We start from the raw sequence: 72,089 nt of genomic DNA on the forward strand, positions 1-72,089 counted from the left end.
CTCTCTCTCTGCCTGCCTCTCTGCCTACTTGTGATCTCTCTCTCTCTGTCAAATAAATAAATAAAATCTTAAAAAAAAAAAAAAAGCAAATCAGTGTTCCCTTGTCTTGTGGTCTTGCCTTCACTCTTACATTCCCTAAGGTCTTATTGTCATGGCCTGTAGCACTGCCTTGTCACTCTTTTAAAAATGGATGGGGTACCAGGTGGTGGGTATTATAGAGGGCATGGATTGCATGGAGCACTGGGTGTGGTGCAAAAATAATGAATACTGTTATGCTGCAAATAAATAAAAAATAAATTTTTAAAAAATGGATGGACCTCCACTTGGAGGCAGGTTGTGTGGGGGGAAACTCTCTTCCAATGACTCATATGCCCCAGTAAGTGTTCTCATTTGGAGAAAGAACAGTGTATCATGGAAAAAATGAAACATTAACCATAAAGCATAGGAGAAAACTTTGCTTTGAGGGCCATGAAAATGAAGAGAAGAGCCCCCAAACTCTTCCCTAACCTGCCACTTGTAACCCACGTGGTGAACATGGAAGGCCAAGGTGCTGGACCATAACCATGGTCCATGGCCTTTGGCCAGTCATTGCCAGTAGTACATTTGTGTTGAACAAGTTGGTTTGCTAGGTGCTATGAGGGAGAAGCAGCCCATGGGGAACAGTGGAGCATCTCAGTAAAATGTTCCTAGATTCACATGGGATGTGGGTCTATGCTAGGTGGTGTTGGAGAGGGTTTAAGAAAGCAGGTCTGTGCTCTGCCTCAGATGCAATGAAAGAAGCAGGTCTAAGATCTGCCTACTTGTGATCTCTCTCTCTCAAGGCAGGCAGAGAGGGGGAAGCAGTGGGCATCTGACCTAAGTCTTACCTAAGAAATATCTCTCCCAGGGAAGGGAAGTCAGAAGGAGGTTCAAGCTGTGTTTATGAAGAATCTTCTGTCACTCCCTTAGCCAGGAGGGGGGCATGTTTGGTCCTTTCTGTGGTTTGGATAAAGTCCTTATTCATGATCCATTATAGACAGAGTGGCCTGTCTCAGTATGCAGGGAAATATCTATGACAGCAGAAAACACCAGGCCAGCTGCCAGATGTCAGGGGCTACCTACCTTCTTGCCCTCAGCTCTGGGTTCACATCTGGATCACAGCGGTTGTTAGTTTGGGGGCTTCAGTAGAGAGACAATGTCAAAGGAAAGGAGGAAGCAAATGCATAGACTAGGCCTATGGAGAGCAGCATCCATGCGGGGCTGCCTGGGGACTCAGTGGCTCCAAGCAAGTGGCAACTCGGTGCTGGGTGTGGGGACATGGGCAAGAGCAAGTCATGAGGGGCAGGTCTTGCCGAGGCATTTGGACTTGAGACTGCACACGAAAGGGGGACCGTAGGAAGAGTCATGGGCTCTGAATGTCTGAAGTCACTTGCTCCACTGGAGATAGATGTGGGCAAGTTCAAATGTGCAAGTCCAGAGAGACAAATATGCCTCCTGGTCTCAAGGTCAGATATCTTGATGGGCTCCACTGGACCATTTCAAACTAGAGAGTACTTCTGCCCAGATAGACTCTCCCCACTGACTGCTTCTTCCAATAAACAAACAAACAAACAAATAAATAAATAAATGAAATGGGAAAAAAAAGCATTTGTTTTCTTTAAAATAAGCAACCAAAGAGACTCTGGAGGGGGAAGAATTAAAGCTGGTAACACAGGCCCAGTGTGACCTGACCTGATTCAGTTCATCTGATGGACTTTGTCCAAACTGCCTCAGGACAGGACCTTCTTGGAGAGATGGCAGTCAGCCTGCAGGTATAAGAAACTTTCTTTCTTTTTTTTTTTTTAAGATTTTATTTATTTATTTGATAGAGAGAGATCACAAGTAGATGGAGAGGCAGGCAGAGAGAGAGAGAGAGAAAGAGAGGGAAGCAGGCTCCCTGCTGAGCAGAGAGCCCCATGCGGGACTTGATCTCAGGACCCTGAGATCATGACCTGAGCCGAAGGCAGCGGTTTAACCCACTGCCCAAGAGACTTTCTTTCTTTCTCTCTCTCCCTTTTTAAAGATTTACTTATTTATTTGAGAGACAGAGAGAGAGGGAGAGAGAGGGAGAGAGAGGTGGGAGGGGCAGAGGGAGAAGGAGAGAGAAACTCTAAAAGATTCCTCGCTCAGCACGAACCTGACGTGGGGCTCGATCTCATGACCCTGAGATCACGACCTGAACCAAAACCAAGAGTCGGATGTTTAACGGACTGTGCCACCCTGGCACCCTATTTTATTTCTTTATATGTATTTCTTTCTTGCTTTTTGTTTTGGTTTTTGTATTCCCCAAGTACATTGAGATGAACACTCTCAAGACAGCTTAAAAAGCCATGAAAAATGTTCTTGCGTTAAAGTGAGGCTGGCATTTCCTTTCTCTCTCTTTAGAGTCCATTGTTTAGATGACCATGCTGTGTTTCCGTCCGATGTCCCCATGTCTTCCAGCCTAAAACAAACAGAAGGGGTATGGGTGTAGAAACAAGGGAGGACTGGATGTTTGAACCTGGACAAGTGGTGTGGGGGTAAAGAGAAGAGTCCAGGAATCTCAGGGTGAAGCCAAAGCTGGCATTGCCTGAGTGCTTACCTCGAGCTGGCACAGTCCCTAGCTCAGCACCCATGCAGAGCAGAGACTTGGGGCTCAACCCTAGGAGCTCCTGGTTCTCCTACCTTCATCAGGTGGGAGCCAACAGTGAAAGACTGTGCAAAGGAAGCCATTTGAATTTTAAAAACCCTTAGCCCGTTTATGTGATAGGAAAGAAAGGACAGGCAAGTGTCATGCATCAGGTTCAGTGTAATCCTTTGTGTGGCCAGGGCATCCTCATTGTAGCTAACTCTTTGCTTTGCAAATTATGCCAATTTCCCTTCAAACAAACCCAATCAAATAGAGCTCAACTCTGGGTCACCTGGCCCACCTGTGGGCTGCTCTTCATCTGTATGTATTTTCTTGAGTATCATTGACCGAAGTAGAGTAACACTTAACTGGGACCAAGACCAGGAGTGTTATTGGGCAGGTTGGTCCTGGTGGGCCCTCCAGTCCATGGCAGCTGTACTCTCTCTGGAGGCTGGACGATGAAAAAAATCCTGTGGCTTGAGCCATCTTAATGATAAAAAAATGAAAAGATCTTTCCTAGAACTTATTAATTTAGCCTAAATGCACCACCAATGTAGGCAATGTCTCTCTTCTCTTGAGTTGTTTACATCTTCTCTTTGCCTTTGGCATTATTCGGTATCACTGCAATGGGTCCAAGATGTGATTTTCTGGTTATTTATCTGTATTGGAGCTTGTGTGCCTCCCGAGCCTGAGAATTTATATCCCTAAGAAATTCTGGGAAGTTCTCAATTCTTCTGGTCATTACCCCATTATATATCCATACTGTCATTTTCTTGTTTCTATTCATTTTCTTGTTTCTATTACATGTACATTATGTTGTACACTGCTGTACATTACATGTGCATATGTACATGTACATATGTTGTACATTACATGTACATCATGTATTACATGTATTATATGTACATCATGTTTCTATTACTGTTACATGCATATTATTCTATTACATGTACATGTACATCCCGAGATCCTTCTAAATTCTCATCTTTCCTCTTGTTCTATCTCCGTCTCTCTGGATTATGTTTGGGGTGATATGGCAATGTCATCACATCTAATGTGTACATCCCATACTGTATTGTCACCTTCTAATGTGTGCTTTTGCCCATTCACTAAGTTTATTTAAAATTCCAATGACTTTTTTCTGATTCCTGGATGTTCTATTCTTGGCATATTACTATTTTCTTATTTCTTTCTTCCACTCCACTTTTCATTTTTAAAATCCATCTGAAGTATACGTATTCATAAACTTCAGGCATTATTTACCCAAAGTTCTGAAAGATTTGATGCTTGTGATTGTTGTGTCTCTTGATTCTAGATCCCATTTGCTCAGTATTTGTAGGTACTCTTATTTTGTATTATATTGATACATTTCAAATGATACATTTTTTCTCTAATTTATTTGGTCAGTTTATTTTCCAACCGAGAGGGGCCTGAATTATACCCCAGCCTACATCAGCCCGGCTGTGCCCCTCCTTCCAGCTCTTGGTTCCACATCTTATTTCTTTGCAAGTGGTGTCCTGGTAAAGTCTATCAGACTCTATGCTGTTGTAAAGGTCTGGGCACATGATGCCTGGGTGTGTCAGTCAGTTAAGCAGCTGCCTTCAGCTCAGGTCATGATCCCGGGGTCCTGGAATCAAGTCCCTCATTGGGCTCCCTGCTTAGTGGGAGCTTAGCTTAGCTTAGCTTCTAGAGCTTCTAGAGCTTCTAGAGCTTCTAGAAGCTTAGCTTCTCCCTCCACCTGCCACTCTCCTTGCTTGTACTCTTTCTTTCTCTGTCAAATACATGAATAAAATATTTTTAAAAAAAAAAAAAAGGTCTTGGCACAGAGCCCTGATGTGCACCATCACCTGATGAGAGAGAGGAATCCACACATGTGACTGGGCAGGGCTGGACCACCAGAGGCTCTGGCTGCCCCAAAGGCTTCCTGAAAGGTCTAGATAACAGTCCTTGAATCATGAAGGAATTAACACGCTGTCAAATGGACCAATGAAGAAAGGAGACTGGAATGAGCCAGGAGATGAATTTCCCATCCTTCCTCCTCTTGAACAAACTGTTCAAAACTGTATTTCCATGTGGCCCTCATCCGGTAGGCTTTGTTTTGAAGCAGTGACTAGCTTGAGAATGCATCATCTTGAAATCTGTGTGTACAGGATGAGTCTGACACATAACATCACAGGCATCTGGGGTTGTGAAGTTAGATTGACAGCGCTCATAATTTATATTCCTGTGGAAACTTTTCTTTTTTGAATTATGGGTGTCACGTATGTGAATAATGATAAACTGTGCGAGTAAACATTTGCACTGCAGGACTGTGAATAACTTAGCCTAGTTGCCAAAATAAAATACAGCATTAGACACTAACCCCTGCCCCAACCCAGAGGAAAAATAAAAATCTCCAAGAGCAGATTGGCAGAAGCTGGCCCCTGTGATCCTGATTCTCTTTTCCTTTGGGCAATTTGTGGTGAGAGGCGCGTCACCGAGGAAACCACGTGGGACTGGTGTCTGGAGGCGGAGCCCCATCTCGTTTGTCCTTACTAAGTCCACAAGCCCAGGCTAGTTAGTTAACCCACTCAGTCTTGGTTTTTTGTTTGTTTGTTTGTTTGTTTCTTATTCAGAAATTGAGAACAAAGATACCCAAGAGATAGGGTTTTTGTGAGGGCAAGGGTGGTAAATGTTGATCACCTAGCATAGACCCCACATTGCAGGCAGCATCAAAGAGGTGCTGTGGTGAGGGGTTGTCCTCACTCCAGCTCCAGGTGTGAGTGGTATTGTTCATGTCCCTTTGCAAACCAGTCAGTTCAACGCAACAGACTTATCATGCACCAGCCACACCTCTCACTGGTATAGGCTCTGGGGATTACATAAATGAAGGAACTTGCTTGACCATAGGAGGGGAGGGGGAAAGACGTGAAAATTACATCCAGATCCCTTTGAGTTAAGAGCAAAATGACATTTGTTTCTAAACATTGTGTCTAGGAGACATTTGTAAAAATGAAGACAGGACTTGCTATTTGGACTATTGTCCAAGGATAAAAGAACATTCCTTCTAGAAGGATTTAGAAAGTAACCCCATCTTCAGGTGAACAAGTTAGACAGATGACCCCTCCAGGAGTAGACGCTGCCTGGGTAGGGTGCTACTCTGTGAGCAGAGCAGTGGCAAGATTTCAGTAAGTCTCTCCTTCAGTCTGGGGAGCTTTGTGCCGTGTGCAAACCACGTATCTGTCCAGCATGACCCTGCCTGCACAGACATGCAGAGAGAAGCCTCCCCACACAGAGTCGGTTTCATCTGGTCAGTCTTTAATTCAAACCTATTTCACTGTGTGAATAGCTCTTGAATCAAACAGCTCCTCTCCATCTGCACCATCACTGCTTGGGTTTAGGCCCAGCATCTCCCATGCTACGGCCGGAGAGTCCATTTGGAAGCACAAACCTGAGCACACTCTTCACCTACAAGCATCCCAGTGCTGTCCCCGGTCATCTGCATCTACAGTTCCCACTGCTCATGACCCCTGTGGCTCTGGCTTCCTCCACTGTGAGGTTCCCCAGGATCAGAGGGCATGGTTTCAAAAGATGTGGTCATAGACATCCCTCACATGGGCAGAGGCAAGAAGAGAGAACCACTGACCTGAAAGAAGATACAAAAATGTGGTATTTGTGACCTGTGTTGGAAACTTTGTGTAGCCACCGCTTCTGAGTGTGGACGGGACAAGTGACTTGCTTCTAGCCAGTAGCATTTGGCAAAGGTGATGATCTGGATCTATGTGATTATGTTGCATAAAATTATAACTCCCATCTTGCAAAGAGATACTCTCCCTTGCTGGCTTTGGAGAAAACAGCTGCCATGTTGGGAGCTGCTACGGGGATCATACGGCAAGGGACTGAAGGTGGTGGTTCGTTTCCGTTGTTGCTGTAACACGTTACCACAAACCTGGAGACTTAAAACAACACAGATTCCTTCTCTTGCAGGTCTAGAGTTCAGAAGTCTGACAGAGGTCTCAGGGGGCTAACATCTAGGTTCCTTCCAGGGGCTCTAGGGTGGTACCTCTTCCCTGCTTCTCCCAGCTTCTGGAGGCTGCCCACGAGTCTTTGCTCTTGACCTCTTCCTCCATCTTCAGAGCCAGCAATGGTCTGACCACTGTTCTGTTGTCAGGGTTCTCTCTGACTGGCTGTCACTGGGAGATGTTCCCACTTCAAAGACTCCCACGATTAGACCATCCCACATGGATAAACCAGGATACTCCCCATCCCAAGGTCCTCATGTGATCACATCTGTAGAGTAATTTTTTAATTAAACTTTTTTAAAAATTTAAATTCAACTTAGTTAGCATATAGTATAATATTAGTTTCAGAAGTAGAATTGGTGATTCATCAATCGCATGTAACGCCCAGTGCTCATCCCATCATGTAACTCCTCCACGCCCATCCCACAGTTTCCCCATCACCCCCATCCAGCAACCTTCAGTTTGTTGCCTAGCGTTAAGGGGATGCTACGATTTGTCTCCATCTCTCTCCATTTTTGTCTTCTTTTTCCTTTCCTTCCCCTATGTTCATCTGTTTTGTTTCTTAAATTTCACATATGAGTGAAATCCTATGGCATATGTGTTTTTCTGACTGACTTATTTTGCTAGCATAATACCCTTTAGTTCCATCCACATCCTTTTACGTGGAAGGATTTCATTCTTTTTGATGGCTGGGTCATATTCCAATACATATGCACACCACATCATCTTTACCCATTCATCTGTCAACGGACATCATCTGGGCTCTTTCCATATTTTGGCTATTATGAACATTACTGCTATAAACATTGGGGTCTGCGTGCCCCTTTGAATCATGATTTTTGTATCCTTTGGATAAATATCTAACAGTACAATTGCTAGGTCATGGGGTAGCTCTATTTTTAACTTCTTAAGGAAGCTCCACACTGTTTTCCAGAATGACTGCACCAGCTTGCATTTCCACCAACAGTGTTGGAGGGTTCCCCTTTCTCCGCATTTGTGCCAACATTTGTTGTTTCCTGACTTGTTAATTTTAGCTATTCTGACCAGTGTGAGATGGCATCTCAAACATTGTCATTGTGATTTGTATCTCCTTGATTCTGAGTGATGTTTAACATTTTTTCATGTGTCTGTTAGCCATTTGTATATATTCTTAGGAGAACTGTCTATTTATGTCTTCTGCCCATTACCTGACTGGATTTTTTGGTTTTGGGGTGTTGAGTTTGGTAAGTTCTTTATAGATTTTGGATACTAGCCCTTTATTGGATACGACATTTGCAAATATTTTCTGTCATTCTGCAGGTTGCCTTTGGTTTTGTTGACTGTTTCCTTTGCTGTGCAGAAGCTTTTTATCTTGTTGAAGTCCCGATAGTTCATTTTTGCTTTCCTTTCCCTTCCCTTTGGAGATGGGTTTAACAAGAAGGTGCTGTGGCTAAGGTCAAAGAGGTTGCTGACTGTGTTTTCCTCTAGGATTTTAATAGATTCCTATCTCACATTTAGGTCTTTCATCTATTTTGAGTTTATTTTCATGTGTGGTGTAAGAAACTGGTCCAGTTTCATTCTTCTGCATGTGGCTGTCCAATTTTCCCAGCACCATTTATTGAAAAGACTGTCTTTTTTCCAGTGGACATTCTTTCCTGCTTTGTTGAAGATTAGTTGACCATAGAGTTGCGGGTCCACTTCTGGGTTCTCTATTCTGTTCCATCGATCTATGTGTCTGTTTCTGTGCCAGTGCCATACTGTCTTGTATACAGCTTAAAGTTCAGAACTGTGATGCTTCCAGCTTTGGTTTTCTTTTCAACATTCCTCCTGTTCTTCAGAGTCTTCTCTGGTTCCACACAAATTTTAGGGTTGTTTGTTCCAGCTCTGTGAAAAATGTTGATGATATTTTGATAGGGATTGCTTTGACTGTGTAGATGGCTTTGGGCAGCATAGACGTTTTACCAATATTTCTTCTTCCAGTCCATGAGCATGAAATGTTTTCCCATTTCTTTGTGTCTTCCTCAGTTCCTTTTATGAGTGTCCTATAGTTTTCAGAGCACAGATCCTTTACCTCTTTGGTTAGGTTTACTCCTAGGTGTTTTATGGTTTTCAGTGCAATTGTGAATGAGTCAATTCTTTGACTTCTCTTTCTTCTGCCTCATTGTTAGTGTATAGAAATGCGACAGACTTCTGTGCATTGATTTTATATCCTGCCACTTTGCTGAATTTCTATTTCAATTCTAGTAATTTTTTGGTGGAGTGTTTTGGGTTTTTTACATAGGGAATGATGTCATCCTGCAGAGTGTCTTGCCACGGAGGGAACATATTCACAAGTTCTGGAGATGAGGACATGGACATCTTTGGAAGGCATTATTCTGCCTACAGCCAACATCCAGAAGAAATTGAAGCCCTCAGACTAACAGTCCACAAGGAACCAAATGCTGCCAATAGCCACAGAAGCCAGGAACAGATGCTTTCTTAGTCAAGGCTCAGATGAGACCAGCCCCAGCTTGACTGAAGCTAAGCTATGCCTGCTCTCCTGAACCACAGTTACTGAGATCATAAACATGTGTTGTTTTATGCAGCTAATATTGTGGTAATATTATTATACAATGATAGTTAACTAATTTATTATGTAACAGGCTATCTGGCTTTGTTCTTACCTATTTATCCAAACTCACCTGCTACTGACCTCCTCTCCACTCACACATATGCACATTCACAGAAACACACGCACACACATACACCCCAAACTTTCAAGTATGCACTTTTAGTTCTTTACTCAAAACACTCAGTTTCATGCCTCTGTGCCATAAATATAAATGGAGATCACCTGAAAGAGAACAAGCCAAGGCTATTTATTCCAAGCTGGCTACGGCAAAGGTTCTGGTCACCATCACTTGCATCTGGCAGAGACTCAAAGGCAGGCAGAGGAGAGGGAAAACTGTAGAGTGCAAGAAAGGGCAGGCTTCAGGTGTGCCCTGATTCATGGGCTTTTGGGGAGCTAGAAGTGGGCCAATGGTTGTTTAGGGGCTGTGTGGTTGTTCAGGGTCAGTGAATATCCATTCTTTTTCCTGTTGGCGCTGAGCTGGAAGTAGGGGCGAAACTTAGGGAAGCTGTCAGCTACTAGCCAAGAAATGGCCCTTTGGGGCTGAAGGTTATGGGGTTATTGCTTGGCTGTCTGGGTCGGTTACTAGAGATGGTAGTTTGAGCCCCTGCACTGTCTGCTAAGACAGTGGGTTGGTCCTGTGCTGGTTGCTGCAGACTATGGGTTAGAATTCTGTCTTTGCTTATGGCCTGGCCACCATCCCGTTGTGTATTTCCATCTCACTGCACTTGTTCGTGGGCCGTTCTCTCTACCCAGAGTGCCCGTCCCTACACCTTCATTAGGTGCCAAACTCAAATTCAAACTTCAGATCTCAGCGTTAGCAGAACTTCCTCCTGGGGGGCCTGCTGCGATCACTCTACCCTCTTTAGTCTCTTGGGTAGTATGTTCCTATCAGGAGAGATTGTTACAGACTAAATTGTTTTATTGACAAATGTTTATGTCCCCAGTTTGATTGTGAGTGTCTCTCTTTCTCCAGTCTCCCACAGCCGGGTAAGTCGGTAAATGCCTGCTGGATAGTTGTAAAATAATTGGTGCCAGCATCAAACCAAATATTCCCATATCCTTCATCCAAACCAATGGTTTCATTTTGATGTGAACTGAAGCCACAGAGTCATGCAGTCTTGGAATTGGACAGGATCAAGCCCTGCCAGGAGAAAGAATAAGAATGACCAAGGCCATTGCCCAAATTCCCACAGGAGAAGAGCCTGGGTAAGAGTCCCAGGTCTCAGTTCTTTCCTATAATCTAAGCATCCCAGAGACCTTGGGATGATGGAGGAGCTAAGAGCCAGAAGTGCAGTGTCTGGGGCTTCTGTCTCAGTAAATAAGACAAATGCCGGCTCTTAGAGGCTGTTGTTTGCATACGAGAATGAACTTATGAATAATGGAAAATCACTCATTACCTAGCAACTACTGTGATTCAAACTTTCCACAGAAATAATAATAAGCCAGGAAGGCAGTGGAAGGAAGACAGGCATTACAGAATGATACGAGTCTACCACTTTCTCTGGACCCATTCTCATAAGCTCCATGTTATTACAAATCAGACTATTTCAAATACTCCAAGTGGTACGTATATATCCGTTGTCACATACAAAACTCCATAGAAAATAGAAGCCACAGCTATTTTCTTTCTTTCTCTTTTTTAGTCATTAACCCAGGTAAGTGGGCATGTTCCAGAATATTCTTTCTTTTTGAATGGATCCGAGTCCCTGTGGGGTTAATTAAAAGCAATGGCATCATCTTGGCTGTGATAGAACAATCCCATCTCAACAAGCCATCATGCAAATTAGCAAGGAGAGAAGGGATTTGTCTATTTTCAAATTGTTTATTTTAAACTAGTGGAATTTAGAGGCAAAGTACCAAGCAAAATCCAACATGCGAAATTTTGTTTGGAAAATGATGCTTTATGAATTTTGAGCTGCAACTTGGATTTATTTAAATTTCTGCCTCTTGCATTATTTTTGTTGCTGCAAAGTAGTAAGAACATAATAATATGTATATCAACAGCAAGAGCAAGATAACAACAATAACAATAAGAGATAGCATTGTGGAATGTCTACTCTGTTCTACCTCATCATTTCCCCATGTGTGTTCCTCGAACACTATTCCTTTGTCATGGAAAATGTTTCCATGGCTCAAAGATGTGTTGGAAAATGGAATACCATAGTCCTCCCACAGATATTTAAAATGTTCACCAGAAAAATCTCTTTAGAAATCATCAAGTTAAAAAACATGTTTTTTTAAAGATTTGTTTATTGATTTGAGAAAAAGAGAGATGGACAGAGAGAGAGAGGGAGGGACAATGAGCACACTGGTGTGAGCAAGTGGGGGAGGGGCAGAGGGAGAGAGAATCTCAAGCAGACTCCCTGCTGAGCGTGAAGACAGACACGAGGCTCTGTCTCACAACCTCGAGATCATGACTTGTGCCAAAATCAAGAGTCAGATGCTCAACTGACTAAACCACCCAGGTGCTCCTAAAATAAATAAATAGATAGATAGATAGATAGATAGATAGATATAGATATACAGATATATACATATACAGATACATTCTTTCTATTCAGAGTTGTTGAACCATATTTGATAATGGAAGAGTTGATATGTAGAATATTTATTTGCATCATGGGAGTTGATATTTCAAGGAATAGATTTTGATATTATAATCATTTCTTAAACTATTTAATTTATTTGATAGAGAGATAGAGATCACAAGTAGGCAGAGAGGCAGGCAGAGGGAGAGGGGGAAGCAGGCTCCCTGCTGAGTGGCCCAATGTGGGACTCGATCCCAGGATCCTGAGATCATGACCTGAGCCGAAGGCAGAGGCTTAACCCACTGAGCCACCAGGCACCACCCCCCTTTTTAAAAGATTTTATTTATTGATATTATAATCATTTAAATCCAACTACTAAGAAAAATGAGATCCAGAGGGGCAAGGTGCTTTGAGTAAAACCAGTAAGTAAACCCTAACCCTGGACTTTGAACCTGTGTCTGTCTGATTCCAAAGTCTGTGTTTTCTAGATGTATGCATTTTTTGGCAACATGAGTCTTGGTCGGTACATGTACTGGACCATTCAGATTAAATCAGATTAAAGCAGCTCTACTAGATAGCAGACCTTCATTCAAGTCTTCACGCGAGACAAAGTGCCAGAGACTCATGCCGGTACGGCACCGTGCTTGTGGCAGAAGACGACCAGATGGGGGCAGGAGGAGGGGCAGGGAGAAGGCAACCCTTGCAGGCAGTAATGAGTGCTGGGTTCTGGGGTGGGTCCGGGCGACAGAGGTGCCCAGGCTATGGCATGTATCCTAGATGCTATCTCCAGGTATGGCCCAACCCGTCGCTTATGAACAATCTTGCTGCTGATAATCAGAATTTCCAAGTTTTGATAAGTTCTTATTCATCTTGTTTTCTTACTTGATTAGGGGTTTGTAGCCATTTAAGAATTTTTTTTCCAAAAACAAGATTTTAAAGGTATTTTACCATCTTATTCTAAAGATCATTTTAACTTTCAGAATTATGCTTATGATTGCCCTCAAATTAGATTGTGAAATAAGGAGAAAATTTTATTTTCATAATTGTTTTTATATAGAGCTTATACTTCCTTGTTTCAACCATCTTTGCTAAATTGACTTATTAATTCTAATTATAGACTTAGGTAATTTCTACATCCATAATCATGTCAGTTATGAGGGGGTATGGCTTTTTAAATTCCACTTTAAATCTTTATAGTTTTTTATTTATTTTTTTAAAGATTATTATTTATTTATTTGACAGAGAGAGGGAAAGAGAGACACCAAGAGAGGGAACATAACCAGGGGAAGTGGGAAAGGGAGAAGCAGGATCCCTGAGATCACGACCTGAGCCAAAGGCAGACACTTAATGACTGAGCCAACCAGGCATCCCAAATCTCTATAGCCTTTATAATTTTTTTTTATGCATGACTGCACTAGCTAGTGTCTCTGGTACAAACCTGATTAAAAGTGGTGACAGTAGATATCTTTTTTTGTGTTCTGATCCACTTTTCACCTATATTTTATTAATGTATAAATTAAAATGATTAGAATTTCAACATTAATCCAAACTTTCATTCTTGGAATAAATCCCACTAGGTCAAACTGTATTGCTCTTTATATATTGCTGGGACATAAGAGGGGTTTAGTAGATATTCTCATTAATATCCTTCACTCCCCTCTCGAAAGAGTGAAGACATGCACGTATATCCCATTATATAACACACTAGAGTTTGAATATATATACAACATTATATATAATATATAGGAAACATATATAGTATAATAATCTCTAATAGGAACCACCAATTCTGTCTAAAAAGTGAAGAAAAGGCATTAAGAAGGATAAAATGTTTAATTAAAATTCTAAAGAATGAACAGAATTTCAACAAGCAGAAGAAAGCATACAAAACATAGTTGTCTATTAACACCCCAAATGCCACTCATGTCTCTTTGGAGCATTCCCCTGAGGAGATGGCCCCAAGTCTCACTGTATAAATACCAATTAGGATAAATGGCACGAGATGACCAGGCTAAGCTCGTGCCCAACAAGAAGGGTGGCAACTTGGAAGAACAAAAATTACAAAAACTATGAAATAGGCAGTAATTTTAAAAATGGACAGTAATTTGTCAAATGATCTGGAAGAACTTCTTAAATGTCTGAACGAATTTGTGCTGTTCCAGAAGATTTCCACAGGATTTTTTTCTTCTCAGTTCAACAGAAAGCACTCCTCTGGGACCGCGGACAAATAAAAGCTTCCTTGCACGCCTTCCATGTGCTCATGAATTCAGCATTTATTAACCACTGTTGGATACCAGGCACTATGGTAGGTACTGGATATTTAAAGGTAGTGGAATAGAAACCAAGAAAGGCTTTGGTCACAAGATTTTCAAGCCCCATTTCTACAAAGTCCCAAGAATCTAGTGTAAGAGGGAGTGGAACCTGTGGGCCCCAGGGACTCCATACCCACCTCAATTACCAGAGTTCTGGGAGTGCTGGGGGAGGAGCTCTGTGGGTTAAGTGTCTGCCTTTGGCTCAGGTCATGATCCCAGGGTCCTGGGATGGAGCCCTGAGCTGGGTTCCCTGCTCAGCAGGGAGTCTGCTTCTCCTCCCCTTGCCTCTTCCCCTTCCCCTCTTCTCCCTACCTCACTCTCTCTCCCTTTAATAAATAAATAAAATCTTAAGAAAAAAAAATAAGGACAGCTCTGTTTTTGCTTTTGTGAACTTTGTTTTGGGTAAATAGTTTGGGATCTGGTATGTAAGCCTTGATGGATCTTTACAGGTGGGTGTAGCCATGAAATGAACACCCAGTTTGCGATGTGGGAAATTATTTACATGCTTAAGACCCTCTTTCGTGTCTTCTCCTAGGAAATACAGCCTGAAAACTAACCACTCTTCCTACTTCTACGACTATAAACTGATTTTTCATGATTTTGGACTTGGTGTCAAGGGACTCATCAGTATGTACTCTCTTCTATTGACATCCTTAGCTTTGATATTTATGATGTCTATTAATTATTGTGTATAATTTTTCCAGTTACTACACATAACAACTCATCCCCAGACTTAGTACTGTAACACCATCACTTCCTGCACTTACAGATTCAGGACTTTGGACAGAGCACAGTCTGGCAGGTGTGTCTGCCATCTGTGTATCAGGGTATAAGGCTCAGCTGGTATGCTCAGTCTTTTTTACACTCAGGTGTATGGGGGCTGATGTTGGTTGCCAGCTGGAGTTTGAGCTGCCACGTGAGGGGGTGTCCATGTGATCTGGGATGCCTCAAAATATGATGCCTGAGTTTCAAAACTGAGTGGTATGAGGGAGTAAGAGAGCAAAGCAGAGGTCAAGTTTCCTTTTATGACCTAGCTTCCAAGTGGGAAGTCACACAAAATAACTTCCGCTACATTATACTAGTCAAGACAATACAATGCTTTGACCAGATTCAAGGAAAGAGAAAAATAAAACCCTCACCTTTCTTTTTAAAAAAGAATTGGTTGATCAATTGCAAGTGTGGGAAGCAACAGAGGGAGAGGGAGAGAGAGAATCCCAAGCAGATTCTGCACTGAGCATGGAGCCTGACTTGGGGCTCAATCTTACAACCCCCAGATCATGACCTGAGCTGAAATCAAGAGTTGGAGCTTAACTGACTGAGCTACCCAGATGTGCCTAAAACCCTCACCTTTCAATGGAGAAGTATCAATGCCTTATTGTAGAAAAAGTATGTGGGATGGAATATATATTGGTAATTCCTGATGTACATTTGCTTCTAACTTAGGTACTATAAGTCTAAATAGAATATTCTTGCATATATTTTTTATACACACATGCATTTATTTCCACTGGGTATATATTATGTTGAATGGCAGGCTTAGTCAGGGAGTATGGGTTATACCATCTTTAATAATGAGAACTAAATATTTTCCATAGCATTTGGACAAATCTATAATTTTATTGGCAGTGTATAAATAACATAATTGTTCCACATCCTTATTACAAGTGAAATAAGAAGCTGTTAAGCAAGTTGGGGGTAGATTTTAGGGAGCCCTGAATCTATGCCTTTAGGGCTCAGACTTTTCCTTCAAAGCCAAGGGTTTTAAGTTGGAGACTACAGTCCAGTCCTATAAGTACACTTTATACACAAGAACTGGGGTGGTACGAGTGTTGCTGTTGTTACTTCTAACTGACTTTGAATTTCTTAGGTTGGGCATAAATCACTCTACAGTGCTCCAACATAGCTCATACTCTATAATTTACCAGGTTACATCTCAGAATTATCCACTTCACTACTGAAGGCATTTAAAGTCCCAAACTAAGCAAAATTAAATACTGTATTGTTGGGGGTATACATGTACATATATAGTGTATATATATTTTTAAAAGAGCCAGAGAGCATCCTTGTCATATTCCTGATCTCAAAGGGAAGGCTGTCAGCTTTTTCCCATTGAGGATGATAATCGCTGTGGGTTTTTCATAGATAGATTTTATGAAGTTGAGGAATGTTCCCTCTATCCCTATACTCTGAAGTGTTTTAATCAAGAATGGATGCTGGATTTTGTCAAATGCTTTTTCTGCATCAATTGAGAAGACCAGGTGGTTCTTCTCTCTTCCCTTATTGATTTGCTCTATGACTTTGACTGATTTCCAAATGATGAACCATCCTTGCAACCCAGGGATAAATCCCACCTAGTCATGGTGGATAATCCTTGTTATTGTACTGTTGGATCCTATTAGCTAGGATCTTGTTGAGATTCACATCCACATTCATCAGGGACAGTGGTCTGAAATTCTCCTTTTTGGTGAGGTCTTTGCTTGGTTTGGGGACCAGGGTAATGTTGGCTTCATGAAAAGAGTCTGGAAGTTTTCCTTCTGCTTCAATTTTTTGAAACAGCTTCAGGAGAGTAGGTGTTATTTCTTCTTTGAAAGTTTGGTAGAATTCCCCAGGGAACCCATCAGGTCCTGGCCTCTTGTTTTTTGGGAGGTTTTTGATCACTGCTTCAATCTCGTTACTAGATATCGGTCTATTCAGATTGTCAGTTTCTTTCTGTTTCAGTTTTGGAAGTTTATAGTTTTCCAGGAATGCATCCATTTCATCTAGGTTGTTTGACTTATTGGCATACACTGTTAATAATAATTTCTGATGATTGTTTCTATTTCCTTGGTGTTAGTTGTGATCTCTCCCTTTTCATTCATAATTTTATTAATTTGGATCCTTTCTCTTTTCTTTTGGACTATTTTGGCCAATGGCTTATCAATCTTACTGATTCTTTCAAAAAACCAGCTTCTAGCTTCATTGATGCATTCTACTGTATCTCTAGTTTCTATCTCATTGATCTCTGCTCTAATCTTGATTATTTCCCTTCTTGTGTGTGGAGTTGGCTTAATTTGTTGTTGATTCTCCAGTTCTTTAAGGTGTAAAGACAGCTGGCATATTCTGGATTTTTTTCAGCTTTTTTGAGTGAGGCTTGGATGGCTATGTATTTCCCCCTTAGGACCACCTTTGCTGTATAGGAAGATGTGGTTCATATATACTATGGAGTATGATACCTCCATCAGAAAGGATGAATACCCAACTTTTGTGTCAACATGGATGGGACTGGAAGAGATCATGTTGAGTGAAATAAGTCAAGTCAAGTGACATAAGTCAATTATCACATGGTTTCAATTATTGGTGGAACATAAAGAATAACACAGAGGACATGGGGAGATGGAGAGGAGAAGTGAGTTGGGGGAAACTGGAGGGGGAGACAGACCATGAGAGACTGTGGCCTCTGAGAAACAGAGAGTTTTGGAGAGGTGGGAGGTGGAGAGTTGGGTGAGCCTGGTGGTGGGTATTATGGAGGGTACATATTGCATGGAGCACTGGGTGAGATGCATAAACAATGAATTCTGGAACAAGAAAAGAAATTTTAAAAATAAATAAAAAATTAAATAAATAAAAGAGCCAGAGGATAGTAAGTTCAAGATTCAGAATGAAATTTACCTTTCATTCAGGCAGAGGATGGGTTGGGCTGTAGTACCCCTGTTGAGTCATTGGTGTTGTAATGCTGTAGGTATTATTTGGGTAACACACTCATGGTTAATTTTTTCTTTCTGCCTTAGTGTTTACGTGCATTATATAAATCCTTCACATGCATGTTTGCACATGTATATGCACTCGTTAATTTGGTCATTGTATCAGACAATAGTTTAGGTATAAAAGTATAAAGTACGGCATGATAAAAAAAAAAAATTTAACCCTCCAGGGACACCTGGGTGGCTTGCTCGAGTAAGCATCCAACTCTTGATTTTGGCTTGTGTCATGATCTCAGGGTCAGGGATCGAGCTCCGTGTCAGGCTTTGCGCTTGGTGGGGAGTCTGTTTGGGATTCTCTCTCCCTCATCCCCCATATCACTCTCAATACATAAATAAGTAAATAAATATCTTTTACAAAATTAAGCAGTCTCATTTTCCTTCCATACAAGTTGTGCATCTTGTAGAGTGTGACTTGTAGGAGGAGATCTGGGGCCACAAGAGGCATAATAAGACAAAAAGGGAGAGAGACTCACACACCATCTTCCAGAATAAATGGGCATATTCTGCCTTTTCCTCTACACCGACTGGGCTGTTCATTTAATTACACCTGGACTTTTTCCAAAATGAAATATTTGAGGACAAAACACTGAAGGGTGTTGGATGCTGGAAATATGCCCAGATCTGGATGAAGGCAGCCCAGAAAGAGTGTGAGAACAGGCAGGAGGGGCACAGTGGTGGCTGAGGGGAGTATTTGCAGTCATTTACGGCTCTGCTGTTTTTCAGAAAGGCCCATTCCCAGATGAAGACTCCAACATAGAGCACTGCATGTCGCCATTTTCCACAGGGAATTTGAAGCAAATAGTTGTTGTGGGTGCGTTATGGCTGTGCACCTCAGGCATTTTCGACCCATTTCGGCTTTCACATGGTGGATGCTTAATACGTACTGAACAGAGGCCGGATATCATCTTTAAACCTCACAACCAGCACCCCAGTCTGTACTGTTGTCCATACTTTACGGACGGGAAGATGGCATCGCAGAGATGTTCAGTAGCTTAGAGATGGAGCAGGCTGTGGTTTCCAAACGCAGCCGTAACAGTAGTCAACATGCTCTTCTGATAGTATGACCCACCACTCTCCTGTACTTGGAAGGGTATGTGTCCCTCCTCTTGAAACTCGGAGGAGGCTGCCTTAACAAATGTACTGTACGGGGAGGGACCCCAGGTGATTTAGGGTTATGAAATAAGATGAATTTCGCTCCTTGCTCTTTCTCGAGACTCCTGCTCTTGGAACCCGGCCACCATGCTGTGATAAAACCCAGGCTACATGGAGAGCCCGTGTGCTGGGGTTTCTGCCCATAGTCCCTGCAAAGGCCCTAGCCAATGACCAGCCCCACCGGATAGACACGGGAGTGGTCCCTTCAGAGAGTCCACTTCAGCCACATTTGATTGCACTTGAATGAGAGACATAAGTGAGAGCTTGTGACTGAGTCCAGGTGGCCCCCAGACCATGAAAAACAGCGATAGTACTAGCAGACGATGATGAAAGTGGTGTATCATCGGGTTTTGTTGTCGCACTAAGCTTGGAGCGGCTTCCTAGGTAGTCATAGAGAACCGAGTCTTGCAGTAACCTTGTGGGCATTAAGCCCTGGGCTCAAAACTCACACTTAGTCATATTGTAACAGATGCCATTGTGCCTCTAGCTAATGGCTGTGTTCTTGCTTGCAGTTCCCACCGTTCTATAGACAGCCCTGAGATTTTTGCTCATCTGGTTTCATCTTCCTTCTTTTGTTTTTAAATTTAATTTTGTTTGTTCAGTGTTCCAAGATTCATTCTTTATGCACCACACCCAGTGCTCCATGTAGTGCGTGCCCTCCTCAATACCCACCACCAGGCTCACCCAACCCTCCTCCCCCATCCCCTCCAAAACCCTCATTTTGTTTCTCAGAGTCCACAGTCTCTCATGGTTCTTCTCCCCTCCAATTTCTCCCAACTCCCTTCTCCTCTCCATCTCCCAGTGTCCCAGGTACAATGATTGTGAGCACTGCTCAGTCTCAAGGAGCTCAGGGTCTAGAGAAACAGGAAACACATAGACTAACTGCTGGAAGATGTGAGGGTCGAGGCAGATGCATGCCATAGGAACACCAAGGAAAGGCGACATCTCAGAGGGCAGCTAGCAGCACAAGAGCTTCCTGATGAAGAGAGAGACTGATGCACACTTTTTTTTTAATTTATTTTTTTAACTGAATTTTATTTTTTCAGAGTTCCAAGACTCATTGTTTATGCACTTGAAGGATCAAGCTTAGTGAAAGGCAAAGGAAAGAATCCCCCAGGAGGTAGCATGAACCTTGCAAAGGCAGAGAAAGAACCAATAGTTCAGTGCATGAAAGAACGAGTGCCCCAGTATTATCCTACGGCCCTCGTGGCCAGCTGTGGGGGAAGACGCTCGCAGGGCGGTCTGGTGCTGCCTCCTGTGGACCGTGCTGCCTTGGGGACTGGGGTCTGAAACAGCACCAAGGGAGGAGGATCTTGGGAAGACAGTACTGCATGTGAACCAGCCCCGAAAAAAACCGCTCTGCAAGCCTGGGCCCTGGTAGTCTCAGCTCCTAACCCTGGGTCGGGATCCAGGAATTCTGATTAAAAAGGGAAAAACGCTTCACCTGATTATTCTGATCTGCAACCCTGTTAAGGGAGACTGCCGGGCTGATGGGATGCGCTGCAGGGTTTCAGGCAGGTGGGGGACAGAGCTGGGCTCTGCGCCCAGAATAGTCTTTCATGGAGCTATCTGGAGCAGGGAGAGGGAGGAGACTGCGCTGGAGGCAGGGAGACCAGTCAGGAGGCTGGGGACAGTCCAGGTGAGAGCCGGAGAGAGGCAGCCAGGGCAGCGAGGGGGCCGGCAGGAGCTGAGTTCAAGCACCAGCGGGGATGGTGATTGGCAGTCGGGAGAGACAGGGAGAGCAGTTAGGGGCAAGGACTGATTGGGGCTCTGAGCTGCCGTATGCTGGGGCTGTCAGTTGGGATGAAGAGTGACAGGACAGACAGGCAGAAAGCCCCGATTGCGGGGGAGCAGGAACCATTCTCACCGCACAGGAAATAACGGTCCCCGTTCAAAGAAATAGAAATTAAATTAATGATAGGCCAGGAAAAGGTTCTTTTGCTTCTGAAACAGATACATGATTTATATCCGTAATAAAAAAGGAGATGCCTGCCTATAAAAAATAAAAGGTCTCAACGGAGTAGAAATATGAGCCGAGGCTATAAGGAAGCTCTTGACGGATGGGGAAGCCTAATTTACTAATGTGTTGATTAAAAATGTCCAAATTTAATTATTAAAATGTTAATTTAGGGGCCCTGGGTTGCTCCGTGGGCTAAAGCCTCTGCCTCCAGCTCAGGTCATGATCCCAGGGTTCTGGGATCGAGCCCCGCATCGGGCTCTCTGCTCAGCGGGGAGCCTGCTTCCCCCTCTCTCTCTCTCTGCCTGCCTCTCTGCCTCCTTGTGATCTCTGTCTCTCTCTCTGTCAAATAAAGAAATAAAATCTTTTAAAAAATGTTAATTTAAACAAAGGCACAATGTTTATCCCGACCCACATGACAAGGAAATTCAACTCAGAATGTCAGAGAGGACACGGGCAACAGGGACACGGAGATGCTGGTGGTCCGGCAAGCTCGCTGCTTCCTCCGGACAGAGATGCAGGCGGCCTAGGAAAGACAACAGGTGCACAGCCGATGACCCACAGAGAAGCTGTTGCACAGGGAGCAAACACAGGGTGGCCCATTTCTGCCGTTCGTGCAATGGGTGTTAGAAAGAGAGCCCAGGTGCCCGCCAGTGGGGTCACAAGTAAAACGTGTGAGCACACTATGGGACGGGAAGCAGGCGGAAGGAACAAACCAAAAGAACATTCAGCCACGTGGCTTCATCTCAGAATGAAATACCAGCACCGTACCACTAGCATACACTTAAAATACAGCACAGAAAACAGCATTTCACAAGGGTACCCACATACACAAGGAGTAATCTCACATTCCATCAGTTTCCCATCTAGGAAGCAAGGGACGCCACTGAGGAAAAGAGGGAAAGGAATGAAAATGGAATAAGGAATAGAAAGGGAGACAGAGAGAGGGAAAGACAGTGAGGAAGACAGACGGAGATGGAGGGAGGCAGAGAGAGAGAGAGAGAGATGGAGAAACACACAGAGAGATGGACAGCAGCAGAGAGGGAGATGGAGAGAGAGAAAGGGAGTCAGAGATGGAGAGACACAGAGAGAGACAGAGTGGCAGAGAGGGAGTTGGAGAGGGAGAGACACACAGAGAGATGGAGAGAGGCAGAGAGGGAGAGACGGAAACAGAGCAGAGAGAGGGGGAGAATGCGCTGGACGAGATTCACGGTGAGGATGCTGTGCTGTCCTCAACCGAGGGACTCTACCAACTCAGGTTTCGACACCCTCCTGAGGTTCTACACGCCTGAGGTTTCTTCACCCTCCAATAAACATGGGAGCTGAGAGAAGGTCTAGCAGAGAAGATACTGATGGATTTGAGTTCGGTGGGGCTGGGACACAGGCGGTGGAACCTCAGGTCGTGCAGGGACAGGGGTGGATGGAAACCACAAGGGGAAATAATCTGGAGACACAGCCCACCACTTGGAAGAGGAAACCACGAGAAAGAACAAGATGCTGCACGGCAGGGGTCTTGAGTCAGTGGGGCTGGAAGCAGATGGAGGTGGGAGCTGCCCAGGAAATCCAGAGGCCTGGGTGCGAGGGGGCTGGGGAGAGCAAAGCATGGCTCTCTGGCACCCAAGGCAGAGTTCCGGGAGGGCTGAGTGAGCAACATTTGAAAGATGGCTCAAAGGTCCTGCGAGATTCGGCTGGATCACCTTCTGCATTTGGTCATGACTTCCTGCTCTTCTCAGTAAGTGCCCCTGTGCCCGGGTAGGTGCAGAGACCAGGCTCAGAGGGGCAGGTGGGGTCTCCCTCCTTGCCACCCAGGAGGCTCTCCAAGTCCTCTTTCGAATCATTTCTCCCCTCTGGATCTCAGTTCTGCGGTGAAGAATCAGAGATAATTATCATTTCGTGCTCGGTCCTTCCTTGGCTTCAGTTAGATGGCACACGTGAAGGTCCGTTGGGGCTTCCTGTTGCTTCGTGAAAACGTGCATGCGGTACACAACTCGTACAGCCCCCGGTCCCCTTTCCCCTCTGTGGACCCCCCTCTGGACCTTTCTTGTAAATGAAATCACACACCACGTGTTCTTTCTGACCGGCTTCTTCCCCTCAGTGCAATTCTTTTATAGCCCCTCTCCTCTATCAGCTTCTCCCCAGGGGTCTCTCTCGTGTTTACTACATCCAGGGTGTGATGTTTTGGAGACAGTGGGTGGACTTGGTCTCTGACGAGAAAAGGTGGACCACAGGGACCTCAGATTCTGCAGGGTCCTTCGGAATGTCCCTTCCTTCTCTGTTGATTTACAGAGGAAGGGGTGGAGGGCAGGGGAGGTGGGGTGGAGGTGGGGTCTCCAGAGTCTGAGAGGGAGGGAGGGGAGAGGCCACTCCGCTGCACACCTGCTGCCTCTAGGGCCATGTCACCAGTGCCACAGGGCCTTCTGGCTGCAGGCCTTCTGCAACCTCCCCCTAAGATTCAGTTCTCAGACAGAACCGCCATTTGCATGATCTGAGCAGAGGCAAAGTGGAAATTACTGAACTCGGGGCCAAGAGGAGCGCATTGCACTCCTGCCAATCCTCCAGCTTCCTGTGGGGGAGGTGCGCTCCCTCTCTGGCCTCAGGAAAGTGCCAGAATCTCTTGAAGACCATCTCCAACTCTGATATGCTGCCATGTAGGGGGCGCCCAAGAAACTGCTTTTCCAGGCTCACAAAATGTGCCCTCTTTATCTGATTCAGGTCATGGGAGCAAGCTCTACAATGGCCCATTTTTGCTTCCACTGACAGTGGGGTGCCCACTGAGCTTAAGGGAGGGGCTGGGTTCTGGAACTTTCTGCTTGGACAACACAGAATCAGGCCTGGCTCGTTCTGAGGCTCCCTTCCGTCTACAGAGAACCAGTGGCAGCAAATTGCAGAACCCTCTCTTCTGCTGGCAAGACCTACCTTCCTGCCCTGCGATTCCAACATGCTCCGCTCCTTCTGCCACGGTTTCCACCTCCTGTGGGTCTTCCAGCCACACACCTTCTGCACGCAGTGGGACCTGGAATTCCTGAGTTGAGTAATAAGGTACTGAGTGGATCTTGACCTCATGGGGAAAATAATAGTGCAGATTCATTGAACATACTGCATACTGAGTAGTCTTCTCACCGCTTTTTCTTCATCTTTTTGAAAAGATTTTATTCATTTATTTTGGAGAGAGAGTGCGCGTGAGTTGAAGGAGGGGCAGAGGGAGAAGCAGACTCCCCGCTGAGCAGAGAGCCTGATGTGAGGCTCGATCCCAGGACCCTGAGATCATGACCTGAGCCCAAGGTAGACACTTAACTGACTGAGCCACCCAGGCACGTCCAAAATGCTCAATGGTCCCTATTTTATAGATCAGGAAGCAGGTTTGGAGTTTAAGCACAAAATGTCAGGCCACACTCTAGCGTGGGACAGAGTCAGGGTCTCAAGCTAGTTTGGCACTGGGGTCTGTGATCTGGAGAAACTGCCGATCCAACACTGAGCTGACGGTCATCCAATTTCCCAACTCTGTACCCTCAAACGGTGAGGAGGAAGACACGTGAACTTCTAACATGTCTTTAGACTTTGAAGATCTATGTTCCCATGTGGTAAAGCTGGGGTTATAACTCATTACTTAAGTTCAGTGGTGGATGGGACCATTACTGCCAACCGCACCTCAGTCAGACCTTCCTCTCTCCAGGCAGGTGGTAACAGCCTCTTTGGGAAGAACAGCAGATGCTAACACTGCAAAATAAAGCAGTACGTAAAATGATACATATATGTACTTCAAGAGCTCAGCACTAAAGATTTATTTATTTATTTATTTATTTATTTATTTATTTGGAGGGGAGGGGCAGAGGAAGAGAGAGTCCCAAGCATACTCCCTTCTGATCTTGGAGCTCAACTCAGGGCTTGATTCCAGAACTCTGAGATCATGGTCTGAGCCGAAACCAAGAGTTGGATGGTTAACTGACTGAGCCACTGAGGTACGCCCAGAATGCATTTCATAAAAGTCACTCCCTGTCCCTGAAATCATTTCTTAAACTTTAGAAGAATGGGTCAGCTATAGTCTCTCCATCAGCCCAGCACAGCAGATAATACTAATTCCACAATCTGCCTATTCCCAAGGCATCACCGAGCAGGAGAACTATGTGGTGAAGGGATGTTCCCTTCCCATACTTTCTGATAGCACGCAACATCTAGAAAATTTTCTAATCTGATTTCACGGCTCTAGGGGTTTCATATCATTGGCTAGCTTCCAGGATGGGTTAATTGTAGAGAGTCAGGTTGGCAAGAACTAACCCCTTCAGCTAATGGTAGGAAAACTGTATTCATTCATTCATTCATTCATTCATTTCCTGCCCAGTCTTCTGTGCGGGGAACTGAAGGCAACGGAAAGCAGATCTGCTTTCTGGAAACATGGGCTCACCGCACACATCCACGGACAGAACAGGACAGATGAAGAGCTGGTGACAGGTGAGGATGGTATTAGGATCTGGGGGGGAGGGGGGTCGCCCAGAGCATTTAGCTTCTAGAAGGAAGTAACATAGGTCAAGAAGGCCTCGGGGCGCCTGGGTGGCTCAGTGGGTTAAAGTCTCTGCCTCCAGCTCAGGTCATGATCCCAGGGTTCTGGGATCGAGCCCCACATCGGGCTCTCTGCTCAGCGGGGAGCCTGCTTCCTCCTCTCTCTCTCTGCCTGCCTCTCCATCTACTTGTGATTTCTGTCTGTCAAATAAATGAATAAAATCTTAAAAAAAAAAAAAAAGACGGCCTGAGAGTGAACCTCTCCTAGGTCTTTATAGCCCATAGGAGAAATATCGTCCTGTACTTGAGAACCACTGAAAACCCAAATTAAAGGCTTTCAGCAGGAGTCAGGCAGGAGATACTATCAGATGTACGCTGTAAAATACGGTAACTCCAAGATGTTGTGGAACAAACCCACCTCGGAGGGCAGACAATGTGTAGAAGTCTGGGGCCCAGGATGATCAGGACCTGTGCTGGCTCTCAGGACTGGCCCCAACCATGGAGCCGCACTCAGAGAGAACTCAGTGATGTCAGGTTGAACTGTGACAGAGCACACGAACACTACCTCTGTGTCATTGAGAGGACACACCCCATTTTTCCATGGGTGACAGAGATCTCCAATCAAACCAGCGTAGGTGATCAGAGTGGGACGTAAGATGGCTCTTTCGACCCACGGTGTCTCTCTGCAAGCTTCCCTGCTTGGCCCACCTCTGCACATATGCTTCCTTCTCACACTGCCTTTGCTCACGGTAGGGAAACACAGTAGAAGGTCCAGTTCCAAGCCTTTATTCTCAAACCATAGATAGAGAAGCCTGTTTCTCAGAACTCCCTGCAAAATCCTGAGTTTGCAAGGCACTCCCTGTGGCTAGGAGAATATCGGGCATCTATTGAACTGCTCTAGTCAACACAGCAAGGAGAATGGACTTGATCTGTCTAGCTTAAACACCCTTGGAGCTTAGGGGGGTATTGCAAACTCTCCCCAGATCTCAGCGGCAAGGTGACTGGAATTAGAAGGGCAAACTCTCCATCCTGGTGGGGGACCTGCTGTCCCTACACTCACGATCTCTAATGCGACCATGCTGAATTCCTCAAAGAAGGAATCTGTTTCAAGTTGTTGCCATCATTGTGTGTGCAGAGCCCTTCCACCAGCGAGCACCACTGGCCTATGACCAGTCCGAGCCTGACAGTCCCAGGAAGGACCCCATATTGGCCAGGATGCTGGGTGAGACTCAGGGGCAGGGGACATACTGTAAAGATCATGAACACCCCAGTGCAAGGATTATAGCCTCATTAGTTCCCATCAGAAGTTTTGGGTGTGTTAGGACCTAGACAAACAAATCTTTAACGTGGAGGGGGTCTGATGTTGAACCCAGCAGGGGAGAAGGTACCTCTGATTCAGACCCTGGGCTTCCTCCGTGGGACATCATCAAGCCAGAGCCAGATGACCAGTAGGGGGCGACGTTGAGGATCACCAAATTCTCAAATGGGAGTTGGACCAAATTACCTCCTTGCTACTTTGAATCTATAACTAGAGTATTATTTAGTTATTCTCCTTGTTTTGTGGAAGATGCCCTCTCTGAGATAAGTATTCTCATTACATTAATTGTTTCAATTTTGTCTTCTGGGAAAAAGACTTGGCAGCATTTCAGAGCTCAGGAGCGTCAAAGCAGAATTCCTACCCCCATTCCCCAGTTGTCTGGCTTATGTCAGATTTCTACTTAAAGTCACAGGCCATGAAAGCCAAAGGGTTCTGAGATGTGGATACAGAGGCACAGAGAGGGGAAGGGTCTCACCTATGATGAGACAGAGAGTCAGTGGAAGAAGCCAGTCAGGAGCCCAGGCATCCTGGCTGCTGACTGACAGGTCTGCCTCCTCAGCAGGAAGGTCCTCAGAGAGGAGATGATTAAATGTGAGCAGTGCTGTTGAGAAGAACTGTGTGCGATCTCTAGAAGCTGACAAGTGAAGATGTTTGGAACACCTTACCTGAAAGACATGTCAGAGAGTTTGCACAGAAAAATCCCATCTTTCTTGAACAACAAGGGACTATCTCCTCAATAATAATGCGCCTATAGGAACAAATATATATCTATTTTAGTATAAGCATGAATTATACATGTGCGTCTCTATCTGATTTTAAATTATGAATTAGACTCTGAAGTCTTTGCTTAAGAGCTCCCAGCAACGGCGCATTGCCCTCAGCCTATACCCTATGTTCCCTTGCCATGGCTCGGCATGGCGTGGAAGCTGGTTCTCCGCTGCATCTCATTCCACTCTCCCCTCTCTGCATGACCCAGCCATGCTCCCAGAGGCCCAGTGCAGCAAGCTGGATCCTCTTCTGGGGGTTTGCATTTTATCCCCAGCTCACTCCAACCTCATGCGTTACAATGTCTGATTCTTTCGTATTCCTTGGATCTCTGTTTGTGAAAGAGGTATGCTTTGATCATCCTCTCCAGGTCAGCCCTCTTCCCACTCACTCTGCCACCTCTCCTTGTGGGCCACTTTTCATTCCCCTGTTTAATTCTTGTCTGCTTCCACTCCTGGCATGTAAAGCCTGTGAGAGTGGAGAGACCGTGTCTGCCTTGTTATTGCCATACTGTGGATTTTGGCGGCATATTCTAGCACTCAGTAGGGAATCAACAAGTACCTGTGTGAGGGGTTAAAGTGTTGATCCAGTGTCAGCCCCTCAGACCGTGAGAGCTGGCTATTAAACCCTTCATGGTGGTCATCTCTGGGAACGGAAGAACTAGGGAACTGCGGTGTTTTGATTATACTGGACAATGCCTAATAAATATTTTACAGGAGTGCGTTTGGACTTTGTGAGAATAAATTTTAAAATTGTTTCGTTGTGGTTATTATTTCTTTTTTAACACTAAGCTATTCTTCCTTCCGGAATTGTGATCCAGACAGGGTCTGACAAACCTTGATGCATAAATAGAAAAGGTCCTCCAATGATGTCACACGGATCATGTCCTTGACATTCTTGAAAGCTCCAGCGGGCAGGATGAGAGGAAAAAAATAGAATCATGGTGCTGAGAGGGACCAGCCTTTAATCTAATCCAACCCCCTTATTTTAGTGGGGAGGGAACAGAAGCTCCAAGAGACAGACACTTCAAAAGCGGAAAGATAAATGTATGGTAAGTCAGAATCCTGACTCTATAACTAACCTTGGGCTGGTCCTCTGTCCCTTTTGGGCCAGTTTTCTATACTTTGAACAATAGGGGGTTATGTCTTCCTGGCTTCTAAGGATCTATTCATTTATACCAATCCATGTCCCTCTTGATGACTCAATAAAATAAGTTTTGCATAACAAATCCAGACTATTCATTTTCTAAGTATCTGCAAGTATAACCAAGATGAATTTTCTGAGGCATTGGTTAAATACGGGGAACCCCTATTTCCGAATTTAAGGGAAGTAAAAAAAGGAAGATAAAGATGTGATCATTCCTTTCAGTTAAGATGTAGAAAGCCTCAAGAGACTGTCCCCACCACCCCAAAAAACAAGAACAAGCTGAATCAAATGAATGATCATAATTTTGTAGAAAGTCACACATCTATATAGGTGGAAGAAATAAAATGCTAGAAAGGGATGACCTTTTCCTGGTTTCATCCTTGGGGGCATGGCAAAAGGAAGAGTGAATGTGACACAGAAGGGGACAAGGAGGCATCAGCACACATTTTGGTAGACATTTAATGGCCACATGTGAGCTGATAGGATGGTGCCCCATCGCAAATCTAGCTATAGCCACCTGCCACCGTGTTGCCGCAGGACCCTCACCATGTACATATGGTGGGATGCTGAAGGCAGGTGAGAGAGATAAGAGAGATCTTCCAAGCTGGACAGAGCCTTCCCCAAGGGCAAATGCTTGTGCTTGGATAGAGGCAGGGCAGAAGAGTGAGAGAGATTGCCCTGAGGTACATGAGGGCCTTCACTGAGCATGGGTAGCAGGTGGCTAAAGCTTGGAGGAAGAAGCAGGACGGAGATGCATTTCCCCCAAACCAAGCTGGTTGAACAAAGGGACTGGAAAAGCTGGTGGCCAAGCTGTAAATCATACAGCGGTCTTCTCTCAATGTGACTACGTGAGGTTTATCTCTGGAAGGTAAGGTAGGTTCAGCATTTGAGAATCATCCAACGTAATTCCCCAAAATAAGAGTGTCCTCAATAATAAAATTATACCTCAATAAAAAAAGAAGGAAAACCATATGACCATCTTAATGAAGACTAAAAATTATTTGATATAATTTATAACTATTCATGACCACAATCCTCATTAAACAGAAAAGGAAGGTAACACAGCCTGATAATGGGCATCTATGAAGATCTACAGCTATTATCACACTTAATCGCAAAATATCGAACGATTCCCTTCTAGCTCAGGGTACCAGGCAAAGAGGCCCGCTGTCCTCACTTAGGTTCCACCTTGAGCTGGTCTTGGGGCAACAGGCACGGGGTGGGGAGAAGACATATACACTGCAAAGAAGGAACTCAAATTTTCTGCATTCTCAATGACAGGATTATAAAAAATCTTAAGGAATCTAATAAAGAAAAGTAGACCTGAGAAAGCGATTTAGTGAGGTCAACTTGGACAACGATGGTGTGTCCGTATTCAAAGACGCTCCGTCTTTCCTTCAATCCTGGAGGCACACTAGCTTAGTTAGTATACATTTGAAAGGAATCATAGACTAAGTTTTAAAAGCTAGTCCCGTAAAAGTCATAAAAGGATAAAAGGATAAAAGCTTTATATCTATCTATTTATCTATCTATCTATCTATCTACGTAGGCAAAGAATTCTTAGGACCCAAAAGTACTAATCCTGAAAAAAAATAAAGAGAAAAATCAGACCCCAACCCATTGTTTCAGTATGACCATCAATGACATCTATTTTTTTTCTTTTCAACATAACAGTATTCATTGTTTTTTGCACCACACCCAGTGCTCCATGCAATCCGTGCCCTCCCCAATACCCACCACCTGGTTCCCCCAACCTCCCACCCCCCGCCCCTTCAAAACCCTCAGATTGTTTTTCAGAGTCCATAGTCTCTCATGCTTCACCTCCCCTTCCAATTTCCCTCAACTCCCTTCTCCTCTCCATCTCCCCTTGTCTTCCATGCTATTTGTTATGCTCCACAAATAAGTGAAACCATATGATAATTGACTCTCTCTGCTTGACTTATTTCACTCAGCATAATCTCTTCCAGTCCCGTCCATGTTGCTACAAAAGTTGGGGATTCATCCTTTCTGATGGAGGCATCATACTCCATAGTGTATATGGACCACACCTTCCTTATCCATTCATCCGTTGAGGGCATCTTGGTTCTTTCCACAGTTTGGCGACCATGGCCATTGCTGCTATGAACATTGGGGTACAGAGGGCCCTTCTTTTCACGACATCTGTATCATTTGGGGTAAATACCCAGGAGTGCAATGGCAGGGTCACAGGGAAGCTCTATTTTTAAACAATGACATCTTGAAGTAAATTCATAGAGAAGCTACAGACTGGGAAAAAATTCTCGCAACACACACCTGATAAATGTCTTAAATCCACAATACAAAAGGACACTTAAAAAAATCAATGATGAAAAGACAAGCCACAGACACTTTCTGCTGAGTGAGTTCCCAGGGCTTCCGAGAAGGGCCTAAGGCAGACAAGGAGAAGGCTCAAAGCCAGTGAGATAGGCCTGTGGCTATTCACAAGTCTCTACAGGTGTGCTTGAGATCTGAGGGTCCGAGGAAATGCCACCAGGGGCAGCACAAGCATCTTTGAAAGGGAAGTTCAACTCCTGTACACACTCCCCTGGTGCTCAGGGAATTAAGCTGAACAAAAGTGCTACCAGCACATTATCTGAGCTTGCATCTTCCTAGCAAGGAAGAGGGAGGAGGAAAGCCCAGCAGCGGGGGTAGGAGCCGGGCCAGGGCCTGGGGATCCGCGGAGACAGGCTGGATGCCCCCAAGGGGACTGGAACCTGGAGTTCGAGGGGGTGGGGAGGGGGCAAGGGTGGAGATGTGAGAAGCAGAAGCAGAGAGGAAGTAAGAGAAACCCCCACCCTGTGGAGCCCTGGGTGTGGTGCGTAAACAAGGAATCCTGGACCACTGAAAAAGTAAAATTAAATTAAAAAAAAAAAGAAAAGGAAAAAAAAAGAGCCAGAAAAAAAAAATGGAAAAGCCAGTGATGGAATGAAAATGGGTATGACTTAGTTTCCCTGGTGAACCGGCATGAGAATTCCTGAGTGCTCAATGGACAGAAGAGAGGGGTTTGCAGAGATGCCTGCGCCCCTACCTCTTGCCGGCCCTGGGATCTTATGTCTGTTAGGTCATTGCTTTGAACCTCCGTTCCCTCCTCAGAAGCTGGGAATAAGAAAACGGTTTTATTTTCCTCTCGGGGTTAGTGTTAGTGTCAAATGAGAGGGACCCTATCTATAATCTAAAAATTATGGCTATGATTAAGACAGCCCGCTGAAAATGGTGTGCTGTATCAAGGGCTTAATTATGTCTTGACAAGCAAAAAACAACAAATATGAACAGATTCCTGCCAACAAGAGGATAACTATGTTTGTTGGCTTTTTGGAAGAGAAGACCACAGGAACTATAAAGTAACACAGACTAGATCAAAGGATCTCCTCCTTCGTAAAGCAAACTTCTCATTAAGAGGCAAACAAACAGTAAAGAAAGGAAGATCACCAAAACTAAGAGGGGAGGGCCAGAGAAATCAGGAATGTCTGTAAAAACTGCCCATTCCAATTAAGCTATTTCTATGGAAGAGTATGAAAATATTTTACGTGTGAGTATTTAGGACCCCACACACTGCAATTTAGATTGAAAAATAAAAGTAAATGAAAAACAATGAATTCAGAGGGGGGAAGGGTATTCCGTGAGAAGTTAAAGTGTGCGCACGTTTTTAGGAGGATAGAAATTAACATATGGAAATAATGATAGCTGAACTTAATAAAAATACATTTAGATATTTATTTTTAAGTAAGGGCATTTACTAAAAGAATAGGTGCACAGTGGATTCCAAACAGCAGAGAGTAAGAGAATTCCAGGCTGCTTTGTCTCTGCGGAAAAGGGAAAAAGAAGCCAACCCTTCCAGCTCTGAGGGCTGGGAGCCTGGGTGTGGCTTGGTTGGGGGGCTCTGGCTCAAGGCGTTCTAGGAAGGAGTCCTAAGCCCCTGGCTGCCACATCTCGAGGTTTGATGGGTGGGGGTCCCTTCCAAGTTCATCACACGGCTGCTGGAGGAAAGTGTTGCAATGTGGAGAGCCATGAACTCTGTGAGCCTCTTAAGGATTAGACAAAAATAAGAACTTTTCTTTTTTTAGGGAAAAGCAAAGGAGTCTGGAAAGCACCAGTGTGGGGAAGTTTTGCTCTGAGGCCAGCCTTTCTCAAGAAGGTCCTTAAGGGAAGCTTACGCTCAGGGTATGTCAAATTCAGGATCTGGGGAAGGAGAGAAAGTTCCAGTTTCTTATCATTGGCGGGAATATGTATGTCACACATCACTTATGGGGCAAGTAATGGGAACTTGGAGGGTCTGTGTCTGGTTTTGCCACAGGTAAACAGAGCAATGTGAGTCTTATCTAAGTCATATGGGGAAGCGGTTTCTTGCAGGGAGCTGCTTCCTGTAACACAAATGGTGTGGGAGGGGTACAGTAGGACGGAGGGTGTCTGTTCTTAACTGGCCTCTGGTCACAGGCTTCGGGAAAATTCGACATTGTCAGTGACGGAGCCATAGTGTGGTCTCACAGAAAGCTAAAGTGTGAAACTGGCGTGGGCCCTGGCAGGTGCTCAGAATTTCAATAGATGGAAAAGGCCTGAGGTTTCTACAACTTTGGATGTGCTCAGCGGCTAGTAACAGGACATCTCAGGAACAAGGGCCTGAGGAAGAGCACGTGCCATTACCTTACCCAGCAGAAGTGCACAGATGACAGGGAGTGCCAGGCTTGTTGCAGAAGCTGGACTGTCCCCGGGCTCCGGCTCAGCCTCTGTCATCCACTTGGCCTTTTGCTTGACTTTGTAAGGCGGCCATTGCCGCTTGGAGCACCTGCCCTCATGCAAAAGCTTCTCAAGAAGGAAAGAAAAGGTCATACAAAGAGAGGGGGCTTTGCATTCATTAAAGAGAAAAAGCTATCACAGGAGAGACATCATGGGCTGCCTTGAACCCTGCCAGGAGGCCACCACTAGCTTTAGCTTCGAAGCAGGTGAGAAAAGTCAGCATCAGATAAAGGAGAAATAGGCCTAAACTCACGCTGACCGTCCCCTGCAGGGGGAGAGGTGCCTCCCCAAACTGAGGTCCTTATCACCCAAGAGACCTCTGGGTTTCTGTTAGTTGAAGTAAAGGGGACAAAGGGTGGTTACCAATGGCAGGGAAAATCAATACCTACCCCAGGTGCTTCAGACAGAGCCCTTGGGCAGGAATCACCATCACCTGGGAGGCCCAATGGCAGGGAAAATCAATACCTACCCCAGGTGCTTCAGACAGAGCCCTTGGGCAGGAATCACCATCACCTGGGAGGCCCAATGGCAGGGAAAATCAATACCTACCCCAGGTGCTTCAGACAGAGCCCTTGGGCAGGAATCACCATCACCTGGGAGGCCCAATGGCAGGGAAAATCAATACCTACGCCCAGGTACTTCAGACAGAGCCCTTGGGCAGGAATCACCATCACCTGGGAGGCCCACTCACAGGGGTGCAGACTCAGTAGCTCTGAGACGGGCTCCCGGGCTTTGCCATCCTGAAATGTTCCCAGGAGATGCTGGTCCTGGAACAAATCCACCAGTATAGGCCACGATCGGAGGCCTGAAACCTGTTTCGAGTCTGAACGACATGGAGCGATTAGAAGTTGGACAGGTGGACTTGCTCCTGGGTTCCTTCACCCACCGAATGGTGAGTCTGGATGGCCATGAGAAGTTCAGAATTCATACTCACCGTGGTCTAGACCATCTTGTCTGATAGAAACACATCACTGTAAGCCACAGGAATTTTTCATTTTCTTGTAACCACCTAAAAAGCGTAAAAAAGAAAAGCTGAAATTAATGTTAATGATATATTTTACAAACAATTTTAAACATGTAATTAATATAAAATTATTAATGAGTATTTTACATTTTTAAAATTAGGTCTTTGGGGGTGCCTGGGTGGCTCAGTGGGTTAAGCCTCTGCCTTTGGCTCAGGTCATGATCTCAGGGTCCTGGGATCGAGCCCCACATCGGGCTCTCTGCTCGGCAGGGAGCCTGCTTCCTCCTCTCTCTCTCTCTGCCTGCCTCTATGCCTACTTGTGATCTCTCTCTGTCAAATAAATAAATAAAATCTTTAAAAAAAATTAGGTCTTTAAAATCTGGTGTGTATACCATAGCGCAGCTCCTTTCCCATAAGCACCATCCCAAATGTCTGTAGTTGCGTGCAGCTACTTGCTACAGTACAGAACAAGACCCATTCAACCTACGAATTTATGTAGGTTTTCCTTCACCACATAGTTAGGCACCTCCCTCCCGACCCCGTCACTACTCCCCAAGGATGAGAAGCACAGAGGTCAATAGTAACCTTTGTGGTGGCTTTGGCTGGAAGGGCTGAGCCCGGGTAGTGAAGGTCTGGGTGTGCAGGAGATCATTAGGTAAACTCCTGCCGTTTCTGCTACGTTACCTCTCACATTAATCATCTAGTTAGTCTGGCCCTGTTAAAGTGTTACTCAGCTCAAATGTGCAAGAAAATAACAATGACCACCCAAATGAGAACAAAAAGAGGCTATCTATCCAGAACTTTCTATAACAAAAGTTTTAGCCACTATCTCTTCTATTTGGAGGACTCATAGACAGGCAAAGGAGTGGGAACACTTTATGGGTCCTGATTGGCTTTGGGTGGCATAGGGAAGCTGGAAGGTTAACTAGAAATGGGCCTTTTATGTGCTTGGGTTAAATGCATGTTTGGATGGTCTTGAGTTAGAAGTAAGGGAAAAAAAAAAAAAAAAGGAGAAGCTGGCAGTTGTTGCCCAAGTGTTGAGTATTCTGGAAGGATTTCCGTGGAGGAGGTTTGACTTCCTAGCTAGATGCTGTAGAGGTTAGAGGACACAGTTCTGTTATGCTATGCTATGTGATCTGTTTGTATATTTTATTTCTCTGCTGGAAAATAAAACCTTGATCCTACTGTAGCCAATTATCACTGAAATGTTGAAACCCCGTTATTAAAACTTTTTTTTCCTGGAAGATTTGGGCTTCTAGGCTTTCTGTTTTGCTGTTGTTTTCTTAAGCCAGTGCCTAAGAGGAATCATGACATAATGAGAGGGACCTGCCTACTGGGCCCAGCTCTGCTATAAGTAAGTTGTGGCCCTCAGGGAAGCCAGTTTATTTCTGGCCTCAATTTGTTCACCTCTAAAATGGAATAAAATTAGAGTAGTTCTACATTCCCCAAAATGAGATTACTTTTTGGCCACCAGGCTGGACATTTTCTGTTATTGCTAGACATACAGGTGAATGAAACATAAGCCTGCTTTCAAGGAGCTCCTAAATCTAAGAACTAAACTAGGTCTGGGAGCACAGATGATAACTATAGTGATGTTGATCTTGATGATGATGATGATGATGATGATGATGATGCTCTGGGGATGACGACCATCATGGGAATGATGATGGTGTTAATGGTGGTGATGATGGTGTTGGTGAGGATGAGGATTATATTGTTGATCATAATGATGATGGTGGTGGAGATGGGGATGATGATGGTGTTGATGATGATGTATTGATGGTGATGACATGGTGATGACGGTGTTGATGATGGAGATGATGATGATAATAGTGGTGATGGTGGTGATAATGGTGTTGGTGAGGGTGGGGATGATATGATAATGATGGTGGTGGTGTTGATGGGGATGATGATGGTGTTGGTGGTGTTGAGGGTGGTATTGGTAATGACAAGGATGATGAGGAACATGATAATAATATTATTCATGGTGGTGATGGTGCCACTGCTGCTGATGGGGATGGTGATCCCTTGATAATAATGATGGTGATGTTGGTGATGACAGTGGATGGGCATTGAGCATATATCCTGTGCCAAGTACTGCTCAGATATCTACATGCTTTACTGTATATAGTCCTCACAACCCTTTGAGCAGGTATCATGATTATTCGTATGTTTAGGAGGAGTTAATAGAGGTTTAAAGAGATTAAATAAATTGTTCAAAATCTCTTTGCTAGCCAGTAGTGAAATCTAAATTTTAATGTGAGCACCTTGCTCTAGAGTGGGTTCTAATAACTGTTTTGCTCACTTACCTCATTCCATGCTGTGCTGTTTTCCAAAATGTGATAAGCTTTGACAAAAGTATGTGAAATGTGGAAATAGGAGGAAGTATGCATTCTACAGAGCAGATGAGTCTGAAGAAACTTCATGAGATGTCCACTTAACATAAAACTTTGAATGACCAGGAGAAACTGGAATAGAAGAGATGGTTATTCCCAGCAGATCCAATGAGAAATACACTCCTGTTGAAGGGTCATGGTGTTAACTGGGGCAGTTTCAAACCTATTACAGCTGAGATGGGAAATAAAGATGGGAAAATTGTTTGGGGCCATGTAGTTATGAATAGTAAGTTCTATGTTAAGAGACTTGGTGTCTATTGTGTCTCTCATTTGTTGGGTTAGGTTTAAGGTTAGGTCCAGTGCATAATTAAAAATTTAAAATGCCTTGATTTATGGCTTTAGACACCAACTGACCTGCTGCTCTGGTGCTCAGCTGGAATGAGCACCATGCAGCTTTGCTGTGTTGCTTTCCTACTTCTTTCGCCAGTGTGATGTGAATCTTAATTGTCCTGATTTTTATCTGGGCTCTCAAGATCTCACCTTACAATCGCTTTTGTGAGAAGCTATCCGACTCTATAAGAACATGAAATAAGGACTACGGCAGTCCAACGCCATGCAGGGAAAAGTGGCATTTCTCCAACTGAAGCAACAGCGTCTGTAGAAATTCTTCGTCTACATCCAATGACTACATCCAATTAATTCCCATAACTAAGCTGAACACGTCCTTTCTCATCCTGTCTCGCAGGACTCATTTGAGTTGCTTTGATGAATTAAATTTTTTCCCCAAGACATGAGGATAAGAAATTCTCTACATGTGCACTACCATGTAGTAGATTTCCTAGAACAAACTTTAGTCTTCCTTAAAAATGTTCGATTTGGTCCACTCTTTGGGTCTAGAAATGACTTACACCTTTTAAAGAACAGTTTCCTATCTTCAAATTTTTAGAATCTAGTCTAACCCAGAGCATCTTGTTATATTCATAACCTTAAAAATAGTTTGAGGAAAAAAATAAAGTTTTGTAAAATATGCATGGGTGTGATGTTCTGATGCCTGGGTCTGATGTGGAGTGTGGGGGTATGTACTGCCACCCCAGTAACTCTTTGTTCTTCACTGTGGCTGAAGTAGAAGGTATTCTCCCCAGGTGACCGCTGGGGTTGACCACATGCTGCCTCCTCTCTTGATCATCCCCTCTGTGACCTGAGGAGACAGGAGCAGGAAAGGTCTTAAGGGAAAGGAAACACTTTACATTCCCTCATCCTATATCTGGCCCTATAGTGCTATATTGCAAAGGGAGACAGAAAAAAAAGGGGGGGGGGAGACAGGGGGGCAAAGCTAGAGGAGAAGAACAAAAGAGGAGAGAGGGCAGGATGGAAATAAGTGGGAGAAGAGAAATGGGAGCGGAGGGTGTGGAGGGTGTGACCTGGCCTCTAGCAGGTATCTCAGAATCACTGTTCCAATTCCAAGCCAACTTGAATTCTTTTCTATAATTTTAAGAGTCAAAACTCCCACTATCTTGTAAGACTCACTGTCCTATGGACCCAAAAGTGTCAGAGAGTAGTAATAATAATGAACATCCAGTCTATGTGTGTGCAATGCTATACTTTCCAAAGGATGGTCACCTCTTTGTCCCATCAAACCATGGGCTCTAACTTCTTACTAACTTCTTTCCAAATGTCAATGTTCAAGGTAACCTCCAAGTAAAAGTATTCCTCTTCCCTCTGAGAACTTGTAGGTGAAGTAACTGAAGCTCAGAAAGGTTACGTGATTTGCTCAGTCACAGAGCTGGAAGTGGCAGACCTGGGAACTGACCAGCATATGCTTCTCTTTAAAGATCTTGACATTCAATGTGGGGAGGGTGCAGGAAGCCGGCTTCGTACCCCCACCTCAGGTCCACTTGCCCTGCCCGTTGAGCATCCTGGTCCTCACTGTCAGTCTGCACCATGAACTGGAATGGTGACCATGTTAGCAGAGACTGGCATCATTTAACCAAACAGGAGTCACACTTTCATGCATATTGAAAATGTGCTCAATGGGACTGCCTTCCTGGTGTTTCCTGGACCAGACACCTTGTCTCGGGGCCAAAGAGCCAAATAGGGACAGAGGCTCTGCCTCAGGGCCATAACTCCTGAGTCTCTCCCCACCCTCCCATTCTAGAGTTGGGGAAACTGAGCTCCAGAGAAATGGAAAAGCCTGCTGTTGTCATTCAGTGGCTACTGTCAGAGCCAAGATCACCGCTGAGAGCTGATGAGACAAGGTGACAAGTCCTGAATATATTTGTAAGTCTGTCTGGAACACTCACTAAAAATCTAATCAATAACTGTAAGTGACCTCTTCCTCCATCTCTGGGCCATGCCTGTTTGTGGCGGGACCTCCGAGGACTGCTGACCAGGACGGTCTCCAGAATCCTCGTGTTCGTAGATTTTTACCCCTTGGTGTGGGAAGATGGCACAAACCAAAAACCAGTGGGGTCTTCTGCTGTGTGTGTGTGTGTGTGTGTGTGTTTAGTTAGTAATTATCCCATGATCACCTATAAGATCGGGGTTAATGATTTCTACGATGCAGAGATACTTTGTAGACTACTATAATAACAAGCTCTTAGAAGCTGGGTGTCGTCATTCATGGATAGATACATATGTACAACATTTACTAACTAAGTCCTGATCTAAAACCTTTTGAGGAAGTTGGTAGCTACTTTTGTGTTTGAAGATAAAAAGCTATGCAACCCTTTTAGAAAATATTAATAATAATAAAGCAACAACAGTATTAGCTGACGGCCCTTGATGAGAACTCAGGGCCGCTGCAATAAGTCATAATGAAAACAGACTAGAGACCTGATGCCCACATACCCCTGTCTGGTGCAGCCTGCTCTGAAGGTGGACCATGGAGAAGGTCCTAGGCACCTAAGGGCACTTAGACATGCTGTGGGGTGTGGGGGGTGTATGCCACACTGCTCAGAAGTTGGGTCTTTGAGGAGAGGGACTGGGTACCCTGTGGGAGAGGTTTAGGGCACCAAGCGTAAGAAGTGAGGAGAGGGCATGAGGGTTCTTTGCCATTGCCCAGCCCAGAGCCCCAGGAGAGGGGAGAGAGAGGGGCAGGGCTTCGCAGCTGGAGCCGTCCCAGAACTATGCCCATCATTTCCTGGGAGGTGACTGTCCCGTGACTTGAGCCTAACAGGGTCCCAGCCCAGTCTTCCTGAGGAAAAAACAAGTTATACTGTGCGCCTTACCCTGCTTGGAAGGGGAGGAAAGGGAGAAAAGGAAGGCAGGGGAGAGTAAGGGGGTAGGGGGGGTGGGAACAAAGGGAAAGGGGAGGGGAGGGGAGGGGAGGGGAGAGGAGGGGTGGGGTGGGGCGCGGCGGGGTCTGGGGCTAGCTCAGAGCCTGTGGCCAGGATGAGCGAGTCCTGGATGCTGGCATCCAGGGGTGGGGAGGGCGAGCCTCAGAAAAGGCACGCGGCCCTCCTTCCCTTCTTCATTCCACTCTCATCCCAAGGCCATAGTGAGCCCCTTGCAGGTGAAGGCACTTTCTCGAAGCAACGACTCTCCTTTGTGTTCCGGGCCATGGTGAGGCCCAGGTGACGGGGCGAGGAGAGGGGTGGAAGGAGGGGCTCTAGAGGCCACACCCGCTCCCGGGTCACAGGACCCTGACAGCAGACCCTGAGGGACCCGGCTAAGGAGGCTCTGTCCTTGGCGCTCCCCCGGAAAGCAGATCTCAGGTGTCCTCACGCAGGTGCACAGAGGCAGACGTGTGAGGTGACGGTGACCTAATTAGCTCGACGGAGGTCATCAGTCCGTAATGTCCATGTATCAAAGCCCCACTGTGTGCCCCTGAAATAAAGACAATTCGTATTTATCAGTCACACGTGGAAGGAATAAGCGTCGAGTTCTGGTGGAGAGTCCTCGCCCCTCACCCCCTCACTCGCTTCTCGGGTTTCGCCTCTTCCTTCAGGATCTCTGCTCTCTTTCCAGCCCAGACACCCAGTCCCTCCATGCCAGCCTTCCACCACGCCGGTCCTAGGAGGATCCCCACAACGCAGCGTGGCTACTGCCTTAAGAGGTGCCAGCGTGTCTGAGGAGCAGCGGGGCCGCTTCTGAGGACACCTGCCTAGGGGAGGAAGACAAAGTCTGAAGTCCAAGAAAGAAGCCTGAAGGACTCGGCAAAACCCAGAAATTGCCAAGAGCAGTTAACTCCCTCCTCCTCCTCCCCCTTCCCCTCCTCCTCCTCTTTTTGGTACTATTTCCCCCCCTTTTCCCCCCACACATAAAAAGAGAGTGGGGCCAGCATTATGTGGCCAGCATCCTCTCCGTCCACGCCACAGAACCCTCCAGCTGCAGGAGTAACGACCACGGATCGGAAGTGGGCGATGCTCAGAGATGGATGGTGATGGGCGACGGGCGGTTGGAGGGAGGAGCGGGTGGGAGGGCCGTAGGGAGGGCCCCGCTGAGCCCCGAAGCCCTTCTGGCTGGGTCCCAAACACAGGCTCCCTGTCGCATCTGGATTTCTCCAGACACGCCTGATAATAAAGATCCACGGAAGCACTTATTAATGTTGCAGGTTCCAGGGTCCCTCCTCTGGGGATTCTGATTTCAGTTGGGAGAGAGCGCCCGCCGCTAAACGGAGCTGCATCAGGAGAGCCTCTGCCAGACCAGATCCCGCAATCCCCGGCGGGCGGCCCGCAACCCCACGCCCCGCGCCGCACTGCTCCTGACAGTCAGCAGGGGGCAGCAAAGAGCTTCCGCGGCCTGCGCTCTGCGGGCGGCTGCGGCTGCGGCTGCGGGCGGACCCTGTGAGACGCGTGTCTGCGGGATGCGGGGCGCGCCGCGCGGCCTTCTCCTCCTGCACCTGCTGCCCCGGGGCGCGCCACGCAACCTCCAGGCCGCGGTTTCATGTGTGAACTGGGGGCACGAGAGCACTTCACAGGTTGTTACTAAATGAGTTAATTCTCCCAAAGTGCGCGTCTGTCCAATGCTTAACGGTTAGTGCTGTGGTTAGTGCTGTCTTCACGGTCACCGCGGGACGTCTGTGGGCTCACTGACAGCGCCTGGGGGGAGGCGGGACCGGCCTGAGCCCCGAGACCACGATCTGGGCGGAAATCTAGAGTTGGGCGCTCAAGGCATTGACTCACCCGGAGCCCCTGGGAATGTATTTTTGGTAACAGCCTTGGGGAGGCCGCGCTCTTATTCCCCGGTGCAGTCTGATGACCCCTGCGGACAGCTGGGAAGCCGTTCCCACCGTCAAGGTGACGAGCACACCTGCCACCTCCCAACGTTTCTTTCTGTCCCTTTGTTTTCCTTTTTTGTTTGTTTTTGGCCTAAGTGCGTTTAAGAGGAGACACGCGCACTTGGCGGTTTTGCTCCCCTGCACAACGCACCCCGGCCAGGGGGGCTGCGTTGCACCGCAGGTCTCGGGACGTGTTCATCGCGCACCGGGGAAGCTCTAGCCGGTCAAGGGTGTGGGCAAGGGAAAGGCCAGAAGAGAGGAGGGGCGGTGATGAGAGCTGCTGCTGGGAAGGTGAGGCCTGGGGGTGGGGGGGGGGGGTCTGCAGACAAGGACGCGTCACCCTGGGGAGGACACCAGGCGGCCTGGCTAGTGTCCTTCCGCCTCGGGATGCATGAGGCTCCGCGCTGAGTGGGGGAAAACCTCAAGGTGCAGAAGCGCGCGTACTGTCAGCCTCCGCGGAGGCCAAACACACACAGGTACAGAGGATGTCGGAGCTGGGGGCGGGGCGGGGAACGGCTGGAGTGGGGGGGGCGCTGGCGTGTGGCTGTAAACACCTGTGTGCTGTCTAGATAGTCTTTAAAGCGGTATATGTGCTCCTGATTGTTTATTAGGTATTTTAAACATGTAGAATATTTCAGAAAACAGTATCATGGATAGTTGACTCTTCTTCTTCTTCTTCTTCTTTTTTTTTTTTTTTTTTGAAGAATTTATTTATTTTATTTGAGAGGGAGAGAGCAATTAGGGGGAGAGGCAGAGGGAGAGGGAGAGAAAGAATCTCAAGCAGACTCCGTGTTGCGTGCACAGCCTGGCTCAGGGCTCAGTCACAGCCTTGAAATCATGACCTGAGCCAAAGCCAAGAGTTAGACGCTTAACCAACAGTGCTACATAGGCACCCCGATATTTGGCCATTCTGCTTCAGATTTCTTCTTTTTATTTTTTAAAATTTTTTATTTATTGTTTATTTGAGAGACAGAGAGTGTGTGCACGAGTGGGGAGAGGGGCAACGGAAAGGGGGAAGCAGACTCCTCCCTAAGCAGGGACCCCAATGTGGGGCTTGATCCCAGGACTCTGAGATCATGACCTAAGCTGAGGGCAGACACTTAGCCAACTGAGCCACCAGGCACCCCCAGATTTCCTCTTTTTAAATCACACACACAGAAGTTGGCAGACAGACCACAACTGCCTACGTGCCACCTTCAGAGTCCTGAGGCCTGCCGACCTTGAGAGAATCACTATTCTCAGTTGCCTACCATTCACCTGGATGTTCTTATACTGATTTTTAAATAACTGGCATGTGTATAAAATCTGTAAACCTATTAAATTTTTGTTCCATAACTCCTATTTTGTCTTTCAAGGTAAGGACATTCATTTTATTTGAAGGAGAGCAGAATCTGTCACCCCAAAATATGCCTCTTTGGCATAAGGATTATTTTAGGCTGATTATTTTTAAGAAACAGCTTCTCTGTTCTTTAGTTGCAGGAGAAGCTCTGAAAACTGAGTGGAAGTTACCTTTTGTAAGAGACTTTTACACTTCCAAGGAGGTCTCCATTCACAAGCACGTCTCCCTCCGGGTACCAGGAAGAGAAGGAGGACCAAATCTCCAGAAACTCTTATCAAAGATGGAGGCACAGACATGAACCACAGATGGTATCATGACAGCCATACCGTCCCTCACAATTTTGCCTGGAAACCTCCCATACCTGATGACCACCCTGCCCAATATCTGCTTTTGTCTTCAGTGGAAGGTGGTATTTAAGGTGGTGGCTTTAGCCATCTGGGGAATTACTTAGTTTCCTTGGGTCTCTCCCTGGTAGACAGGAAGTATGCATGTTATTGGACCTCTGTTTTCTTTCCTCCTGTTATTCTGTCGTGTATTACAGCGGGGAGCTGGCGGCGGGTGGGGCGGGGGGGGGGAATGTCTCCGCCAAGAACCTAGAAGGGTGGAGGTAAAATTATTTTTCCTCCCCGCATGCTCCTATTTTAGCGAGAGCTGTCTTGCATGAATATGTGTTTGTTAATCCTTTTCATTTCCCATGTGAAGTTGCTCACTCCTTTCCTCTCCTTTAACATGTAAATGTGTTGAATCTCATTGCTAGATTTTCTGAAATTGAGCCATCTTTTTTCTTTTTTTTTTTTTTGCAGAAATATGTTTCCATTTCAAATAGTCATTTTTAAAGGCCAATGACCTGAATGCACTCCGATGGAGGTTTCTGCTAGAGTTGACCAATAGCCGTACTGTGTAGGAGCTGCCATGTGTCTTTAGGGTAAGACAGCATTCCTAATTATCTAATTCCCATTTATAATCCTTCAGCGGCTCTATTTAGTTCACTGAGTTTCAAGCTCCTCTGAGTGCATCCGTGGCCTTCACGTCCCATGATCCCTTCTTCAGAGTCATCTCCTTATGCCTGGCTTCTCTCCCAAGACTCTCCTACCCAGCCCACCAACAGAGCTTGGCAGCTGTCATCTTTAAGTGTGTCTTGACTCCAGTCCCCACTTTCTGTGTTGAGAAAACTTTCTTTAGCTCAGGCCCCTGAACCTTGTAGGCTGGGGATCAGAAGAGCTGTCATAAGGCATAGACAGTGCTCTGTCACACCATTGTTTAAAATCCTGAGAAGGATCCCCTTCCCCATAAGATGGGAAGGCCGAACTCTTCAATACCACATGGCCATGTTTCTGTCTCCTGGACACACATCCCTGAGCAGACAGGGGACAATCTGCAGCACACATCTCCGTGCACACTTGTGGTTCCATTTTGAAATCCATCCTCTAATGGAGACCCTCCCTCTCTGGGAAGGGAGTCTGGGTCTGTGAGCTGACTTCTATGTGGGGATCCAATCGGGGAAAGACTCAAGTCTTTGGTGACTCAAGTTCAGTGCACGTGTGCTGCATCTGGAATTCTGTTATGCATATATTTTCAGGAGTTCTGCACAAGTACTTAAATCCAGGTATCTCCATGTCCAAAGAGGCATCACCACGTGTGAAAACATCTCTTCTCCCCATACTTACTGTGGTGCTGGTGCCTACCTAATGTCTGGGAACTGAGGGCCCTGCCACCCAGTCCCTCACTGCCCATCCTCCATTCCTTTGAAATCTGGGGCCTGATTTCCTGGTGCCTCTCACCATCATCTCCATCATCAGAGAGCTGTTCAGAGGTGCTGGTGTCCCTCACCTGAGGCATTTCTTAGTGTCTTCATGAAGGGATTGTCCTTTGGGAGGGACGATGGTTACAAAGTATCTAAACAGGTTGCATTTCATGGGCTCACTGAAATCCCTTCTAACTGGCCCCAGGCCCTCTGGGGTTCCATCAGGGGTGTCCCTGCCCACTGGGCTCTTTGGGTATTTGCCAGTGTTGAGCATGGTCCTTAGTTAGCTAACTAAGCACAGTGTTACTGCCACCCAACGTATTAAATCCCCATCCTCATGAGTGCTTCTGTCTGTTCAAGCTGTTGTAGCAAAACACCACAGACCCGGTGGTTATAAACCACAGCTCTGTTGGCCAGAAGTCCAGGTTGAGGGCAGCATGGTCAGGTGAGTAGCTCTTCCAGGTTGCAGACCTCTCACTGCGTCCTCAGACACTGGCAGGGGTAAGGAGCTCTCTGGACTCTTATGAGGGCACTAATGACACTCATGAGGGCTCTTGACCCATGACCTAATCCCCTGCCACAGGCTTCCAGATCACCTCCAGATGCCCTCACCATGGGGGCCGGGCTTCACTAAATGAACGCTGGGTGACACAGGTGTGCAGACCGCAGCCTCACCTCGATGTATTTGGCACAATCCAACGTCCTAGTCAACTCCTGTGACCTAATGCCCTGAGAACATGCTCCTGCCTGTGCATCAGCACCGCACAGTCCCACTCTGCAGCTCGGTTGGTGTCCAGAGGCGCACGTCCTCCTACAGTGGACTTCCCTTCCCCCACTTGGCTGGGCTGGAGTGAAGTTCTTGTTATCAGCCCAGAGACAAAGAATGCTGGGGGTTGTCTGGAGGAGAGCTGGCATCGTCTGTGAATCGACCACTTTTTGTGAAGTCATCAGACTTTGTTTTTCATTTTTTGGTTTTTTTAAATGTATTCGTAGATGCGGGGAGAAGCCGCTCCCTCACACGTGACAAAGGACGGCTTTCAGCGTAAGCAATGTTCAGAGGAAAGAGAGCTCAGTGTTCCCAGGCTCACATGCGTATGTGTAACTGTTCCTTTCCCCCAGGGCCCCTCTCGCCATCCGTCCTGGATCCTTACCTAACAGAATTACCAACCCATTGTCACTCTGAATCAGTGGCCCTTACAGGCTCTGGCTTGGCCCACACCCACCTCTGTCCTGCTGCTATGGGAGGCACGTGGTTACTTTGCAATTGCCATGGAGACTTTCTGGTTTTCTACCTGTAGTCTGAGCTGAGAACTCAAGGCTTTAAGTTTGTCGTTTTCTCTAGGTGGGCTCTCTAGGCCAGTCTGAATCTGACGGCCCATGTTCTCATCTTGGCAAACACCACTGGGAACCCAGCAAGGAGCCGTCTAGTCACCAATGGCATCCCCATCTTGTCCTCCACCTGCACCCATCATGGCGGCTGCAGAAGTTGGCAGCACACATCCCATCACTGCAAAGACTGCGTTTCTGTGTCAAATATGTCATCGATTCAGTCTCACAAGGCAGCTCTTGAGGGGGTCTGTTTCCTGGGGCCACTTCTGGGCACAGTAACTGGGTTGTTCGGGGTATCGGCCTACCCACAAGGTACACGGAGGTATTATAAACGATCCTCAGACTGTTTCCTACAGGAGACAACCTCGGGCTTAGCAAGGCCCTCTCCCATTCCAGCCAAATGTAAGCTCCTGGAAAAAAGGACTTTCTGCTGGTTTTGTTTACAGAATCTTCCTGGGGCAGGAGCAGTGCCCTAGCACACGGCAGGAGCTCAGGGATTGTTTGATAACGAAGGGAAGAAATGACATAGAAGTTCAACCATCAGAAACAGCTCCAGATCAGAATGCCATGATCACATATCTAGTAACTAAAGAACATTCTAGAAATAATTTGAGCATAAAACTGAACACCAGAGTGACCAGATTAAAAAAAAAATACAGCTGCATGACTTTTCATTAAGTAAAAATTGCCCATGTAACTGCCGTCCAGGTCAAGGAGAAAATTTAAAAAATAACGGCACCCCCTGACTCAAGGCCCCCAGGGATCCCCTCAGTCACAACACCCACCCTCAATGGTAACCACGACCCTGACTTCTACCACCAAAGGTGGGTTTTCCTGTATTTGAAATACACACGCATATGCACACGCTCACGCACAATGCACAAGCCCATGTGCACACACGCTAACACGATATACACACACATGTGTGCACACACACACCCACACGCATACACAATACGTGTGCCCACACACTGACCTAACACATATACACACATACATACACGCATACACACACACACACACACAGTACCCTCGCACACAGGCTAACATGATACACAAACACACACACACACGCAACACGGGGTGTATCTCATGTCAGGGCTGGTTCGCTCAGGACCATCTTTCTGTGGTTTGTCTGCCATTGCATCTAGTTCTCTTATTGTTTCATATTCCACGGACGCGACCATCCTCCATGGACGCACTCACGTCCACACGACACAACACTGGGCTATTCCAGTTGTGTGGTCAAGGGCGCCGCCACGCTGCTCCCCACACCGGGCTTAGCAGATCATGATCTTGTTCCCGAGGGAGAGGGTTTCTGGGCAGTGAAGTACCCTTCTGTTTCTGTAGATATTGCCGACCTGTTTTACACGATGCATATGACAACCGCTGCTCCTGCTGGCGTGGCACGAGCTGTCGCAGAGGACGCATTCTCACCAGCACCGAGTCCCAGCAGTCCCGTTTATTCTAGCTTTCTGGGCGTCGCAGGGCCTTCCTGAGACCCCATCGCAGCCTGACCTGGCGTGAGTCAAGAGGCTGAACACATATTAACGCACATGTGTTGGCCTTTTGGGTAAAATTTGTTGCCAACTGATTTTTCAGCCACATGCCCATTTTTCTTTTTCTTCCTGATATAAAAGCTTTCTTTACTTATTCTGTGTAGGAGTAATTTGTCAGACACAATCGTCTTCTCTCACCTATGGCCTGCACACTTGCCTCATGGGTGCATTTTGATGAATACAGATTCTTAACTACATCGCAGACAAATTGTCTTTTCAAAAATACTTAATGGTGAGATCCTTGTCTGGTGTTGGGATCAAGGTGATGCTGGCCTCATAAAATGAGTTTGGAAGTTTTCCTTCCATTTCTATTTTTTGGAACAGTTTCAGGAGAATAGGAATTAGTTCTTCTTTAAATGTTTGGTAGAAATCCCCCGGAAAGCCGTCTGGCCCTGGGCTTTTGTTTGTTTGGAGATTTTTAATGACTGTTTCAATCTCCTTACTGGTTATGGGTCTGTTCAGGCTTTCTATTTCTTCCTGGTTCAGTTGTGGTAGTTTATATGTTTCTAGGAATGCATCCATTTCTTCCAGATTGTCAAATTTATTGCCGTAGAGTTGCTCATAGTATGTTCTTATAATAGTTTGTATTTCTTTGGTGTTAGTTGTGATCTCTCCTCTTTCATTCATGATTTTATTTATTTGGGTCCTTTCTTTTTTCTTTTTGATAAGTCGGGCCAGGGGTTTATCAATTTTATTAATTCTTTCAAAGAACCAGCTCCTAGTTTTGTTGATTTGTTCTATTGTTTTTTTGGTTTCTATTTCATTGATTTCTGCTCTGATCTTTATGATTTCTCTTCTCCTGCTGGGCTTAGGGTTTCTTTCTTGTTCTTTCTCCAGCTCCTTTAGGTGTAGGGTTAGGTTGTATACCCGAGACCTTTCTTGTTTCTTGAGAAAGGCTTGTACCGCTATATATTTTCCTCTCAGGACTGCCTTTGTTGTGTCCCACAGATTTTGAACCGTTGTATTTTCATTATCATTTGTTTCCATGATTTTTTTCAATTCTTCTTTAATTTCCCGGTTGACCCATTCATTCTTTAGAAGGATACTGTTTAGTCTCCATGTATTTGGGTTCTTTCCAAACTTCCTTTTGTGGTTGAGTTCTAGCTTTAGAGCATTGTGGTCTGAAAATATGCAGGGAATGATCCCAATCTTTTGATACCGGTTGAGTCCTGATTTAGGACCGAGGATGTGATCTATTCTGGAGAATGTTCCATGTGCACTAGAGAAGAATGTGTATTCTGTTGCTTTGGGATGAAATATTCTGAATATATCTGTGATGTCCATCTGGTCCAGTGTGTCGTTTAAGGCCTTTATTTCCTTGCTGATCTTTTGCTTGGATGACCTGTCCATTTCAGTGAGGGGAGTGTTAAAGTCCCCTACTATTATTGTATTATTGTTGATGTGTTTCTTTGATTTTGTTATTAATTGGTTTATATAGTTGGCTGCTCCCACGTTGGGGGCATAGATATTTAAAATTGTTAGATCTTCTTGTTGGACAGACCCTTTGAGTATGATATAGTGTCCTTCCTCATCTCTTATTATAGTCTTTGGCTTAAAATCTAATTGATCTGATATAAGGATTGCCACTCCTGCTTTCTTCTGATGTCCATTAGCATGGTAAATTCTTTTCCACCCCCTCACTTTAAATCTGGAGGTGTCTTCGGGCTTAAAATGAGTTTCTTGGAGGCAACATATAGATGGGTTTTGTTTTTTTATCCATTCTGATACCCTGTGTCTTTTGACAGGGGCATTTAGCCCATTCACATTCAGGGTAACTATTGAGAGATATGAATTTAGTGCCATTGTATTGCCTCAAAGGTGACTGTTACTGTATATGGTCTCTGTTCCTTTCTGATCTACCACTTGTAGGCTCTCTCTTTGCTTAGAGGACCTCTTTCAATATTTCCTGTAGAGCTGGTTTGGTATTTGCAAATTCTTTCAGTTGTTGTTTGTCCTGGAAGCTTTTAATCTCTCCTTCTATTTTCAATGATAGCCTAGCTGGATATAGTATTCTTGGCTGCATGTTTTTCTCGTTTAGTGCTCTGAAAATATCATGCCAGCTCTTTCTGGCCTGCCAGGTCTCTGTGGATAAGTCAGCTGCCAATCTAATATTTTTACCATTGTATGTTACAGACTTCTTTTCCCGGGCTGCTTTCAGGATTTTCTCTTTGTCACTGAGACTTGTAAATTTTACTATTAGGTGACGGGGTGTTGGCCTATTCTTATTGATTTTGAGGGGCATTCTCTGAACCTCCTGAATTTTGATGCTCATTCCCTTTGCCATATTGGGGAAATTCTCCCCAATAATTCTCTCCAGTATACCTTCTGCTCCCCTCTCTCTTTCTTCTTCTTCTGGAATGGTGAGTGTATGTTTCCCCTTAAATATCCTTTTTAAATTAATTAATTAATTTATTTATTTTCAGCATAACAACATTCATTGTTTTTGCACCGCACCCAGTGCTCCATGCAATCCGTGCCCTCTCTAATACCCACCACCTGGTTCCCCCAACCTCCCACCCTCCCGCCACTTCAAAACCCTCAGATTGTTTTTCAGAGTCCATAGTCTCTCATGGTTCACCTCCCCTTCCAATTTCCCCCAACTCCCTTCTCCTCTCGAACTCCTCATGTCCTCCATGCTATTTGTTATGCTCCACAAGTAAGTGAAACCATATGATAATTGACTCTCTCTGCTTGACTTATTTCACTTGGCATAATCTCTTCCAGTCCCGTCCATGTTGCTACAAAAGTTGGGTATTCGTCCTTTCTGATGGAGGCATAATACTCCATAGTGTATATGGACCACATCTTCCTTATCCATTCGTCTGTTGAAGGGCGTCTTGGTTCTTTCCACAGTTTGGCAACCGTGGCCATTGCTGCTATAAACATTGGGGTACAGAAGGCCCTTCTTTTCACTACATCTGTATCTTTGGGGTAAATACCCAGGAGTGCAATGGCAGGGTCATAGGGAAGCTCTCTTCTTAATTTCTTGAGGAATATCTCCACACTGTTCTCCAAAGAGGCTGCACCAACTTGCATTCCCACCAACAGTGGAAGAAGGCTCCCCTTTCTTCACAACCCCTCCAACACATGTTGTTTCCTGTCTTGCTAATTTTGGCCATTCTAACTGGTGTAAGGTGATATCTCAATGTGGTTTTAATTTGAATCTCCCTAATGGCTAGTGAAGATGAACATTTTTTTCATGTGTATGATAGCCATTTGTATGTCTTCATTGGAGAAGTGTCTGTTCATATCTTCTGCCCATTTTTTGATATGATTATCTGTTTTGTGTGTGTTGAGTTTGAAGAGTTCTTTATGGATCTTGGATATCAGCCTTTTGTCTGTTGATATCCAGGATCTATAAAGAACTCCTCATAGATATATATAGAACATTCCACCCTAAAACAACAGAATACTTATTCTTCTCAAGTGCACATGGAACCTTCTCAAGAATAGATCACATACTGGGTCACAAATCAGGACTCAACCAATACCAAAAGACTGAGATTATTCCCTGCATATTCTCAGATCACAATGCTTTGAAACTGGAGCTCAATTACAACGGAAAATTCAGAAGGAACCCCTTAAATATCTTAAAATATCTTTGCCTATGCTATGGCATTAAGCCGTTCTTCAATCTTGTTTTTCAGAATTTACAACAATTTTCCTTTTGCATTTAGATCTATAATCTATCTGGAATGAATTTTATGTATACAAGGAAGGAATCAATACTCATATTTCCAAAATGTGGATATTGAATTCATCCAGAATAATTCATTAATTGATTGCATTCCTGTGCATGTTTGCATTACTGGAGATTTTATTCTGTTCCACTCCTGTGTCTGCCTGTTTGCACCCATTATTGTGCTGTCTTAATTATTTAACTTCATGTAAAGGTTAATATCTGGTAATGGAAATTCTCCATGTTTGCTCCACTTCTTCAACAAAGTCTTGGCTATTTTTGGAGCATTTGTATTTACATAAAAAATGTCTCAGATAAATGAAGCAAAAGCCATTCCAATTTTGAATTCACCTCAGTGTAGCTTTGTTTTCTCTACAAGTTTTGTCCCCCAGTTCTAACCTCTTTGGTAGATTATCTATGCAACCCCTCCCCACTCACACTCACACACACACACACACACACACACACACAGTGTACTGTACTTTCTGGTACATGTGCCCTTCTGTGGTCTCTTTTCATGTTGACTCTTGGCTCGGCTTGACCATGTGACTAAATTTTGGCTCCTGAAACAGGAGCAAACATCATGGGCACTGAGTCTGGTCTCTGGGAACACTCACTTTCCAGATGCTTCCTTTCAGAGCCTAGATGCCATGCTATGAGAAACCCAACCCCGCCACCTGGACAGGTTGGGTAGAGAGTTGAAGACCTGGCTGAGGTCCCAGCTGAAAACCAGTGTTGACTGGCCACCTAGCCTTCTGGGGAATAGGTCCTCCAGGCCTCTCTGAGCTTCCGCAGCTGGACCCACGTACCTAGTTGCAGGATCTTGAGAAAATTATTTGGGTTAGTTCAAACCTCTAAATTTGGGGGTAGTTCTCTATACATTCATACAGTGTATACATCTATGTAATGTGGGCATGTATAGATTGCGGGTGATTTATTACACATGCATGGAGTTGTGAAATTAAATCTGTATCTAGATAGACAGATATCTATAATCTATAATCTATATATCTAAATAGCTCTTCCGTGATTCTTTCTTTTTTTTTTAAAGATTTTATTTATTTATTTGACAGAGGTCACAAGTAGGCAGAGAGGCAGGCAGAGAGAGAGGAGGAAGCAGGCTCCCTGCCGAGCAGAGAGCCCGATGTGGGGCTCGATCCCAGGACCCTGGGATCAGGACCTGAGCTGAAGGCAGAGGCTTAAGCCACTGAGCCACCCAGGCGCCCCTCTTCCGTGATTCTTGAAAGGAGTTTTGGTCTAACACTTTTTCAGTTCATTAAGAGAGGTAAAAATGTACTTGAAGAACAATTTTCCATAGCAGATGGGCATAGAAGAGAGATACAGTGGGAACATCGTAAATAATCGGACACTAAGCATCATTAATCCAAACCATTCAGAAAAGACGGGGTGGGCTAGATCACATAAAATTCATTACTATAATGGTAGTTCTGCTGATAATATAAGGATGGTGATTGTTCTCAGGTGCTTATGTGGCTGGCGGGTAACAAGCATTTGGAGTCATTGAATTGAAAATTGTGTTAATAGATGTTATAGACCACATTTCTTATCTCCTATAATGGAAGAAGAACCTAAGGGAATATATGCAGATGATACAGCAATAAATTACCTATTTTTTAAGATAATTTTAGTCTTTATATTGACATATTTACATCTTAGAAATATTTGTCAGGAACATAACCGGTCATATATGTTCTGGCTAAATGATCATTTTCTGTGCCTTCTCTGATACTCCTCATACAACACGGCAAGGATCCTTGGACATACCTCAAAGGGTTCAGATGTGCCACCAGCAATCTGAGACGAATAACTGTTAAAATGTTGGTGTTTACAAATTATATATGTTATAAATAACTTAGAGCAATTCAAGTTTATCTTTGTAAAATTCTACTTGATTGTGTTTTGATGTCCCCTTAAAATCATGTGCTGTGTATTTTCTGCCTACCCCCTCTTCCGTCCTGCTCATACCCCTTTCTCACCTGGCTTTGGCTCACAGATACTGACCTAAATGGAATGCATCAACAGGCTCCTCTGCCCTGAGCTCCTAGGGTGGGTTTAGCTAGTGGGGCATCAGCAAGAACTCTGAGGAGGGAAAGTGAGAAAAATCACCTTTTATTCTTTTGACTCTTTCCTTGTGAGGTATCTGGAGGTGGACCTCATGGCCTGGCTCACAGTCATAGCCCAATCCCAGATGATGATCTCCATATAGCCCACCCTCCCTCTGTGTCCGTAATGTCCCCACACCAACTCCATGTATCTACGGGGCCATGGCTCACCACTGTTACTAGTTTTGCAACAAGATCTTTACCTCCTGGAGCCCTCTAAATCCTGTCTACAGAATTAAAGAGTTCCCTTTGTAAATTGTCCTGATGTAAATTTTCCTTGCTTATATGTACATCACCTCTTTCCTGCCAGGAAGTTAAGGAAATGGAGATGATGTACCTTTTAGCATATTTTACAGTAAGATTTGGGTAAAACTGTGCAATTAGGGTCTGGACTTGACCTAATCTGTCAGGTGCTGAAGACCCATCTAAGACATAAAGTTCAGCCTCAGAAGTGAGTCCAACATAGCCTTTTAGAAGTAATAAATTATAATAATGGCATCTGTCCATTAAGAGAAATAGTAAATTCTAGAACTCCTGAGTATTCACACTGGGAAGAGCTTGCGTGACGCCATGTGTCTTTTCTTTCTATGGGAACGCTGAGGTCCAGACATGGGGCATCTCTTCCCATATCACGGTGAGAGTGGGTCTCCATGCTCCGGGCAGGAGGCCAAGGGCTACAGGTAAAAAGAGAATCATGCACTGAGAATCTGGCACTTGTGTTTCTACCCATTCACCCACCAAGTGAGCACCACACACCAAATATGTGCAAGTCTTGTTCTAGAAGCAAATGAGGCAGGTGTCATTCCTCCCCTCGTATGGCCTCCATTCTTAGGGGAACTCAGAAAATTAAGTCAGCCAAATAATTGTGATTTGTCATTACTGCTGTGAATGAGACGAGTAAGTACTAGCAGGGAAACCTACTTTGGGAAGTGGTCAGGGAACATTTTTCTGCAGAGGTGATACTTAAGTGCATGCCCAAATGACCAACTGATGTTCTTATTGAGTGCCTACTGTGTACCAAGCACTGTGCTGTGTGCTGGGACTTAAAGAGTAAAACCTGCTATGATATTTTAGTAGAAAAAAGAGGTGATCAGTTTTAAAAACTGATGGGCTCAGTTGGTTAAGTGTGCAGTGGGCTCAGGTCATGATCCCAGGGTCCTAGGATCAAGCCCCACACTGGGCTCCCTGCTCACTGGGGAACCTTCTTCTCCCTCTCCCTTTGCTGCTCCCCAACCCCTTGGTCTGCTCTCTCTCTCTCTCTCTCTCTCAGGAAAATAAATAAAATCTTAAAAAATAAGTAACAACTGAAGTTAGGAAATGACACAGGCTATGAGCACAGCCAACACGATGGGCTGAGAATCCAGGTTGGGGCAGGTACACAGTTGGAGAGAGAGGTCAGGCTGAGAAAATGGTAGGGCAGCGATCGATGGAAAGGGCAGGGGAGCAACAGCATTCTGGAACCCAAAACAAAAACACAGCCAAAGCACACAGGTGTGCCAAGGTCATACAGGAGGCATGTGGGGGGAAGGGGTTGGAGGGGTCATGAATGAAAAAGTCAAGGAGCTGCCAGCCCCGAGTGTGAGGAAGAGGCTGGAACAAGAGAGGGAAGTGAAGAGGCAGTGACCAGGGCTTTCTAGGTCCTGGTGAGAATTTTTGTCGTTACCTTAGAGCACTGGAAAGTACTAAAGAGCCTTAGGCACGTGTATGCCTCTGTGTGTGTGTGTGTGTGTGTACACTGCAACAGACGCAGAGTTTACTCTGCCTAGAGCATGTGTGAAAGAGTACACATGGGAAGAATTGGCAGGAAGCTGGCTATGCACTCAGAATAACATGTGCAAAGGCCCTGAGATCAGAAGAACTTTGTATGTTTCTTTGAGGCATTGCAAGAAGGCCAATGTGTCTGAGCATCATGAATGGGACAAGGGGAATTTGAGGTTAGGGATTGGGCAGGGGAAGAATCCTTCCTGGTAAGCACTGAGGGTTGGGGGGCCACAGATCCAGTCTCATGGTCATCACTCACTAGCCCTGTAACGATAGACAAGTGCTGGTCCTCTCAGGACCTCAGTATCCTCTATGAAGGGAGGCAAGCATGGCCACCATGGCAGAGCCACCCAGGGAAGATGAAGAGAGCATGGTGCTGGGTGCCACGTGAGCACTGCCGTGGACACCATCTCAGGCACGACGCCTCATGCCAGTGTCCTGTCTGCAAAAACATCGACACTGAGCTAGGTCAGTGATGGCCAAACTGATGAGCCTCAGGGTCATGAAGGAGCTTGTTGATAATGCAGACCCTGATCCTGGCTCAAACCCAAGTCCACCGACCTTGAATTTGCAGGATGGAGCCCTGGGGCTGTATTTACACCCAGTGACTGATGCTCAGAAGCCACTTGACAAGACACTCTTCAGAGGGCCCTCAGACACCAACAGCTCCCTCCCCTGCCAGTTTTCTCCCTGGGCCCTGGTAGAGCCTCTGCAGATTCCATGGGACAGCTTCCCTCCCTCCCCTGCCTCCTAATCTAATTATCACAGCAACCAGATGTGACAGGCTCCCGCTCAGACCCATTTAAACATCTCCAAGGGCACCATTCAGGACCCAGGCCCTTTGTCATTTGCCAGGCACTGACCCTAGAAGCCTGGAAGGCCTCCTTATGCTAATTAGCAATGAAATGTCCTTCTGCCGGAATAAGCTGATTGCTGGGGCCCAGAGCATCTGCAGACTGTCCCGATCAAACCCACATGGAGAGAGCACCTCAGGGGGGTCGGCCCCCGGAATGGTACGCCCTTTTCCTCCATGGCCCTATTTCCAAACACTTACATGTGTCCACCACCTCTCATTGTATTTCTGAAAATATAATGAATATAAAGGTGTCTTCCTCCAGGAAATTAAAGGTGCACAGCAAACTGATTTACCCATTTCCAGTGGCCGCGGACCACCTCCATCCACGGGTGGCTCCGACCCCACTGGGCCTCGTGGGGTGGCTGACAGTCCACCCCTGGTTACTCACAGGCACAGCTGACTGTTGCCTTCTGGACCTTACCTTGTGTTGAGCTTTTCTGAGGCACGTGGGATTATACTAGAGGAAGTTTGTTCCTCACCCTTTGAATAAACAGATACATATAGGAAAAGGACCCAGAATTTGAAATGGGGGACCTGAACTCGTGTTTTGGCTCTGCTCACCAACCATCTACACTTGGAAGAATTACCCTTGGAGATCTGGTACCCTGCCGATAACCTGGTAGGACTGGGACCAATATACCAGAGTGCTCCTCCGCACGAGTAAGATTGGTTTCTAGGGAAGCTCTGTGCAGCTGTGCAGGGCTGGCCGCTCCTATGATGTCTTTGGGGTGACAGCAGCGGACATTTCGTGGGTGTGCAGTTACTATATTCCAGACACTGCGTTACTGGCTTGCGATGCATTAATTAATATGCTCTCAAAATAACCCTGGAAGGTAGGTGAGAACCCAAGGATTATTGTGTAAATCATCAGGTAGAAAAACCTAGTTAGACGTGGCATGACATTTTTATGGTTTTCATTTACTTCGTTCTTATGAATATTCATATCTTCCTGCAAAAACAGCGATGAGTTTGATGAGAGTCCCGCCCTTGACCCTTGTGGGGCATTTCACAATATTAGAAACATGCATTGTCTTATATGAGGCCGAAAACTTGGAAACATTCTGAGTGGTGAACAGTTGCTAGGCCCAGAGGTTCTGGTGAGGCTTTGCACTTGCGGACGCGATCCGCGGACCTCCGGCTAGAGCAGCTTCTGGAACACATTTTCCTCCAGCTCAGCTATGCCTCCCCCCTGCGTTTCCTTCACAAACCTATGGCTCCGTTCAGAGTCCAGGAACAGGGAACCATTAAGATTTTCTAATAGGCTTTGGGTAAGGTGCCTGTCAGGGCCAGCACTGCCTTTAGGAAACTGAATTACAATTAGAAGGCTGAACCGAAATCCCTGCAAAGAAGGGAATATTTACAGAAGAGACGGAACGGGCACAGGATGCTGAGTCACCGCCAGACAAGCCACGAGGGGTGCAGCCAGCCCCTCCCCCAGCCATGCAGGGACAAGGAGGAGATGGGACTGATGAGACCCCAGAGGGGGCTGGAGTGGGGGAGGGAGGCAACCACCACCAGACGACGCCCCATCAGGCTTCCATCTCACCCTCTGATCTGCCAGTGCTGCTCTATGGCTAGATGCAAAGGAACGTCAGAGGGCAGGGAAGCAGCAGATACACCTCTTAGGGTCTGGCTTCACAGAGCCCAGAGAATGGCAGGGAAGAGTAGGGAGTGGACCTTTGCATGAAGAGTAACCAGTGTAGGGGCGCCTGGGGGGCTCCGTGGGTTAAAGCCTCTGCCTTCGGCTCAGGTCATGATCCCAGGGTCCTGGGATGGAGCCCCACATCGGGCTCCCTGCTCAGCGGGGAGCCTGTTTCCTCCTCTCTCTCTGCCTGCCTCTCTGCCTACTTGTGATCTCCCTCTCTGTCAAATAAATAAATAAAATCTTAAAAAAAAAAAAAAATAACCAGTGTGAGGTCATGGTCCCTCGGGAACCACAAGCTGGTGGTACGAGGTGGTGTGTGAGATCTGGACAGAAGGTCTTGTGTATCCGTCAGCTCAGCTGCTGTCCCAAGACACAGCAGGCTGGGTGGGAGTTCTCCTCGTAGCTTGCGGATGGCTCTCTTCTCTTGATGCCCTTCAGTGGCAGACAGAGCTTGGATGTCTCCTGTTCTTATAGGGACACTAATCTCATCAGGGAGCTTCCCCCCCATGACTTCCTAAAATGGAATTACCTCCAGAGGCCCCGCCTCCAAATGCCAGCACACTGCGGGGGTCGGCTTCAACAGAGGAATGGGCCCTGGGGGGCGGGTACACCGTTCAGTGCACAGAACCTCCACCGAACTTGAAATTCCCTTATGGCACTCATCAACTCTGCCGTGTATTTAGAAACATTTTGTTTTGGGGATCTGTAATTGTCTCCGTCTCCTTTTCCTTATTTCCATCTCTGAAGCAGCTCTCACGATGGGGCCCACACGCGCTACATCCCTGAATCATAGCAATGAATCATCTTCTGAATGAGGCAGCCGAGCCGTTGCACTAACCCCTCGAATCAGGACTGAGGAAATTGCTCTTATGAAGAGAGTATTATATTTATCAAGGAGACATGTTTTTATGAGATTTTCGAGATAGAAGGGAAGCCACACCACTGTCCTGGTATAAGTTCTCCCAAGGACTCGTCCTCTGTAAATCTGCGAGCCCTGCCTTGAAGAGCATCTACTGGTCAGAGAGGCTAACTGGGGATTGTATCTTTCAGCATCACGGGGGATGAGAAGATGAGTTGGGGTAGAATCTGGGAAGGAAGGGAGGCCCATACGGACGGTGTCCCCGGGGTGGGAGGGACAGGCAGAAGGGAGAGGGAAGGAACTAATGAAGACCACAAACCAGCCTGAGCAGAGACACGAGCAGGAGGGGAGTCTGGGGAACTCAGTCCATGTTGTGAGATGCGTGTTTTGTGTGGGGCATGCGATACAAACCCTACTCGACTTGGAAACTTCAGGAAAGCCACAGTGCTCACAGGCTTCAGTGCAGATGGATTATTTCAAGGATGTCCAAGAGGATGAGTTCTGCCCCAGTTTAGCAGAGAATAAAGACTGGCCCAGCATATGTCAGCAGGAGAACAAAAGGAAACCTGCAGAGCCTCTGTTTTACAGAAGAGCAGCCTGAGGTTTGGTGAGTCATTGTCCAAAGTTCCATTACCTGTGAGTGAGAGAGCTTAAGGTCGAATTCAGATTTGTCTGACTTCAATGATTGAATTCTTTACACCCTTCTGTAATGGTTTCAAAGTACTGGAGAAGTGACAATTGCTATAAGGTGGTAAAAATCGGTGAATCACACAGAAAGTGTTTTCCTTGAAGAGTTATACAGTGACCATCCCTCTCCTGCTTGAACACCAAAGGTGCTGCAAAGCTCACTTCCCCTCCCGTGGAGGCTGTTTAATTTTTTAAATTGTTTGGGGTAAATTTTATCCTATAAATATATTTATATATATATCCTATAAATATTTATTCTATAAAAATTTATTTATCCTATAAAAATGTATCCTATAAATATCCTAAAAGTAAATAAATTTATCTTATAAAATAAAAAGAACTATCACTTTCCATGTTTGAACCTGCATCTCTTATTCCTAATTCAAAATCGTGTGGTAGCATCAAAGAAGTATTTTCAGCAAACTATCAGAAACTCTTTCCAACTCTTAGAGGAGAAGTCACAGCTACAATGACCCGTTTGTCCTCGGGGCTAAGCAACCACAATGCTGTGAAGGGATTCTTGTGTGATTCCAAGTTCCTTCTCCAAAGGTTGCCTGCTCCAGCTAGCAACCAGCCTCTAGAGAATGGGTAAGCATTATCTGAAACGAGCACAGTTTTAAAAGCCAGTGTGTATGCACAGGCTATCAATCGCCAGCAACGTGCCTTCTGCTGAGCCAAGGACATGCTGGCAGGAGCCTGGGGAAGAGCCTGAGATACCAGCTTACGGAGCAATGAGGTGAAAACCACCATCTGGTAAGTGGGAGAGAGAGCACCTGAGAGGTGCTTGGAGAAAGCGCGCATCTACACAGAGCATCACGGGTCTGGTTCCCACACAATTAAGAGAGAAGACAAATCAAGTAGGAAGGCAGCCTGCAGGGGGGAGGTGGCATTGCCCAGTGCAATGATGGGATTCCGGGGCTGGGGATGTTGGTTGGCATGTCTGGCGGGGGAAGGAGGACTAGAGGCACCACCACCATCTTTTTTATTTCCTGGCTGTGGTCCCTTCCTCGCCAAGGTCCCAAGTCATACTGAATCACTGTCAAAGTGAGCTCAGGTACCCTGCCAAGGAGCATAAGGAAAGGCTATGGCCAAGGACCAAGGGGAAGACAGAAAAAAAGCCAGTGACAAATTTTGAGAGGATTCAACAGAAGAGCCAGATGGCACAACATGGACCACAGGACAGGCTGTGACTGGCTTCGGGTTCCGGAGGGAAGAAGAGCAAGGGGTCATCGAAATGCTGGCATTAAGGGCAATGGGGCTAGTGTGGCAGTTTGATTGTGGAGTTGAGTGAAAGTTCTAGATTTTCAAATATTCTTGGAAATGTTGATATTTATTACTTTCGAATGTGTGCAATGGAAACAAACAAACAAAAAAATGCACTCAGGAAGGTGCCTCTGATTTTTCTCTTTGGCCTTTCTCTTTGGCCTGTCCATGAGCAATGCCAAACACTGCAATACCTACTGATAAACTTAAAAGCACACTATTTGAAGACAAAAGTTTAAAAATGAGTAGAGAGCTGTATTATCTTCCCAGAGAGGCTCGCTTGGTTTTGTGAAAATTATGACTTGTCCGAAGTCAGTCTGTAGCTTGAACGTGGAGCTACCTCAGTCTTACTGTGGTGTTATGCTAGTTGGCAACGTGATTCTGAAGAAAATCTGGGGAAATAAACGTAGGGTAGTGTCCAAGACAGCTTTAAAAAAGGAGACCCCTGGAGGGGGTTCTAACCTGCCAGACGGCACATTTACCATACGCCTGAGATACTTAGAGTCCTGCAGGGCTGGTGCAGGAGAGGGAAAGAGTAACAGAAAGAGACATCATGGATTATTTAAATGTTACTATATGGAAGGGCAGTGGTTCAACGGTGAAGTTAAAATGATTATTTGATTATTTCTTAGATAGTATTTTAAATTTCGCATTGGGAAAAATCAGGGAGATGCTCATCTAACATGTAAAACTAATCGCAGACAGGGGAGCGTTTTGATGACAAACAATGTAGAAAAGTTTGGAAGTAGTTTGTTGTAGGCAGGAAAGATAGGTCAGTGATGGTTGTATCAGACCCTCTGTGACAGAATGATGGGGGACAATAGCAACAGGGGAATGCACGGGTAGAAGGGAAACCGAGTCCTTTATCATCAGACAGGTCACCTCAGGTAATCATGAGTTAGTAGAATTTTCTTATCATATGCAATGGATGAGGGGAAATTTTCCATAGAAGTAACACGATTTATTGCAGGTCTTGTAGATAGCAAGAAGCAGAGCTACGATTTGAACCCACGTGGGTTGGACCAAAAGCCCACCAACCACATTCTACTGCCGGGGAGAAGGTAGGCGGCAGGTTCCTTCACTCTTTCTGTCTCACCTGGTCCCCATTCCTAGAGGGTAAATCATGTTTCTTTTAATACTGCTGGGATGGGAAAAACAAAACACAAGACAAAACACACTAAAAACAAGATCATCTAATTGACTAAAGATAGTTCACGTTTTTATTAAATCATAGTCACTTAATGGCCGTATCATCCCGCTTCCGTGCTTGCGCTCCACAGGTCTGGGGTAGCTGCGGGGAAGAACCTACATTCCCTTTCCCGAGAGACACACCCTGGGCAGGAAGCACGAGGGTTGTCATGTTGGCACACTTCCATGGACCTGTCACATGTCTACAAAGACCCAAAGATATGTTATTTAGAAAACCGCTCAGCAGCATGTAGATCTTGGAAAATCTGAGGACATATGTGAGTCAGACTGCCAGATTCTGGGAGTTTCTGAATTAGACACTCACGGGAAAGGTCTCTCCTACTCACACTGCGAGTGAGCAGGGGCCGTCCTGGCTCTGCCCTGGATTGCCTGTGTGTCTGTGTGTGGGTGTGGGAGCTTGTGTGTGTGTGTTGTGTGTTCATTTCAACCGTACTAGAAACGTCACCTGGTCAGTCTTCACACGAAATTCTAACCAGTGTGTCTCAGTCTTGCAGCCGAGACTCTGCTCATGGGCCTGTCAGCTGTCAGACAGAATCACCGAAGTGCCTCAGGGTTTGGCCGGGAGCTACTGACACATCTGCCTGGGCTTCAGGGTATATCTAGCACATGATACGCAGCTGTTTGGGGAACAATGAATACATCTGTGTCTACACAATAGCGCCCTACGCATTAGTCCCATATTTGCATATAAGATGATTGGGAGACCATAATAAACATGTTCGGCCATTACCTCTTTGTGCTGGCATTTCAGTCAGTGACTTTCTTCTCCCTTCCCCTCCTCAAACTCTTCCTCCTCCTTCTCCTATGTTTCTTTCTTCACTGACCTAGATTTCATATATTGGCTGCCGTGACCATGTACACCTGGCTTATTCCTACTTATTTTCTAAGACTGCACATTTCTTCCAGGAGGCCCTCCCAGAGATCCCAAAGTAAGGTTTTCTTACTGCTCTGACTCCCCACGGTCCTCCAGACCCCAGATCTCCTTTCCCACAACCGCTACCCAGTTTACTGGACTTCACGTTAATTGTCTGTTTATTCCACTAAACAGTGTCAGTTCCTTGAGGACAGAAACATTCAATCGTCCTATTGCTTGCACAGTGTGTAACCCTTGTCCAATACCTATTTGCTGAACTAATGTCTATACAAGGAAGCCGCAGCACAAACATCTTTGGCCAAAGCCGTAACATGCTGCTGTGTGACAGAAGAAGCATTTGATAGCAATGACGGCTCCCAATCCTGGATCCTCTTGTGCACACCAGCTTCGGTGCTTTGTGCACAAGGGCTACTTAACCACTTTGTGTGGCAGTTTCTTTACCTGTAAAGAGGAGGACACTAATGTGTACTAGACAGAATGCGTGTAAGGAGTGAATGAGACCCATCCCTCCTTCCCAAGCTAAGAAGTGAGGAATGGCTCAGTGGAGAATGTAAGGAGACAGATCATACGTGCCCAGCTCATATTAGAAACTGTATTATTCGTAAGCCAAGTATCTGTCCCGGCCACAAAATGCTTACTGAAATGACTGTGGTGCCACAGAAGAGCACAGATGTGTAGGTGGTCGTACTTTAAAGCTGAAGGTTTTTGAAAGGCATGTTTCCCGCCTGATGAATCCCATCTCCGCTGACAGGGGAACGGTGCTCAGAGATGAAGATCATCACGGGCCTAGTACCTCTTGACTTGAGCAAAGCTATGGATTCTTTATTGCATGGCACATCTATTTCACATCACGAACATATTCTAAGTGACAACCACTAGGTACCCACCCAGTCATGTTTTCTTGGATGATACTTTATGGATAAAAGCCGTCATCACCAAGCACAAAGAGGATTTTCTAAAAGGACGGACTGAAAAGTTAGAAGTCAGAACGCCAGAAGTCACTTTCAAGGCCTCCACCATGTGGACGCACCTCACTGGCTTGGCTCTTGTCGCCTGCCAATGCTCCCTTCAGGAACTTCTGTCATATCCTATAGACACAGTGTCTCCACAGCAGCAGCAGCAGCAGCAGAAAAACAGGATTCTGACAAGAATGCCCTCCGAGTGTGTCTTTAAGCACAGTAGCAGGTGGAAAACGTGTAAAAAATCTCCATAATGGTTTCCATTTGTAGAGAACAGGGAAGGGGAAGTACACTTACTTCTGTACAACACGACTGCCAGCGCTTTAGTTGGGACTGGTTTATGGGACAAGTGTCTATTTCTAGGAACATGGCAGTAGCATGTCACTCACCTCACACCTAACCAGGGTTCAAATTCCTAGCGTCAGCAGTGACTGCTCCTTACGTATTGTAAGTAATTTCTAGTCGTCTCCTCTTCGTCCCCAAGGGGCATGACCACTCACCCACATTACTGGGGCATCATCCTTACTGGGATCTTCCTGCTACTTTGCCTAAATTTTCCTTTCCAGTTAGTTTTTATAGCTCTGGTCACATTATTCATCCATGGCAGTTTTTGTAGTTCCCTATGACCCCATGAAATAGTCCACAGTATTCTATATGCCCTTTTATGATCTGGCTCAAATCTACGCTCTTGTTCTCTGGGTAAATCACTCATCAATCTACAGTCATTTCCTTAAAAATTCATGAACACTGGTTCTTTGGTGCCTCTGTAAGCACTATTTCTTCTACCCTGAATGCTTACACTTTCCATATTTATGCTTTCCCCAAAAAATATGACTAGGAGACAAGCCAAGTGCTCCCTTTTTATAAAAGCCTTCTCTGCCTCTCCAAGTTGGAAAAATTCTTATCATTGGAACTTTAAAAATTCAGGTTCTCAGATTGGGTAAGTCCCTTCATTTTTACAGGCGTCAAACTCCCGCGTTTGAAAATGATGGGAAAAACAGTGATTCCTTTGCAGGATTGTTGGATAAATCACACTTATGAAAATAAGTGAATTGTTATTTATAACATTTATGAAAGCATAAAGAGCAATACTGTCCCTGAGTAGCTTCAGCCCTGCAGAGGCACAGCAGAAGTCTATGTAAAAACATTGTTGCTTCTTTCATAGCTCCAGTGGGCTCCCCTTTAAGAATGTGACATTTTGTCCAAGCCTCCGTAGAGGATGATTTAGAACTGCAGAAGAAGATATGGAACCATTTCAGAGCAAGAAAATGTATCAACTGTTAAGCAAGAGAAACTTGATTATTTCAGGAATTTCAATGCTCCAATTCTTCCTTTCTTAGGGGTGCGAACCCAAATTTGAAAACTGATATAAAGAGTTAAAAGGCCAAAATTGCTTTATCGTTTCTTTCTTTCTTTTTTTAAGCAAATCCTGATTAAGTTAAGTACTTGAATAATGCAAAGCCCTAATTCATCAATGGGTCTTTAGTAGGATGGAAAAAGCTGATTTTAAGAGTGTTGAATTTGTAAGACATGACATAATGAATAGGCAAGCACAGGTGAAAAATGTGTCCCTCCTTACCCTAGATATTTTATTTTATTAGCTCGGAATTGCGAGCATTTATGTTTCCATTACAATTTTTAATACCCTGTTAGGAGACAATCATTCATGATGCAGAATTTGAGTGACTGTTCTGGAATCTGCAGGTCCACCAGTACCTCATAGTCCCCAGTGTCTTGGATGAGCTCACTTCCTGAAGTCGATGAGAAATACTTTAAATGCAACCTTGACGATAGCCTTGGGATTTCCTGGAAGCGTTCTCTGATGAGTTCCCACGAAGGAGGCGAGTTGAGTAATGCACTCCTCATCTTTGTTCTGGGTGGCAATGACAAGAGCGGAGAGCAGGAAGTGATAGGTGTCGTGAGGCAGAGGAAGTAGCATAGGGGAGGGTCTGGAGGAAGAAATGCACATGGTGTGTTTAGAAGAAAATGTCTTGGTGGAATTCTCTTTCCATGGTGTATTGATTTTTTCACAAATTAATATAATATGAGGTAGAACTCAGAGAATCCCTCAGTCTCACTTCCCCTGATCCATAATTCACACGGAGGCAGAAAGGTCTCCACTAAAGTAAATCACAGTAAGCCCACCAAAGTTAAACCATTGGAGAGGTCGTTTGTAGGGGGATAACACCATGCTGGCTATAAAGAAAGGTAGTAAGCTATGTTTCCTGTCCTGATGGAATCTGACCCCTGCTGAGGATCACGAGAAGACTACTCACTTGAATGGCATCTAAGAGAGATGCATTATTCCTAAGGTTATAAGTCAGAAATGGATCTCCCTGGGCTAAAAGCAAGGTGTTGGCATGTTGTGCTCCCTCTGGGGGTCCCAGGGTAGGTCCGTGCCCTTGCCTTTCCTTGCTCAGAGCCAGCAGTGTGGTGCCCCCTAGTCCAACCCTGGGGTCCCTGCCTCCCACCCTTACCTGTAAGGACCCAGCTGTAATAGCAGGACGACCTCCCCACCTAAGAGCTAATCTTATCTCATCCTCAAGGCCCTTTTAGCACGTAAAGTAACATTTTCATAGCTTCTATGGGTTAGGACATTAGCATCTCTGGAAGGTGATCGTTCTGCTTACCAGGAGTGAGTCCGTTTTGACGTCAGCAGGAGGGCAGAAATGGGAGAAAGTATTTCTGCACCTGCCATCAGCAAGGATGTTAATTCGCTGGACAGGAGTTAACTCAGCCTACATTGTGACAGACACAGTGCTGGGTCTCAAAGTTAAGGTGATGAAATAAAGGTGCCATCTGTCCACACCGCGCACAAGCCAGTGTAGAGTCCCGCTCTGCAGATGTCCAGGGAGCAGGGGTATACGATGCCATGAGAAGGAACAACGGGATAGGGGAAGAACCTGCCCCAGGCCAAAGGGAAGTGTGTCGGGGCTCTGGTGAGGAGAGCCTGGAAAGGGTGCACAGTGGAAGTCCCGTGATCCTGGACATTGGAGGGATGGGGCATTGCAGGGGGTTGGAGGGACAGGCCACAACCCCACTATTCAGAATCTTGGAGGCTAGGGTAAGGATTTTAGTCTTCACAGAAAAATGGGAAAGTAATGAAAGGTTTTATCCCGTATGTGTGTGTGTGTGTGTAGATAGAACACAAAAAATAACATAGGGAGAATGATGGATTTGGAAGTGGGTTTTATACACTGATTGTGTTCAGTCTGAGTTCTGAGTTAGAGCCCTAGTCCCCAGTGCAATTATATCTGGAGAGAGCCGTCAAGGAGGTAAGGAAAGTCAAGCGAGGTCGTCAAGGTGGGGCACTGATCCAATAAAAGCAGAGTGCTTGTGAGAGAGACGGAGACACACGGACGTGCATGTGCAGAGCAAGGGGACCGGAGGACGCAGGGAGAAGCCTCCTGTCTGCAAGCCGAGAGGCCTCTGCCTCCAGGGGAAACAAGCCTGCTGCCCCTCCACCCACCCCTGTAGCCTCCAGAGCTGGGAGAAGATAAGGTCTCCCTGTTGATGCCACCCAGCCTCTGCTATGTCGCTATGGCAGTCGGAGCAGACTCCCACGGATGGTGAGCAGTGTCCCTCGGACAATGTGGAGGCACCGGGGAAGAGCCCACGGTGGGAGAGGGAGGAACCAGGCCGCAGATCTTGATAATAAGGCATCAGGGAAAGGACACGACAGATACGGTAAGTAGTGGTCAGAAAGCATTTGCTGAGAAGGACACAGAGGTCGCCCTACAAGTGTTAAGCACAGCACGCATGCTGTGCTCCATTACATTTTAAGATCAACAAAAAATAAGTATGGCAAAGAGAAATATACCCTGAACTGAGTCAGATAAAGAAAAAGAGATTCGGGGCACCTGGGAGCCTCAGTCAGTTAAGCGTCTGTCTTCGGCTCAGGCCGGGATCATCCGGTCCTGGAATGGAGCCTCTCCCTGGGCTCCCTGCTCTGCTCAGCGGGGAATCTGCTTCTCCCTCTGCTGCTCCCCCTACTTGCTCTCTCTCTATCAAATAAATAAGTAAAATCTGTGGAAAAGAAAAAAAAGAGTTTCAAATTCCAGATCATGTTTACTGTAGTAAACAGGGTTCTCCAGAGAAATAGAACCAAGAACACAGTAAGAAATATATAAGAAAGTAGAATAGGGTGTGTGTATACATACCTTATGATCTCTCTCCGGATTTTGGAGGTAACTATATGCCACATTTGGGAATACTTTTCAAATCCATTTCCTGGGTAACCCACAGGCTGTTAGTTTCCAAGTGAGCCCTGCCCAAAAGAAGGCTCTGCTTTATGTCTACTCTGTCCCTTATTTTATTTTTTTAAACATTGATCTTTTAAACATTTAAACATTGATTGTTATTTTAGAGAGAGAGAGAGCAGGGGGAGGGGGCCTAGGGAGAAAATCCCGAAGCAGACTCCTTCTTGAGTGGGGACCCCAATGTGGGGCTCTATCCCAGGGCCCTGAGATCATGACCTGAGCCGAAATCCAGAGCCAGCTGCTTAACCAGCCAAGCCACCCAAACACCCCTCTACTGTGTACTGGAGACTTTGAACCAGCTCCTGGGAAGTCTGTGGCAGTGCAGCAAGAAGCCTCCAGTAGGCCTGGAGAGGAGGGTATCAGTGCATGTTTCTAGGTGTTTGAAGAAAGACCATGTTCTCTTCTTTTTTTTTTTTTTAATTTTCAGCATAACAGTATTCATTATTTTTGCACCGCACCCAGTGCTCCATGCAATCCGTGCCCTCTCTAATACTCACCACCTGGTTCCCCCAACCTTCCACCCCCCGCCACTTCAAACCCCTCAGATTGTTTTTCAGAGCCCATAGTCTCTCATGGTTCACCTCCCCTTCCAATTTCCCCCAACTCCCTTGTTCTCTTCTTTTGACCCTATTTTTCATCTAGCTTTTTGGTTGTACATATTTTTTCTCTTTTTTGTCTAGTTTTTTATTAGGATTTTGTTTTATCGAGACACCAAGATGAGAGATTTTAAAGAGCCTATTAACTACTTAGAGCATGATATCAAAATTTTGTAGTCAGTAAAAAGTAACACAATTTGATGCTGTTTTAATATTTTCCAGTTTCTTCATAGACCTTACATCACGTGGCTCATAGTGACCCCAGGAAGTGGATTGGCTTCCTTCTTTACTTCACGGATGGGCAAGCCAGGGGTCGCAGGAGCTCGGATTTGTCCTGGGCACAAGGAAGTAAGTGGCTGGGTCTGTGTCCATGGAGGCAGCTGGTATGGCAGTGAACAAGACATACCCTGGAGAACCTTCCAGAAATAGCAGGAAATACATCACAAGAACCTGAGCTAGCATATCACGTTACTTTTAAACTCTGCTTAGTCTAGAGATTGCTACGAGGTTTTCAAAGGTAAAGGATCCACAGAATGTCAATATATTTAAATTCTCCCCTGAAACTTATGTTGGCACCACCCGTAGTGGAAAGAGGAAAGAGGGGATTATATTAATCAATAAAACATGTGTGGTAGTTACGGCTTCGGCTTCTAGAGTTAATCGAAGGAATAATTTAACAAATTGAAGCCTTCTGCTACCATCACCTAACTCAGCCTCCCCAACCTCTCTGACAGTCTCAGTTAATTGGAATTTTCTTCCTGGTGGTGTCACTGATGCCTTTATTCACACAGGATCTTTCATTATTGGATTGCCAAAAGTTCCTATTGGCTGTTATTTTGGGGCATGAGGTATCTAAGAAAGAGTCAACTGCATTTCTCAGATTCCACATACTGTCTTTCTTGACACTATAGTTTCCTGACAAAGGTTTTTAGAGATTGAACTTCCCATCGGGGATCAGAATTGGTCATCCCAGCAAGTGCAGGGGACCCTCTTCATGTCTTGGGTGGTATGACATCATAAGGAGACCATAATGCTTTAGAGTGAGTCTCACATTCTGATTTAATATACATTTTACTATAAATCCTGGTCCAACCAGTCACCTTTGGGCACTAGACATCCAAACCCACCTAGCACAGGGCTGCATGCACGGGTCCCATTCCCAGCCAGGGGGTGGGGCTCTCTGAAGTCTGTCCCCCCTAAGGGTGGCCTGCCTTAAGTTAATGGCAGTGTCTCTGTTCTCCAGATCTGTCCCCATTGCATTCTTTGATGTCCCTTTGTCCCTCGGTAGGTCATCTCCTAGATAATAATCTTTTATATTAGACTTCCCACTTTCACAATCCTGTGTGGTTTCTGTCTCCTGTTTGGACACAGGCCCTTGACTCATAGAAACAGCTGTTGGTTTAAGGAACAGCCCTCGTTTTGCGGTACAGCACCCTCACCTCCAAGAGTGTCACTGCAACTCCTTGTGCAGAGTCTCAGAAGCTCAATCCACCTGTGCATCAAGCCAGTGATTTCATTTTAGAAGGCACATGGTAAAAACATTAATTGGTAAGTTTTAGCTTATTATACATTCTCCTTCACAGTAAAATGATTTCTTTGGTTAGTGTCAGTGCAAAGTGGGACAGAATGGTAATGATCTCCACACATTGCTGAAGGATGGTTCCATTAGACGATTTCCTGCAGGGCAGACAAATGTGTATCCAGAATACGTATATGTTTCCATTAGAATAAATCGCTGTCCACTCTGCTGTGGGAGGGAAAAGTGCTCCACCCCCCACCTGGTGGCAGGGGAATTGCATTTGGTGGTGACCATGCACTTTATTTTCCAAAGTAGGACACTCCTGAGAATGAAAAGAGGAGCTCATGGGGCGCCGGGACACGAGGAATGACGCAAGACGCTGGCGCAAATCCGAACGCACAATCACCTACGAACTGAGTACCGAGCCCCTGTCTCCGCTGATGACCCTCTCAGTGCTCGGCAGTAGCGATGGCCAGTCCAGCTCAGTGAAGGATGTCCTGCTTTTCCAACCCACGCGCAGTCTTCGCTCCTGATGCCGTCGATGTGTTTTGCATAGGCCCATGGAAAAGGGGCCTGCTCCTAGCATCCATACGTAGTATGTTGAAGTCAGCCTTCTAACTACTAAGGGTTTTCCCCCTAGGCTGTGTATTTGGTGCTCCTTTAGTTTTGTCATAGTATCTTCATTTCCTGTGCCTTTCTAAGTGGTCCATCCATACTTTGATCCTCTGTAGGACACCTAATTCCCAGTAGTTTTTTTTTTCTTTTTTTCAAAATCCCGGAGCAGTCGACCAATCCACTTGCAATCACTGTGGGCAGGTCTATCCCAGGGAACAACGAACATACAGAAATACTACCCACTTCCTTCTCACTGGGATCACCTCGTTGCACGACTGTCCTACGAGGCACTCCCATGTGGGGCTGGCCCGCAGCGGCCATGTGCTCCCTGTGATAGGAGCGTACACACAGCTTTCCCACTGTTCACTGCCATGAGGGAGCTGCACCCAAGTGCATAGGTGCGAGCTAATGGAGAAGTGGCACAGCAGCCTGTATCAGTCAGCTGACCTAACAACGTCCCATAGATGGCATTTGTTTTCTGTCAGTTCTGGAGATCAGGTGAAGGCATGGCTGGGTTTCAGTGGCTTCCTGGCTTGCAATGGTCACTTTCTGCCTGTGTCCTCACATGGGGTGGGGGCTAAGGGGCAGGGAGACACAGACGGGGAGGGAGAGAGAATATGAATGAAAATATAACAAATCATAAAGTTAAATTTCATGTTTATACCACATTAATTTTTAGATTTCCAATCATACTGCTCCATTCATGTATGGTACCAGGACTATATTATAGTTAAGCCCCCACAGGCAAGACAAACGATGCAGTTGTCTAACAAAGGGAAGTTCCTTTATTTCAAGATTAGTCAAATGCCAAGAGTGAGCCTGCCATGGAAGACGGACCCCTACTGCTGATTTTATTATATCCTGATCTATGCAATCATGGGGTTCCACTATATTAACAAAAGCTTTCATTTATTAAGCACTTGCTAAGGGCAGACCCTTGCCAATGCTTTCCATGAATTATCTTATTTAATTCTCTTATCAGATTTATCAGGCCCCTTTTACACCAGAGGAACCTGATTCGAAGAAAGATTAATGAACGCCCCCAAGGTCATACAGCTTGTAAATAGAGATATAGATTTTGTCCTAGGAAATCTTGTATAGAGACCATGATTGAAATGTCTCATTCATCCAGTAGAGAGACAAGGATGTCATTATGCACTTAGAGAAAAATAAATGCATAAAGTGCTAATAACAGGTAGGCTTGTTGATGGATAAATTATCTGAAAACCACTAAGAGCTTGGCAAAAGGGTCATTAACATTCAAAGCCAGCTCTCGCTGCCAGTGGCAACGTCGGGTGCCAACGCCCGAGTC

General features: G+C 45.6%; 2 long non-coding RNA genes across 5 annotated transcripts; both read left to right on the forward strand.

The window, feature by feature from the left end:
• Window positions 1-34,024: 34,024 nt before the first annotated feature.
• LOC101679818 lies at window positions 34,025-42,619 on the forward strand. The gene is made up of 3 exons (XR_198822.3): window positions 34,025-34,276; window positions 38,840-38,961; window positions 40,651-42,619. It is a non-coding gene; the product is annotated as an uncharacterized LOC101679818 (long non-coding RNA).
• Window positions 42,620-42,980: 361 nt separating this feature from the next.
• LOC106004942 lies at window positions 42,981-48,241 on the forward strand. 4 transcript variants are annotated; one of them, XR_001178041.2, is made up of 3 exons: window positions 42,981-43,659; window positions 44,045-47,138; window positions 47,665-48,241. It is a non-coding gene; the product is annotated as an uncharacterized LOC106004942 (long non-coding RNA). The 4 variants fall into 4 exon arrangements; XR_001178040.1 differs by lacking the exon at window positions 47,665-48,241 and having other exon boundaries at window positions 44,045-45,430; window positions 45,569-46,838; XR_001178038.1 differs by lacking the exon at window positions 47,665-48,241 and having other exon boundaries at window positions 44,045-44,166; window positions 45,346-46,838.
• The last annotated feature ends 23,848 nt before the right edge of the window (window positions 48,242-72,089 follow it).

Source organism: Mustela putorius, unplaced genomic scaffold (assembly GCF_011764305.1).
Source record: "Mustela putorius furo isolate JIRA1106 unplaced genomic scaffold, ASM1176430v1.1 tig00000228_pilon_pilon_pilon, whole genome shotgun sequence".
Taxonomy (NCBI): Eukaryota; Metazoa; Chordata; class Mammalia; order Carnivora; family Mustelidae; genus Mustela; species Mustela putorius.